This window comes from Cnephaeus nilssonii (genome assembly GCF_951640355.1).
Source record: "Cnephaeus nilssonii genome assembly, chromosome: 22".
Taxonomy (NCBI): domain Eukaryota; kingdom Metazoa; phylum Chordata; class Mammalia; order Chiroptera; family Vespertilionidae; genus Cnephaeus; species Cnephaeus nilssonii.
The window spans coordinates 12,830,199-12,901,900 of record NC_137093.1 but is presented as its reverse complement, the minus strand read 5'-3'; the positions used below and the strand labels follow the sequence as shown (position 1 = coordinate 12,901,900).

General features: G+C 47.5%; 2 protein-coding genes across 4 annotated transcripts in view; both read right to left on the bottom strand.

Annotated features, from left to right (window-relative positions):
- The window catches only part of MAPK1 (mitogen-activated protein kinase 1), a 73,817-nt gene extending 43,257 nt beyond the window's left edge, over window positions 1-30,560 (bottom strand). The window contains exon 1 of the mRNA XM_079762460.1: window positions 30,218-30,560. Within this exon, the coding sequence (XP_079618586.1) occupies window positions 30,218-30,336 (119 nt within the window). The 5' untranslated portion in view covers window positions 30,337-30,560. The remainder of the gene's footprint in view (window positions 1-30,217) is intronic.
- A 10,486-nt stretch (window positions 30,561-41,046) lies between these two features.
- PPM1F (protein phosphatase, Mg2+/Mn2+ dependent 1F) lies at window positions 41,047-69,135 on the bottom strand. 3 transcript variants are annotated; one of them, XM_079762457.1, is made up of 8 exons: window positions 68,982-69,049; window positions 62,511-62,759; window positions 57,636-57,781; window positions 52,522-52,724; window positions 51,906-52,094; window positions 49,942-50,085; window positions 47,288-47,381; window positions 41,047-46,040 (listed from the first exon to the last, which is right to left on the bottom strand). In XM_079762457.1, exons 2-8 carry the CDS (start codon window positions 62,705-62,707, stop codon window positions 45,661-45,663), a joined length of 1,353 nt encoding a protein of 450 aa, XP_079618583.1. In that variant the 5' UTR covers window positions 62,708-62,759; window positions 68,982-69,049; the 3' UTR covers window positions 41,047-45,660. The 3 variants fall into 3 exon arrangements, with proteins under 3 accessions (XP_079618583.1, XP_079618584.1, XP_079618582.1); XM_079762458.1 differs by having other exon boundaries at window positions 68,993-69,047; XM_079762456.1 differs by lacking the exon at window positions 68,982-69,049 and adding an exon at window positions 69,061-69,135 and having other exon boundaries at window positions 41,048-46,040.
- Window positions 69,136-71,702: the final 2,567 nt, after the last annotated feature.

Here is a 71,702-nt window from a genome sequence, read left to right as displayed (position 1 = left end):
ATTCCCAGGCCTGGTGCGTGGGAACAGATTCCAGAAATGTATTTGATCAGTAAATGTGAAAGTAGAAGCCCACAAAATTCTGGAGATTATTTAACATGTTTTGTGATCACTTAGGGAAAAAAGGGGAACCAGAATGAGTCAATTATGAACAAATCATCCTAAACTAACTTCATTTCCTGTTTTGATAGGGTTACCACAACAACATGAGAGTGATGCCAGAGTTGTGGTAGATTCAAACCTCACTTGTTAAGCACTTCCCATTTGTGAGACTTCATGTTAGGACTGGTGGCAAAAACAAATAATGATCCCAACTCTTAAGAAGCTTGCAATTTAATGAGGGAAGGAGACAGGAACAGACAACATACATACATACTGCCTTTATCATAGTAAAGCACATCTGAAACACAGGAAAAGCTGGGTAGATTAAGTCCAAATAAGGGTATTAAGGAGAGGATTAAAAGATGAAAGGCAAGCAGGCTTTCAAAAGAGGAGCAAGGCTATAAATATAAAGAAAGGCAAGGGCCAACTCATGGAGAGGAAAATGAGCAGAACATATATGGGAATGACTGGCCCTCACCCAGCCATGCCCCTCCTCATGAGGTAGTTTATGGGATCCGGGGAAGATGCCATTAAGGAGCTCAAGAATCCAGCTGTCTCTCAAATCTGCTTCCAAGGCTGTGTGTACCTCCTGCACAATGGCTCTGCTGAGAGCAGAATGCTCCTCCAGTGTGTGCACAAGGAGTAACCAAGGGGCAGCATTTGCAGGGAGTGCATTGCACCTGGAATATCATGTTGTGTGCCCATGCCCACAAGCTCAAGCTCACGATGGAGACTGCTGGGGCTGAGAATAGAAGAGGGCTAGGCTGGAGATCTGCTCGGTTTGAACTGTTGGCACCAAACTCTAAATAGGCCCTCAAATATCAATTTAAACCTGACATTCCAGGCCTTTAGGTTTATTGGTCATGGTAGGGAGGGAGAATATATTAAATGTTTCTTAGTTTAATTTATATGGCATGTAGGGCTCCATTGTAGTCCTGATCCAGGCTAGCTTATACTGCAAACTTTTAATACTCTCTACTCTTGATCACATCTCCACCTTTCAAGATCTTATTTACTACCTTGTAAAAAGCAACAACAGTTAACATAGTTGATGCCATACCTTCAAGTTTTGTTTCCCTCATGTCAAGACTTCTGTTTTTGGTATATATTATATATGAGGCAGATGAGTACTCAGCAGCAAAGTACATTAAAATATTTAAAAATCTTAGAATTCTTAGGAGCTTTAGGGTTTTGTTTTATAATAAATGATTGATAGCACTCTAAATCTATCATATCTATAAGAATTATTGGTGGGTTTTGTGATGACTAAGTTAGGATCAGAAATGTCCAGGTCTCTTAAGTAACTTTCTCATTGTGCAGATGTAAACTGAATAAACATTCAAACTGAGATCAAAACAATCCTAAATAGTAATTATTTATGTATTCACTGTATATTATTGATACATTGCTTTGCCTTGTTTCCTATACACTGAGTGGCCAGATTATTATGATCTCTGAACGCATAATAATTTGGCCACTCAGTGTGTGTGTGTGTGTGTGTGTGTGTGTGTGTATTTTAGAGGCCGGGTGCATGAATTCGTGCATGGGTGGGGTCCAGCCAGCCTGGCCAGGGGGAGGGGAGATTTGCGGTTGGCTGGCCTGCCTGCTGGTCGAATTCCTGGTCGAGGGGACAATTTGCATATTAGCCTTTTATTATATAGGACTAGAGGCCTGATGCACAAAATTTGTGCAAGGAACTCAGCCTTGAAGCCACGGAGGCTTACCTTGGCCCTGGAAGCCCCAGCTTTGTCCAGAAGGTCATCTGGAAGGACTTCCGTAAGGTCATTTGGCTGTTGGGTCTAATTAGCATATTACGCTTTTATTATTATAGATATACACTGAGTGGCCATATTATTAGGCGTTCAAAGATCATAATAATCTGGCCACTCAGTGTATAATTCAAGTCTGTGCATGAAAGCTGTGACTCTAGAGCTAATTAAAAAAGAAAAAGAAAAAAAAGACCTACTTTATTTAAACAAGCTATTTTCCATAAATATTATTGAGTCTCTGCTGTGAAATGACTATAATGACAGGGGGCTGGGGAGGACAGGGAGAAAATCTGAACATACCAGAAATTTTATATTTATATCAAAGCTTTAGAAAATGACTATGAAAGGCTGGGCACTTATTCTAATGATAACTTAGAGAATCTGACTTGTCAAGTCAGTGTGGAGTTCATGACTACTCCGCCTTATGATTTGGGAGAAAGTTTAAGGGCGTATTTCTCTAGGGTTCATTTCCTTCACATACTAGGACTTTATACATTAAAGTAAATATCTTATCATGCACAAGCACCACATATTGTACCCGGTGTTAAGCAACTAAAATGCTACCTATCAGCCGTGAATGAGTTATTTTTAAAGAAAGCTATTAAGCTGTTCTCTAAGCTATCCATTTTGGTGAACTTTAATTATCTGAACACAAAACTACAGTATTTCGTTTCACAGATAAAAATTAACTTGTCTTCAGAGGTAAGTAAGTTAGACTGATCTAAATTAATGTTCCAAAAATAAGTATGTAGATAATAATATATTTCTTACTTTAAGCTTGATTCTCTCATAATTTACTAACCAAGAAAGCCAGTGCAAAGTTTTCTTTAAGAGGGTGCAAATGATTAACGTGAGCAAATAAAAGCTAGTCAAAAGTCATTTTAACTATAAAATCATCATAATTTTACATTATTTTAAGAATCAATGCTCCAACATAGTATAGATATCACAGCTTAAAACTGATGTCATTAACATGTATGCAACCTGACTAGATAAGGTGCACAGCCCAGAGCTTGAACAAATTTGTCTACAAATGCATTTTTTAATCTCTTCAAGTAATAAAATAGGGCCAAATAGTCAGATACTAGTAAATTGCAAAATTGCAATTCTGGCCCTTATCCCTTACTAGCTGAGATATCTCTTAGCAACCATTTGCTTGGCTCACAAATTAGGAAAGCTAAAAAATAAAATAAAATAAAATAAAATAAAGAGGATAAGCTCAAGGACTGTGAAGAGTGTAGAATAGCAGATGCAAAGACTGAAAGATATTAGGCCTTCTCCCCCAAAGTGGTACAGTCATTTTTATTACTTTATTTATTATTACTATTAATTATATTTATCACACGAGACCCTAAAAAGAAAGAAATATCAGACCTCAAATCAGGAGGTCTGAGTTTTAGACCCAACTTGGCTCTACCCTATATGTTTGCTCTGATAGCACTGGTCAAGTTACAAAAAGGAGAAGGTTCCATTACTCTGTCAGACTTCTTCCAGACATTGGAAGTATAAAATAAAACAAACGATCAAAGCATAATATTTATACAAGAGAATGGGGAAAATACCTTCATACCCAGTTATGTGGTTGAATGTATATACATATGCATGCATAGATATAAACATAGGAAGATGAAGACTTGTAGTGACTCAGTTAAGATCCCACAAATTTTAGGTGGACTGAAGTACACAAATTATTTTTCTTTAAGCATAAAAAACTTAACATCTCTCTCCACACGAACAGGAAAAATTAGTATATGTTACTAGATCTAAGATTGCTTATCAGGATTTAGCATTGTGACTATCAACATCCTAAAAACCCACAACCAAGAAATTGTGTTTTATTTGAAGCATGCTAGGGTAGCACAAAGTCAGTTATCATTCTTTGCAACATAAAAACTCTCATCAAAGCAGTGCTACTTAGAAGTGACCTTTGTAATTTGTGCTCTGAACTTGTCATGAGAAAGAGAGAGACCCTGATGAAGGAGATGGGTTACTCACTTTTTTATCATTCCCCTACATTTCTTTGCTCTTCAGCTATTCCCTCCCACGCTCACTGGGCAAGAATTTTGGAATGGTCCAGGTCAGGCTGGCTAGCAGTGAGCTATGATAACAGCTAGAGATAAGCAACAAAGACTAAGAGCATCAAGTCTCCCCCAATGCCAAGCATTCAAGGGTAGCAGCATAAGCAGCTCCATGTGCCTCTGGACCTGAAGTAGATAAGAGTAAGAAATGAGAAGGGACTTCATTAATCATAATGACCATAGTTTATTGAGCACTTAGCAGTGATAAGAGCTTTAAAAAATCCTCATATAGTGTCTTCACCAGAACGCTTTGAAGCATAAAACTTCTATTTTATAGATGAACAAACTGAGGTAAAGGGGAGAAATCAATTAACCTGTCTGTGATTGCATAACTAGTAGCTAACAGAACTAGGATTCAAGACTAAATGTGCTGATCTCTAAAACCCTTGTTCTCAGCCACTACACCATACAAGGGCCCTGGCCATGCTCTCTTGGTGGTGATGAGCCAAGATTAGGCTCATAATTGAGCCAGATTCTGACAGGTCAACTGAAACAATGCTGAAGAAGGCAGACAGTGATGACAAAAATAAAAATAATCATAATGATCATGCTACAGAATATGTTTTGCTTCCCAAAGTAGCCTACACATTTCAAAGGCTCTGGCTATTTAGATCTTCTTTCTCAGGATGAGCCAAAAGCTGTCACCTCTGAAACAAGAGGCAAATATGTGCTGTAAGTGAGTTGTCCAAGAGTAGATGTGAAGGCAGAAGATGTAAAGGCAAACCAGACATAAGGGGCATGAGAAAGGGGCCTGAATGAGAACAAGTAAAAAGATCATGTTGAGCTTGGCCAGCATGGCTCAGCGGTTGAGCATGACCAAGAGGTCACGGTTCGATTCCCAGTCAGGGCACATGCCCGGGGTTGTGGGCTCGATCCCCAGTGTGGGAATTCTCTCTTATCATGGATGTTTCTATCTCTCCCTCCCTCTCCGAAATCAATATATATATATATATGATCATGTTGAACACTAGTGGAAATCAGTATCCAGAGATTTTTTTAGTGATGTCAATCATGACAATAAAGTCATTTCCTCCAGCATATATAATCAGGCTGTAAGCAAGATCAGACAAAATAAGGTTGGTTTCTTGTAGAATGGGAGGAAAGAGATTAAGAGAGAGTGAGATTCTGTTTAGTCAGCAGACAGAATCCATATCAAGGCCAGACAAGACCAGCAGACTAGGAAAACCATTAAGGTGAAGGTCTCAAGTCAGGGGGAAACAGGGGAGAGAGGACATGAGGGTAGGGAGTTACAGTCTGAAAACAGAATGATCTACTTCATATAAGGCTGGACCCTTGCACACCTTTGTAAGCTGTACCCAAAGAGGTCAAGGGGAAGAGGCTCAGATGACTGTCCACATTACTAAAACGTAAAGGAGTCAAGAAATTCAAGTCTCTTATGAACTGCCTCATTGTCAGAAATACTAAACACCTGCCTCCAACATGTGGAAAATGACTCTCTAAGATGAGGAAAATGGTTAAACTTGCCTGCACAATTAAGCAGGCAGTGAGATATTATATAACAGATGATAAACTAGGTGAAGTAGAAAAATGTGACATAATTATAATTCTAAATGCCAGAAAGAAAATCTCTAGGCAGCTCTGAAAAACTATTTTTTACTTCTTTCCATTAAAAAAGTTTCTGCAGTTAAAAAAAATTTTTTTTGCAAATCATTATGATAGAAGAGGACGTAAACAAGGTAAGAAAGACCCTGAACAAAATCTGATATTCATTCACACATATGTGAAGTTACAAAATATATGCAAGTAACTCTCATATATTGCTGGTGGGAATGCAAATTATACAATCCTTCTCGAGGGTAATCTGGCAATACCTAACAAAATTATATATCTATGCATCTATATTTTGATCCAGCAATCCCAACTCTAAGAATCTACTTCAATGAAAAACTCCAATAACATGAAAATACATATGCACAAGGCATTATCTATAATTGCAAGACACTGGAAACAATCTAAATGGCCATACATTAGAGGGAGGTTGAATAAGCTATGGTACACATCCATATGATGGAGTCCTTACTATGCAGGTGTAAAAATGAATGAGAAAAATCTCGAAGAACTGCTATGCAGTGGTTTCCAAGATATACTGTTACGTGAGGGGGAAAGAGAAAGGTATAAAAGATTTATAATATGTTATTTTTTAAAAAAATTCTATATTTATTGATTTCAGAGAAGGGAGAGGGATAAAGGGACTAAAACATCAATGATGACAGAGAATCATTGATTGGCTGCCTCCTGCACACCTGCTACCAGGGATCAAGGCCGTAATCCGGGCAATGTGCCCTTGACTGGAATCAAACCCAGGACCTTCAGTCTGCAGGCCAATGCTCTATCCACTAAGCCACACCAGCTATGGCTATGTTATCCTTCATATCCTATATAATAAAAGGCTTATATGCAAATAGACCAAATGGTGGAACAAACGGAATAACCAAACAACCGGTTGTTATGACGTGTGCTGACCACCAGGGGGCGTGCGCGGAACATGGCGGGTGTTGGCTGCAGCGGGATGTGAGTAGGTGGGCTGGGGGGGAGGGGGCACCCAACCAAGGTGGGACACCAGTCGCTGTCATCAGGGCAAGCCTCTGGTGGTTACTGAAAATTCTTTGCTCCTGCACGCCGGTCCCAGCTTGTACCCACTGCCAGTGCTGGAGCCGCCACTCGCACCCACTGCCGGAGTCCGGCACTGGTCCCAATCGCCCCTCAGGGCATCTCCACCCTCCCCTGCTCCTGAGGGGCGATCAGGACAGCAGCCGTCGGTCATACCCACTGACGGTGCCGGCCCTGCTCGCACCTGCTGCTGGTGCCGGCCCCAATTACTCTGCGCCGTCAGTGGGTGTGAGCAGGGCTGGCGCCTGCAGCGCATGGGAGTGGTGGCAGCGGAAGCGGGGCTGCCAGCAGAGAGGGGACTGGGGGCTGCAGCAGGAGGAGCCAGGCATGGGCGTGGAGGATGGGCCAAGACCCACCCCTGTGTCTACCGCAGCCTCGTGGCCCACAGTTCCTTTCAAGGTACACGAATTCGTGCACAAGGCCCCTAGTAAGAAAATATACATGTATATGCTTATATGTACAACAGAAATATAGAAAGGATAAGCTGGAAACTAAAGAGACTGGCTACCACAGGGAGTGGGTAGTAGAGGGTAGAATGGGAACAGCTGGTAGGGATGAATAGGGAGTGATATTTCTGAGTATAGCTTGTGTATAGCTCTTACCCTTAGAATCATAGTAATGTATCACCATACTCAAAAAATTAAATGAAGAATTAAAACCAACCTAATGTGGAAAGAATACAAAATGCAACACAAACAGTAACAAATGAACCTAACTACAAGAATAACAGAATCACAAACTGGAGGGCATTAGCAAGAAACCAGCCTAAGTAACTTTAGAAAACAGTATTTTAACTGGATACTATATAAAGCTAGTATCACAAAGAACTATAGGTAAATCCTGTAATGCAGTTAGTAAATTTGTTTCTCACAAGGATATTGGTTAACAATTCTGAAACTACTTTATGTATAGAATGGGATTGAACAAATATGTAAACAAATGGAAGATGAGAGCCAGGTTAGTGAAATAATTACAAACAATAAGGAAGACTAAAATAAACCACATGCTGTTGGATTAGAATCAGAGATTATCAGTATGAACTCATAGTTTTAAACATATATAGTACACAGATACAGAAATAAATATAGATGTGTGAATAAGCGTGGGTTGATATACATACATCTATTTTCCTAGAGTTATTTGGTGAGGAGACCTAGAAGCAACAATATTCCAGTAGCAATGACCAAACTTTGCACCTCAGAAGATACTAAAAAAGGGGTGGGATTTGTTGAAAGGACCTAAGAATCCATCTGAAGGAGCAAAGGTCAAAGCTGCAACACTTTGAACAAGATAAACAATGGCAACATTGGATTGTAACCTACAGAATAAAACAAATAGCCATGAGTTCATACTGATATAAATGAGTAAATAAATGGAGAAGAAACAGCTCTTTCTTTTTTTAATCCTCACCCGAGGATATGTTTTTATTGATTTTAGAGAGAAAAGGAAGAGGGGTTGGAGAGAAACAGAGAAACATCAATCGATTGCCTTCTGTACACACCCGGACCAGAAATCAAACTCGCAACCTTTTGGGGACGATGCTCCAACCTAGTTACCCAGCCAGGGTGGGACAGCTCTTTCTTACAGAAGCACTCCAATTAATAATTATGAGGGAAATAAAAAAATAATCACTCAGCAAATACCACAATAATTTTTTCAGACAAGATCCATAGATGGCTGCTTATATTAGTAAGTGAAAATCTAAGAAGAAACAGGATATTTCAGTCTTAAAGTACATTCCCAAAGATAGTTATTAATTCCCAGTATGAAGGAATAGGCAGACACCATCTTAACCAAGTGACTGAAGTTAACATCTCCAGGAATAAGACCTACTGACATCATGAACTCTGATATAAAACATTGAGAAAGGTACAATATCACTTTTTAAAATATATACTTTTGCCCTAGCCGGTTTGGCTCAGTGGATAGAGCGTAGGCCTTCGGACTGAAAGGTCCCAGGTTTGATTCCGGTAAAGGGCACTTGGTTGTGGGCACATCCCCAGTGGGAGGTGTGCAGGAGGCAGTTGATTGATGTTTCTCTCTCATCGATGTTTCTAACTCTCTATCCCTCTCCCTTCCTCTCTGTAAAAAAATCAATAAAATATATTTAAAATATATACTTTTTTACTGATTTCAGAGAGCAAGGAAAAGGGAGAGATAGAAACATCAATGATGAGAAAGAATCATTGCTCGGCTGCCTCCTGCATGCCCCCAACTGGGGATTCAAGCCTGCAACCCAGGCATGTGCCCTTGACCAGAATTGAACCTGGGACCCTTCAGTCCACAGGCCTATGCTCTATCCACTGAGCCAAACCAGCTAGGGCCAATATCACTTTAAAAAATATATATTTTTATTGATTTAAGGGAGAAAGGGAGAGGAATAGATAGAAACACTCAATGATGAGCCTTAGCCGGTTTGGCTCGGTGGATAGAGCATTGGCCTGCAGACTGAACGGTCCCAGGTAAGATTCTGATCAAGGACACGTACCTCAGCTGCAGGCTCCTCCCTGGCCCGGACCCTGATCGGGGCTTGTGCTGGAGGCAATCAATCGATGTGATTGTCTCACATGGATATTTCTCTCTGTCTTTCCCTCTCTCTTCCACACTCTCTAAAAATAAATGGAAAAATATCCCCAGGTGAGGATTAAAAAGAGACAAACATAAAAACCATCTATGATGAGAAAGAATCATTGATTGACTGCCTCCTGCATGCCCCCTACTGGGGATTGAACTGGCAACTAGGCATGTGCCCTCCTGATTCATATGTCAATGTTCAACCACTGAGCCACACTGGCCAGGCTACAATATCACTTTTATAGCTTTTGTGTAAAAAATGCATCATCTTATTCTACTCATGAGAAAGCATCAGACAAAAAGAGAGAGACAGTCTACAAAATCAATCCAGTGCTCTTCAAAAGTGTCACAGTTATGAAAGACAGGAAGACTGAAGAAATGTTACGTTTGGGGGAAACTAAGGAGATACAACAATTCAATGCAACATGGGATCCTAAAAGAAAAAATGACATTAGTGGGAAAATAGGGAAGTCCAAATAAGATCTGTATCTACTTAATAGTACTGTACCAGTTTAAATTTCCTAGTTTTGATAATTTTAGATATATAAAATGTTAACATTAGGAGAAGGTGGATATATGGGACTCTGAAGACTATTTTCGCAACTTTTTGTAAGTCTAAAATTATCTCAAAATTAAAACTTTAAAAATTATATGCTTGTTAAAAATGATATATGTGAGTGGTTGTGTGTAACAAAAATTTTAAAAAGAAAAGAATGAGAAGGATTAGAAAAGAGGAAAAATAGATTAGACTTAAAAGGAACAAAGGTAACTAGTGATAAAGAAAGTAACAATGAGACAAAATGTGAAGGAATAAATTAAGTAAATGGCAAAATATTCAATAGTATATGGCACAAAGTAAAGGTTCAATACATATTTATTCATACATTAAAATTTTAAAAGAAATAAAAAAGGAAAACAAGGCCATGATGTTAAGTCTTTTGTTGCCAGTGGCTCTCAATCTTGGCTACAACACACTGGAATGATATGTGGAACTTTTAAAAAATGCATGGTTTCACACCCAGAAATTGATTGAATTGGTCTAGGGTGCAGTCTGGGCACTGGGGTTTATTTTTTTTAAAGGACCTCAGGCATATAAAAATAAATAAGTAAGTAAGCAGAACCCCAGATGATTCTAATGTGTAACTATAATGAGAATTATTGTTCCATCCTTCTCAGCCCACTTTGTCCTGGGCCTGTATCTCATGGTTTTAGGTCTACTGTGGAAGAACTCTCCCTACAGATCAGAGCTAGGCAAGAGAACGCAAATTCTTCCCTTTCCTTTTGTAGGTTATCCCCTTCTCCTGCCTACAAGCATTGACTTCTATAGAATTATGCTGATGAGGGAAAAATAATTATATTCAAACAATACCAGAAATACCAGAAACAGGGTGACACCTAGGTATCCTCAATTTTGAGTTTTGGTCCTGGTGGAGAGGCTCAATTGGTTGGAGCGATGTCCTGTACACTAAAAAGATTATGGGTTCAATCCCCCGTTGGGGTGAGTACTGGAGGCAACCAATCCATGTTTTTCTCTCTCTCTCTCCCCTTCCTCTCTCTAAAATATATGCTCAGGTGAGGATTAAAAAAATAATAATAGTCCTGACCAGTTTGGCTCAGTGGATAGAGTCAGCCTGAGGACTGAAGGGTCCTAGGTTCGATTCCGGTCAAGGGCATGTACCTTGGTTGCGGGTACATCCCCAGTGGGGGTATGTGCAGGAGGCAGCTGATCGATGTTTCTCTCTCATCGATGTTTCTAACTCTCTATCCCTCTCCCTTCCTCTCTGTAAAACATCAATAAAATAAATTTTAAAAAAATAATAATGAGGGTTTTGCTTTCTAATTGTTAGGCTGAAGATTTCTCTAAATGTTTAAATAAAATTTTTTGAAAGAGAGATATCTTGCTCCCATCCTTGTCTTCATCCATCCTTATCCCATAAGCATTTTATTAGTTTCTTATTTATCCTTCTATTAATTCCTTATGTGAATACATATTGGTTTATTCATTGGAGTAAAGTGATTTCCAAATCTGAAAATCACTATCATTATCATTGTGGGAGCTTTTTAAAAGTGTGGGCACTCAGTCGAAGCTGGTTTGGCTCAATGAATAGAGGGTTGGCCTGAAGGGTCCTGGGTTCAATTTCAGTCAAGGGCACATGCCTGGGTTGCAGGCTCAATCCCCAGTGGGGGGCGTGCAGGGAGCAGCCAATCAATGATTTTCTCTCATCATTGATGTTTCTATCTCTCTCTCCCTCTCCCTTCCTTTCTGAAATAAAAATATATTAAAGTGGGCACCCAGTTTCTATTCCATACCTATTGACTGAATAAAACCTCTGGGGAACAAAGCCTGGAACTCTTTACAAAGTTCCCCAGGTGACTTTCTGTGACAGACACATCACCTTTACTCACAAAGATTTGCTCCATCATCTTGTCTGTGTTCCTTGAGAGTAATGCTTCTGACCATGGCTCATGAGTTCACCCAGCACAGGGAGCATCCGTACAAAGGCTGAGCTGGGCCAACTAGCTTCTCTTCTCAGAGAACACAGAACTGGGACACAGAGAACCTAAGACACCTGCGGGGCCAACCTGGTAAAGGAATGTTTGGAGGACTGAGAATGCTGGAATGGGCCACATATCCAGTTAATTCTGCACGGGAATATGAAACAGAGAATGACAGAGGCACTACCTTCATTCTTGATGACTTCCCAACTCCTCCATAATTCAGGTTATAGCCTGAGTTCCTGTGTTCAATAATCCAACAGTGTACACAAAGAGTACCCAAAGGACTTCAGAGACCTACAAGAATTCCGTAGAATACTGGTCAGCAGAATTATGATTTTTTGTAAAGTTACTCAAAATTTTCTTGGCTCCAGTTACTGTGGGAATTTTAGCTCTGAAATCAATTCCTTTTCTTTTCCTCCTCACTTCCATCCTTGAGCAATAAATACATCTGTTTCCAAATACAATCAAACACCTAGACTGAGAAGTACTGCCAGAAATGGTGGCTGCCCCAGATAACCCACAACACTGACTAGTGAATGGCACATTCAGAATAACTGATGATTCCCAGGGCAACTGCTGAAACTCATGCCTTTTACTCACTCCAGAAAACCTACTGAAGTGATAGAGTGTCATACACTGAAGAAATAACCTTAAAACGACTCAACCTTTATTTTGGGTCATGCTACAAAGTCCTAATCTTGGAAGTCCTGAAATCTGAATTCAAGTTTTTGCACTGTCACAACTCTGTGCTTATATAACCTTGGGCAATTCTCTTAACCTTGCTAAACCTCAATCTTCCCTGTAAAATGGAAAGATTATTTATCTCTCACATATAGGGTTATCTGGAAGAATAAGTATGTGCAAACTCATATCATATATACAATACAAATGCAAACAATATTACTGCTGATAGGTGTGAAGGATGAAACAGAGGGCTGGAGACCAGGGACCAGGACACAGGCTTTATTGGAGGAGATGACCCTGCCGGCTACCTTCTAGAGGGAAAAGAGAGCGTGCCAGGGTGAAAGCTCCTTTTGAGGGGAGGAAAGGAAGGGACGGGGCTTAGGGCACTCAGCACACACTGATTGGTGGTTTCATATAAAGCACATGATTAGGGACCTAGGGACTTAGGAATCGGGGGCTTAGGGTATTTGGCAGGTGCTGATTGGTGGTTCAATGTACAGTCCATATAAGGTGCCTGGTTAGGTGCTCAGGAATGTCTATGCTGCAGGTACAGGTTAAGTCATACTCCGTCCATCAGTTGGGGGAAGGGAGGATCTATCAATTGCGACGCAAAAGAAAATAATTTTACCAAGGTCTCAACTCCAACAATGTCATATTTTATTTTATCACTTAAAATTAATCATAAAAATAATTTAAAATAATTATTATATAAATTTTCTATTGGCCATTGTAAATGCTGCATTATTTTAATGTTCCTTATATTTTTATTACATATATAAGTTATGCTAATTTTTAAGAACACCATAACTATATAAAACTTTAAAAGAGTTAAAGTACTGCCACAGAGTCTAAGTGCCTTGGCTAGCCAAAGCAGCCCAATGAGAGGGCTAGGATCAACTCTTGGACTTTCTTCTGAAATCTGTGTTCTTTCCATTATACAAGAATGTGATCAGAAAGTCTTACACAAAAGAATTATGGGAAGCTTTAAGTGAGAAATTACACAGAATGCCTCTTCCTTCAAAACCAAACAAAATAAAGAAACATGTTATAAACAAAGAACAAAGATAAACTCAACTGAAGGAACACAGCAAGCAAATTTTAAAGGGCAACCCAGGAGCTGGGAGTGGTTAACTAGAGCCTACAAGGAAAAAAAAGCAGGCTTGGCAAAGAGAGTCAAGTCTATTAACAATAGAGATAAAGACAGAATGGAGCTCATTAACAACATTTACAGTGTTATATATAAAAAGAATGCTAAATAAGAACAGACCAGAATATATACTTCAGAACCATGACGTATTACAAAATAATTTAAAACAAAAAAGATGTCTGTGAACAGCAGAAACAGGATTAAAAAAAAAAATGAGCCAAACAAAAAGTAAATTGTAAGATGATAATTTATAATAAATTCAGACAGTTAAATAGAAGACAATGCAGGTGAAACCATCAGAGCTGTAAAACAGATTTAAAAAGAAAGAATTAATCTACAATAATGAGGCCCGAAGGAAGAGTTAAGATTAACTATTTAGAAATTCCTAAGAAAAGAATCAAATAATATTTTGTGAATTTGAAATAAAACAGAAGACAAAGGGTATCATTGGCAAGAAAGAAAAAACAAAGTATGCCTACTAATCAGTTAAACCTAAAAGACTCAAAAAAGGGAAGAATAACAAAGCTAAATAGTGGGGAGGATAAAAAAGATCTGAGAATACAGAAATAGAACTAGAAGATGACACCCACTTGGGCCCAACTAAGAAAATTACAAATAAGTAAAGAGATTATTCTCTAAATTGATGTTATGAGTCAATGCCAAATAAAAAACAATATCTCTGAGAAGTAAATCCTTGACAGTTTAAAATAGTAAAATGCATGTGGAAAGATAAAGAAAGAATGCAAAAGGATACAAGCACACTCAGACAAAGGGCTCCACATTGGAAGGGGTTAAGAAGACAAGGGTTGGTTACTAGGAGAGAAAATGGGAGTGACTGGTAATGGGTGCAGGGTTTCTTTTTAGGGTGAAGATGTCCTGGAATTAGATATCTTAAAAAAAAAAAGCAAGCATGGTCTCATTTTCTTAAAAAATCTTTCTTTTTACAGGTCACTGTATCTGAATAGCTAATAGAACCAATATAAGGCACAGGAAACATGAGCCTGGAGCAAGAAGACAAACTGTCTCTGCGTTTTTGGGGTAGGAAAGAGGGAGAAAAAGGCATCTTGATATTTTTTTATCTTAGCCAACCCACTTCCTCAGAGTATGGGATTTAACAAGGACTCAAAGTAGATGCCCTGCTGAGAAATTAAAAAGTAAATTTCTGGGGAAAACAAAAAAGTAAAAAGCTTATAATGCCAGGTATAGTTAAAAATAATAGCTAAATCAATGAACAACTAGATTCCAGAAAGACCTAAGTAAATATCTGTATGTTTAATATGAAAACTCATGTGAAATTAGACAAAGTGGAAAGTAATTTATAAATACTGATAAAACCTAAACTATTGATATGGAATAAGATAAATAAAATTAAGTATTTAAATGTAGCACTCTCTGCCCTAGCTGGTTTGGCTCAGTGGATAGAGTGTTTGCCCGAGGACTGAAGGGTCCCAGGTTCAATTACACTCAAGGGCACATGCCCGGGTTGTGGGCTCCACCCCCAGTAGGGGGCGTGGAGGAGGCAGCCAATCAATGATTCTCTCTCATCATTGATGTTTGTATCTCTCTCTCCCTCTCCCTTCTTTGAAATCAATAAATATATATTAAATGTAGTACTCTTCTTCCACAATAATTTCCACACAGGTTAAAAGGCTAAATTTAAAGGTTAAAAATCTTAGTGTATTTTACCAATTCTGATGCAATAAAATAACATAGCCAATAATTAATGAATCTGATCACATATTTTTAAAGCTTTCAGAAAGTACACATTAATACCCAGCTTCTAGTACATAAATGGTCCAATATTTAAATACAGTTCAAACATCAGATAAATAGGTAAAACTTAGAAAAAAGTTTAGCCTTACATATAAACCAAAAACAAGGCACCTATAAAGTTCTACCTTACTTCTATTCAATTATAAATAAAAGAATAAGGCCGTATTGTCACAGCAAAAGGGAACAGGTGGAACAAATAGGGGCTTTTAAAGATTAATAGTAAGAAAAAAAAAGATTAACAGTAGCAGCAGAAATTAAAATGCTGTTTCTGAAGAACAATCTGGCCACACACTACTTTGGTCCTAGTCATCTCATTTTTGAGAAATAGGTTCCAAGAAAATTACTCACAGGGGGTGGGGAGCCTGTTTGTACTAAAAATGTTTATAGCTATATCACTTTAGAAGTTAAAAACTGAAGCAATTCAAATGCCCAACAAGTGGGGGACTGCTATATAAACTACCTGTTTTTAATAAAAGTTATTATTATGTTGACATTCCATGTTGGAGTCACAGATACATGGAAAAGGGGGAAATAAGTCACAATAGTATATAGTATAAGTATTCAGTAGATTTAAGGAAAAAATAAAAGAGCTTGCTGAGAACAATCCAGCAGAGCAGATGAAGCTGAAGGGCAGAACAGTGGGTAAGAACTGGAGGAGACAACTATGTCAGCACCTGGGAGGGTACTGGGGGTTGGCCTTTTTGTTTGTTTTAGGAGAGAAGTTTTCAGGAGGTAGGAATTTGGATGAGGTCATCCAGAGAAATTGCACTGAACATGAGAGCCCAAGAACTAAGGACAAAGGGTCAAAGACTTGGAAAACCAGGTGTGTTTCAGCGAAGTGGATGAAACGTTTAAAAAAGAAAATGGTTTATAACATCAAATCTCCAGAACAATCAAAATCATTTTTTTGACGGGGGGTGGAGGGATAGGGAGGCTGTGAAGGTCCCCGTCAGAAAAAAGCCACCAAAATTGAGAAAGACACAAAAAATGATCAGAGCATCAGTTCTGAGTGAAGTGCTGGGTCTGCAATCTGGCTGCAGTGAGTACAGAAGGCAAGCTCAGGAGCAAAGGGAGCAGTACAAATCATTCCTGAGAGAATCTGGCTGTAGGGAGAGGAGTGAAAGGTTCTCTTTCCCCTCTTTCAGATTCTGGAGCAAAGCACAGAAAAGTTCAAGACTAAATTAAACAATGAAAAAACATTGGCTAGAATTACAAAAACTGGTATTTTCAATAAGAGTTTTACAGCAAAAGGCTTGTTTTGTTGATTTAAAAAAATTTTCATTATCAACCTACCTGGGTGGCTCAGTTGGTTGGAACGTTGAAACATCAATGATGAGAGAGCATCATTGATCGACTAACTCCTGCACACCCCGCACTGGGGATGGAGCCCATAACCCAGGCATGTGCCCTGACCAGGAATCGAACTGTGACCTCCTAGTTCATAGATGGATGCTCAACCACTGGGCCACACTGGGCAGGCTCACCTTAACATTTTTGAAGAGCACAGGCTAGTTCTTTTGTAGAATATCCCTAAATTCAGGTTTGTCTGGTGCTGTCTCATAATCAGATTCGAATTAGGCTTCAAATTCTTGGCTATCCTTATTCTAAAGAAAAACATGGAGAATGCTAAACTACACATATCAAAACTGAATCAGTTTTAAATGGACAGAGAATATGAATAGACACATCAACAAACAAGATATACAATTGGTTAATAAGCAGATAAAGAGATGCTCATCATCAAGTCATGAAGGAAATGCAAAGTGAAACTCATTAATTATATCAAATGGGATATAATTAAAAAGATTGACTAAACCAAGTGTTGGTAAGAATGTGAAGTACTGGAATGCCTTATACATTGATGATGGAAATGTAAAATTGTACAGCTACTTTTGAAAATAGTTTGCTGGTTTCTTAAACAGTTAAAACAGACCAATTTTCAAGTGTCAATGCATTAATGCAAAAGAAAATCTGAGGACCTGCTCCAGCATGAAGGAGACCAAAGAGAAAGGACAACTAAATGCAACATGTGATTATTGAACAGGGTCTAAAGAGTAGGAATTAGGAAGGTGTCAGTGTTAACTTCCTGATGGTGACGACTGCACTATTATGTAGGAGAGAGTCCTTGTCTGGTGAAATAACATTAAAGAGTTCTGTTGAGGTGGGTCATTTTTATCAGCAATTTACTCTCAAAAGATTCGTGGTAAAAATTTGCACTTGTCCTTGTAATACTTCCATATGTTTAAAAAATGTTAAATGTGTAGCATTAAAAATGTTATACAATTACAGGGAAAGGCCCTCCCCCTTCCACTCTCTACCCTTACCCCATTTTAGTTTTCTTCATAGCACTTATCGGCAAGCAAAATATTAAGTTCCTGTGGTAGTTTATCTTCACTGAAAATTAAGCTTCTCTAGAGCTGGTACTATATTCACCTCTCTATTCTCAGTGCCTAAAACAGTGGCCAGTTCATAGGGTATTTGTTCAATAAATTAATCTAGTTTTACTACAGTTTAAAATAAAATCACTTTACCATCTCCTCCCCTGCCAAACACACACAAATCATTTATGACACAGCAACTCCAACTCCTAAATACCTAAAAGAAATGAAAACATATGTCCACACAATAACTTACATATGAATGTTCCTAGCACCATTATTTATAACAGACAAAAACTGGAAACATTTCAAATGTCCATGACACGATATCACCATCCAAATGAATCACTATTTGATGACAAAAAGATACAAGCTACTGATCCTGGCAACAACATGGATGAACCTCAAAACACTCACTGTAAGTGAAGAAAACACCAGATACAAAAAACTATTATCTTGCATGATTCCATTTACATGAAAGTTCTAGAGCAGGCAAATCAGAGAGCAGATCAGGGTTGCCTGGGGGTGGGAGTGGTAAAAATTTGCACTTGTCCTTGTAATAAGGGGTGGGAACTGACTATAAATGACAAGAGAAAATTTTTTGGAATGATGGAAATGTCCTAAAACTGGAATTGTGATAATGGTTGCACAATGTTGTAAATTTACTGAAAAAATAATTAAACTGAATACTTAAAATGTTATAAATTTTGCCCTGGCCAGTTTGGCTCAGTGAATAGAGCATCAGCCTGTGGACTAAAGGGTCCTGGGTTCGATTCCAGTCAAAGGCACGTATCTCAGTTGCAGGCTCGATCCTCAGCCCCGGTCGGGTCACTTGTGGAAGGCAACTGATTGATTTATCTCTCACATTGATATTTCACTCTATCTTTCCTCCTCCCTTCCACTCTCTCTAAAACTCAATATAAAATATCCTCAGGGGAAGATTAACGGAACAAACAATAATTTCATGGTCTGCCCATATAGCTATTTTAAATAACAGGTGGAAAGCTACAGACAGCCTCCTTTTGCCTGCCACTTGGTTAATTTTTTTTTGAAAAATTACTATAGTATAAAGGGATGAATGAGGCTTCAACACCATAAGGAGAATGAGCATTTTAAAATAGCTTGTTGTCCTGGTCTGTGTGCTCAGTGGTTAGAGCATTGGTCTGAGCAACAAAGGATCGAGGGTTCAATTCCCAGTCAATGACATATACCTGGATTGTAGGTTTTATCCCCGGCCCAGTCAGAGCGTGTATGGGAGGCAACCAATCGATTTCTCTCTCTCATATCGATGAGAGATGTTTCTCTCTCTCTTTTCCCCTCCCTCCGCCCCTCCCTTTCACTCTCTAAAAATCAATGGGGAAAAAACCTTCTGGTGAGAATTAACAACACAAAAAGCTTGTTAACCCAAATTAAGGTTCAATCTGCAAAATGTGGTACCCTAATAATTGGTAGGAGCTGCTGTCTTCATATTCTCTCCATTTGGCCTTAAAGGGAATTCTCAGAATCTGCATTAGACTCATACCTCAGCTATGCCTCTAGCACCTGGGCAAAAGGCTCTGAGGGTACAAACCCATCAATGCTCGTTATTAAAACAGCACTGCATATTAGAGCAACAATGTTTGAATTTGTGTAGAGGATCCTGACTGGCTGAGAAAAAAACTACTGATTTCCTTGGTTAGGCTGTCCCACTAACTTTTTAATAAAACACAATTTTATTTCTTATAATAAAATATGAATCTTGAGTTGGGGCAATTATGACATGGCTTGAAATTCTCAATGTTTTAGGAGACATATGTATGAAAAAGGAAAACAAATATCATCTGCTTACTATAGAAACTGCTCAGAAATGCTTTATGTTCATTTAGTAAAAACGGAAGTAACCCACTTAAAAAGACTTTTGTACGCCCCTGGCCTGTGTGGCTCAGTTGGTAGGAGCTTCTTCCTGTACACCAAAAGGTCTTGGGATCCATTCCTGGTCAGGGCACAAACCTACTAGTAGATGGCGGGTTTGATTCCGGGCCCTAGTCACACATTGGTATTTCTCTCTTTCCCCCTCCTCCTCTCTCTAAAAATAAATGAAAATGTCCTCGAGTTAGGATTTAAAGAGAGAAAAAAAAAAGTTCTGTGCATAAGCCACCTTTTTCAGTTTTCCAAATGCAGAAACGGGGAGGGACATTTAAAATTAAATGACATATCAATAGACTTTGAAAAAAGTATTTAAGACCCATGTTTGTGATAAGTGTTATAGAGAGAAATAAAAGGAAAACTCATTAGAAGGTACTTAAAGCCAGGGCCCTGATCAAGCCTTTCTAATCTTCTCTTTAAGCCTCTCCCACTGGCCAAGCATCTGACAGTAAGCTCTCTGAGATGGTTTATTCACTGATGTATCTGCACAACCATAATGTGTCTAGTACATACACAATATGTTGAATTAATTTATAACTAGAAAGCCCAGGTGGAGTTAGCTGCTCTGTCCAGAATGATCTCATGAGTGTTTTTACCATGTTACACAGTAATTTATTTCCTTATCAGTCTGTCCCCAACACTACACTGCAAATTCTTGAGGGAGGGCAGGAACATGGCCCAGGGCCTGGCACAGAAGATGCTCTAACTGTTAAATCAAAGGACGAGAGTGAGATCACAAGATCACATAACTGGAACTCAACACACAACCTGTGTGACCCCAAGTCTAATATTTTTATTTCTGCACTTTCCCCTTTACACACCAAGACAGTATTCTGAGAAACTGAGGTGAGAAAGGATCGGGTCTTGCCAAACCCATTTAATTGGAGGGAATAACAACAATTAGAGCATTAACCAGAGATTGTGTGCCAGCACTTCACCTACATATCTCACTTAATCCTCACAACCCTGAGGTGTGTATCACTGTCCCCTTACTACATTAACAAGGCTCAAGTCCCATATACATAGTCAAAGCTCACGCTCATACCCACTCCAGAAAGAAGATAAAACTCTGGGGTGTGGACTGTGGCCAGGTTTCAGAATGATGGACTCAGTCAATCTGATTAAGAAGTCACCCAGTGGGTGATGAGGTCTTAGGTGTTTATTGTTAGGTTGCATAACTCACATGTATGTCACATGTTTTATATATAATACTAGAGGCCGGGTGCATGAATTTGTGCACGGGTGGGGTCTGGCCGCCTGCCCCAATTGGGCCAACGGGGGGGGCCCCCCCCTTCGGGTGGTTGGCTGGCCGGCCCCGCCCCCTGGTTGAACTCCTGGTCGAGGGGACAATTTGCATATTAGCCTTTTATTATATAGGACTAGAGGCCCGGTGCACGAAATTCGTGCACGGAGGGGGGGGGTGTCCCTCAGCCCAGCCTGTACCCTCTCCAATCTGGGACCCCTCGAGGGATGTCCGACTGGTTATCCCTCTCACAATCCAGGACTGCTGGCTCCCAACTGCTTGCCTGCCTGCCTTCCTGATTGCCCCTAACCGCTTCTGCCTGCCAGCCTGATCACCCCCTAACCACTCTGCTGCCAGCCTGATTGATGCCTAATTGCTCCCCTGCCAGCCTGTTTGCCCCCAACTTCCCTCCTCTGCTGGCCCGGTCACCCCTAACTGCCCTCCCCTGCAGGGTTGATCGCCTCCAACTTCCCTCCCTTGCAGGCCGGGTGCCTCCCAACTGCCCTCCCCTGCTGGCCATCTTGTGGTGGCCATCTTGTGTCCACATGGGGGCAGGATCTTTGACCACATGGGGGCAGACATATTGTGTTGGAGTGGTGGTCAATCTGCATATTACTCTTTTATTTGATAGGATAAAAGAGGAGTGGGGGAGTGGGGGCCAGCTGGTTTGCCCTGAAGGGTGTCCCAGATAAGCGTGGGGGTTCCCTTGGGGCATGGGGCAGCCTGAGCAAGGGGCCTGTGGTGGTTTGCAGGCCAGCCATGCCCCCTGGTGACCCAAGCGGAGGCACTGGTATCTGGAATTTATTTACCTTCTACAATTGAAACTTTGTAGCCTGGAGCGGAGTCAAGCCTCCTGCATGCTCCACCGGCAGCCATTTCTGTTTGGGCTAATTCACCTTCTATAATTGAAACTTTGTAGCCTTAAGCAGAGGCCTGAGTCCTGCCAGGGTGTGCGGAAAGCTTTGCTTTCTCCGTTACCGTGGGCAACCCTGGCCTGGTCTCTCCAGCTCCGTGGCTGCCGCCATTCTGTTCGAATTTGTTTACCTTCTATAATTGAAACTTTGTAGCTTGAGTGGAGGCTTAGGCCTGTCAAGGGCAGGCGGAAAGCTTGTTTCCCTCTGTTGCCTGGGAAACCTTGCTCTCTGTGGCTGTAGCCGTCTTGGTTTGGTTTATTTGCATACTCGCTCTGATTGGCTGGTGGGCGTGGCTTGGGCTGGTGGGCGTGGCTTGGGTGTAGCAGAGTTATGGTCAATTTGCATATTTGTCTATTATTAGGTAGGATATGTATATATTATATATAAAAGATGCCGCCCAGTTTAAGCGGAGGCACTGGTATCTGGAATTTATTTACCTTCTACAATTGAAACTTTGTAGCCTGGAGCGGAGTCAAGCCTCCTGCATGCTCCACCGGCAGCCATTTCTGTTTGGGCTAATTCACCTTCTATAATTGAAACTTTGTAGCCTTAAGCAGAGGCCTGAGTCCTGCCAGGGTGTGCGGAAAGCTTTGCTTTCTCCGTTACCGTGGGCAACCCTGGCCTGGTCTCTCCAGCTCCGTGGCTGCCGCCATTCTGTTCGAATTTGTTTACCTTCTATAATTGAAACTTTGTAGCTTGAGTGGAGGCTTAGGCCTGTCAAGGGCAGGCGGAAAGCTTGTTTCCCTCTGTTGCCTGGGAAACCTTGCTCTCTGTGGCTGTAGCCGTCTTGGTTTGGTTTATTTGCATACTCGCTCTGATTGGCTGGTGGGTGTGGCTTGGGCTGGTGGGCGTGGCTTGGGTGTAGCAGAGTTATGGTCAATTTGCATATTTGTCTATTATTAGGTAGGATATGTATATATTATATATAAAAGATGCCGCCCAGTTTAGCTGCCACCCCCACACAGCCAGAGACGAGGAGACAGAAGAGCAGTCCAAAGGCCCTTCTCCTGTCTCAATTACTCCCTCTCCTCTCTTTCCCTTCCTTACAGGCTCCAACAGCAGGGACCAATTCCAGCCTAGAGAAGAGCAGGGAAACAGCACCAGAACTTTAACCTGCCAAGCCAGTAATCAATGGGAAACATCTTTTGACTACCCCTAACCCCACCGCTCATACCTTAGAGATGTCCAGCCTTATCAAATGACTCCACCTTGAGCCTCAGCTGACTGGACCAGAGGTGGACACTATTTCAAGCTGGATCAGATTCTCTCCCCCCAGAAATCAGAGAATTAAAAACACATACCTTGGGGAAGCGTGGTCATCTCTCTTATGCTAAGTGCATCGGGAAGTAGTAAAAAAAGAAAAGGAAAACAAAAACAGCTGTGCAGAGTGCAAGATTTTGTAAATGTAAATGAGAAGGGAGGTAGATGCCTTCATCTATTTTCTAGTTCCTAGTTGCAACCGTACCTGAAGCTTTAACTGTACTTCCTTTCCCTTTGGTAGCATGAGAAAGACGCTGGATCTTTCCTTTTTTTTTAAATATATTTTATTATTATTTTTTTTTTACAGAGAGAAATAGAGTTAGAAACATCGGTGAGAGAGAAACATCCATCAGCTGCCTCCTGTACACACCCTACTAGGGATGTGCCCGCAACCAATGTACATGCCCTTGACTGTAATTGAACCCGGGACCCTTCAGACCGAAGGCCAGCGCTCTATCCACTGAGCCAAACCGGTTAGGGCAGACCCTGGATCTTAATCATAAACTCAGTATCTACAAGGTAGTGCCTGAAACACTCCAGCACTCTACCTTTCACTTAGCTAGCTCCTAGTCATTCTCCAGGTCCCAGCTTAACACCACTTCCTCCAGGAAATCCTCCCAGATTTCTCATCAAACTTAGTCCACCTTTTATACCCTCCAGTAGCACTTTGCACCTCATCATACTCAGTTATTACTTTCCTGTTGGACTGTAAATACCAGTGTAAAAAACACTTTTGTTCACCACTTTGATTCTACCACCTAAACCAGATAATGCTTAATAATATTAGTAAATTAATAAAAATCAAGAAACTAGTAGAAATGAGTAGGAGGAGTGAGAAGAAATCAACACTACCTTCCTGATAAAAACTAAGTTGCTTTGACCCTACCGCCCTCATTCCTTCCAGGTATCCAGTTTCTCCCTCTTCACCCTCCTCAACAGGCTCAAGTCAACTATGACAACCATCATTTTATACTTTGGTGCCAATAAAGGAACACAGGCTATAAACATGAAACATGTTTCCAGGTAGCTTGGAATAACAGAGGAAAACCTACAGTAGTTAAAAAAACACACAAATCAGTGGGAGTGGCCAGGGAGAGGTCAATGGGGAATAAAGGAGACATATGTAATACTTTAAACAATAAAGATTTAAATTTAAAAAAAAATCACAGGTTTGGAGATCTAGACAAATCTCAGTTCTGCTATATATTTATTGGCTGTGAAGCGTGGACAAGTTTTCTAAGACCTGGTTTTCTTATCTGTAAAGTGAAAAAAAAAATTATCTGAAAGATGAGGATGAAGATGAATTTCACACCATATTACCTAAATCAAGGCAGGCTTGCAGCAAATGTTGGTCAGTTGGTCATGGCATATCTCATGCAAACCCCGACCTCCACACACCACTTCCCAGCTCCTATACAGGCCATTGGTTTAGAATCCAGAGCCTGCCCTAAGACTGAGAATCTGAGGGGACCTTGGAAGACACCTATCCTATTGGTTTTCTAATGTGTAGGAGCCCCAAGAAGTAACCGAGAAAAGAGAAGCAAAAAGGGTAAACAGCACCTCAGGTTTAGGCACATAGGTGGGTGAAGTAGACTTGATGTAAGGTAGAGTAGCTCTGGATATTTATTGGCAAATCAGTTGTTTTTTTAACTTAGTAGGTGCATTATTTAAGTAAGGTGAGGAATAAGTTTTATGTATGGTTCCCGGAAAAACCCAACTTGGATACTTTTCATAAAAACGTTTTTATAAATACTTGAGAATTGAGAACATTTACAAATTAAATTAATGGGAATGGTGTATCAGTTATAGCTAACCACTAGGAGCACATTATTAGGGATGTTATAAATATCAAATTTAATTTTGTTGTGAGTTTTATTTGCACTCAAAACTGCTAGAAACACTGGATTTTTTGTTGCTCATGTAAGTTGGTCTCCTCACATCTTTGAGCTCCAAAAAGCATACAAAAGACTACTTTATTTATATTTAAATTTAACAGTTAACAAGCAAAACTAAGAATCTGAATCCAGATCTGTTTCCAAGTCTTGAGCTTTTGTAGATAATACTACTACTGCTGGCCCTGCCTTTCAAACAGGTGGTATAAATACCCAGTTCCAGGGAGGGAGGAAGGGAGTGGTATAGCAGGGAGTAATAAAGGCAAGTTTGCAGAGCAGATGAGCCTTAAAGAAAGGAAGGAAGGCAGGATTTGAATAGGGCCCAGTGCCTCTTGAAGGTGAGTTGGAGGGGTATACTAAATAGTATCTTGACAGGACGATTCTCTAGCGGAAGGACTGTACCATGCATTGCAATTTGTTTAGTATGCCTACCTCCACCACCAAAGGCCAATAACAACCCCCTAATCAATGTAACAACAACAAAAGTCCACAATGCCCACATGTTTCAAAATACCCCTGGACGGGGGGTGGGGGTGGGGGGTGTAAAGACACACCCAGAATACTCTTCCATAAGCAGAAAGAAAAGAGTAGCACAATGGGCAGAGAGACAAAGGGGAACATAATTCACAATATTTGATGAGAAAAAGAGCCATGCTTTAATGACTCTCACCTATAAAATCAAGTCCAAACTCCTCCGTACACAATGTCCTTCAGGATTTGGCCCTGCCCATCCCAGCTGTCTCAACTCCAGCTTTCTGCTTAAGGCACCCTATACTCCTGCCCTCCCAACTTGTGGTTTTCTTGACCTGATGTGCTGTTTTCAAATTTCTGTGCCTTTGCACATACGTTTTTCTCTACCTAGCAAAGCTCTTAGTCATACATTAACATCCAGCTCAGAAGTATGTGAAGCCATACAAAGACAGCCCCATGCCACGCAGGCCTTCTTTTCTCACAGCACTTCACACATTCCTGTATAGCACTGGTATATTCTCTACATTATTGCCCCACTATTTGGACTAAGAGCTACTAAAGGACAGGAATCATGTGAATCCTGGCACATAAAAAGGTGCTCAATAAGTATTTTCTGAGTGAATGGCCTTGCATTAAAGGTTTTTAGAAAGACTAAAAAGTGATACCAGCAAAAGCAGACAACAGCTATTTTCTATTACTGAAAGCATGTATTTTTCAACTCTGATCTTTGGTTGAGTGTCACTTAGGAACCAGACAGACTGGGATGCTCTATTTCTTCCTAATTGTGTGTCCTTGGACAAGTTAACTACTAATCTTTGTTTCATTTCCTCACTTACAAAGAAACCATCTTTGCAGTGTGGATATGAGGATTAACTAATATATGTTAAAAAAAAGTGGTGACTACATGGTAGGTGTACTAGTTTGTCATAATCACAAAAAGCTTAATAGATCAGGATATTGTACTATTGGGAATGTGATCACAATGAAATTTTGGTTGGAACCGTCTGTGTTTTTTTTTTGGGCGGGGGGGAGTTGAAAGTCAACAAATCCTATACGTATTCTGATCCAATACTAATCCCTTAATGACCACTATCTCCCTTGGCTCCTCTGATAATGTGCACTCAGGGTTCTCTGGTCTCTCTGACCACACTTTCTCTGTCCTCTTCTGTAACTTGCCCTCTATTGATACCTAAAGTCAGGCATTCCTTTGGCTAAGTTTTTACATTTTTCCTCATCTTGTCCACTCCCAAGGCTTCAATAAGTATCTCTATGGAGATAACCCTATAATCTTTCAGTCATATTCAGAAAATGTTTCAAATTTAACTTACTCAAAGTAGATTTATCTTAATTAGATCAAACATACAGCTTCAATTTCTCCTCTCATACCCTTTCTTTTTTCATGACTCTTATGCATCTCACCAGTCCTCAGCTTCCTCTTCCTTTGCCTATCTCTTAAAGTAACTGTTTGCCAGAATTACCTCTTTAATCTTTCTATTCTACTTCAGTGGCTCTTAATCTTTCTGGGATAATGGACCCCTTTGAAAATCTATTGAATGCTATGGATTGCTTACTAAACAGATGAACATACCCAACATCTGTTTGCAATTTCACCTACCCAAGGACCTCAAATAAGAATCTGTGCCCATCCACGCAATACTAAAACTTACACAAGTTTTCATCTCCAGGTTCTACCTTCCCTGTTATAAATTTCAAGATGCCTCTGGACATAGCCTAAATGGCCAACAGGCACCACAACCTTAATCTGAACCAGAGCTCACTATTTCTCCCTAACAAACCTACTCTACCTCTGATATTCCTTCTTGAATAGTGGCACCACCATCCTCCAAGGGTCCCACGCTAGAAGCAGTGAAATTACAACTATGCCCATACTCAGTTCATCACCAAGCCTTGTCTCAGAAATCACTCTCAAATCCAAATCGCACCTCTCTCAGCCTCTTACCCTTTAAGATCTCATCATTTGCTTCTTCCCAAACTTGCCACGATTAAGTCTTTGTACTACCACTCTTCTGACAAGAGCCCGTTACTAATTCTATCTTTATAAGGTCTTATTAAAGTCTCTCACTTCCATCTGCTACCTTCCACTGCCACTAGAGTTACAATAGCCTAACGGATTCCCCCACCTCAGTCTTTTTCTTATTTCCACCTGTGTTGACCTACCTTCCCCTAAAATTTTAAATTGACCATGTGACTGCTTCTTTACAAAAACACTGATGCTTCTCCATTGCACAAATATACAAACTCAGTTTTGCCTTTACAGTCCTCTACAGTTTGCCATCTAATCCAGGATCAGATTCCACTGTTTACACTGTCACTTGTGCCTACCATCTATCAAAATCACACCCACTCTTCAAGGCCCAATTCAAGCTCCACTCTCCATCTTTATATCCTCCACATAATGATTAGGAAAGAGCTCTGCACAGAAAAGGCAAATTCCTAATGAACTGATTCAGGAAATGAAAAAAACAACAAAACAAAACGCTAAAAGCTTGAAAATCCTTAAAACCTTCTGGAAGCATGATGTTTTTAAAAATATTACTATTCAAATATTAACATTTCAATTAAGAAGCCCTCCATACACCCAGCATTGCTAATCAACATTTATTAAATGATAAAATATGCAACATAATTAAAGTCTTGCTAGGGTCTATCATCAACCTGAAGATAAAAAGCTACAATATGGATCCAGAGTTTTAATTCCAATTACATTTGTATTTTACTTAAGAAAGAAAAATTAAAGTAAGAGGATCTGGCATTTCACCTGATACTTAGGTCAAATAAGTGTACAGCAGTGATAGAAATAGTTACCAGATCTAAATTATTTTCAGACTAGTAAAAATCCTGTCGAACAGGAAAAAGAAAAAAACTTTCAATTAAAATATCCTAAACCTGGCCCTGGCGCATGCAGGTCAGTGGTTAGTGTGTCAGCACCGGTGGGTCACAGGTTCAATTCCCAGTCAAGGGCACACACGTTGGTTGCAGGTTTGATCCCTGGCCCAGTAGGGCGTGTTTGGGAGGCAATCGATGGCTGTCTCTCTCACATCGATGTTTCTCAATGTTTCTCTCTCCCCCTCCCTTCCACTCTCTCTAAAAATCAATGGAAAAAATATCCTCAGGTAAGGATAAACAACAACAAAAACTGTACTAAACCTAAAGATTATTTCAGTATCTATTTTAGATGCTAATTTCTTTTAAAAAGGGACGAAGGACTTGATGGGCAATTCTGAGCCTCTCATAATGAAGCACTTACTGGCATACTTACCAGCAGGTGCAACAGCCATCAGATATATGACAGAGAAGTGGTGCTGCAGGCAGTACTTTCTCTTCATTACTTTTTAGTGCCTTATGTCTTTTAGGCCTGACCTAATTTAATTTCTCTTTTGGCTCCTAAGCCTCTGAGTTCATGTTAATTTCCACAGTTGTATACTGTGAACCAATTTGCTCCCAAAGAGAATGAGAAGACTCAATATTGAATTAAAGTGGGGTTTTTAAAAATAGAATTTAAACTTGTCTTTTTGACTAGCTAACATACTTGATAAAATTATGCCCTCTATGACATTTCTAAAATTATGATCACTAAAATTTGAATGTTCCTGAAATACATTTGCTTACAACAGTAAAATACGCTAAAATTGTGAAACTATTAGTAACACTACTTAAGGATGACAGCAGGGTGTCATGGAAAGAACTGCAGCATTTGAAACAGGATCTTAGTCTACAATCTCCTGTCTGACTCCTTAGTTGTGACCTCAGGAATTGGCTTCACATTGAAATACTTTCTCACCTGAAAGAGATGGTATCACCACCTTTCCCTCCCTCAAGGTGGATGTTCCAATAAAATGAGGTAATAAGGTACCTAGCACCGTACTTGCCACGAAGTATTCAATAAATATTAGTTTGTTCCTTCGTTCAACACAAGACACAGTCACAAGATTTAGATGTAAAGGAGCCTACGCTTCCACAAGTCTTCATCAGCATAATACACGACAGGGAGGTAGTGCTAATAAAAACAATACTGTCACCAAACCTTCCTGAGGAATCTGGATTAAGAAGAGGGAGCCTGCCTGCGAATGCAAGCACTCCATTAAGGCTGCATCTATATGGGCCATTAAAACATTAACAGTGAAAGTCCACAGTAATTGTGCTATGACGTCTGGATGCCTTTTTGCTGGGAAGAGAGTTCACTCGGGGGGGGGGGGAGGGAAGAAAAAAAGAAGAAAGAGTCAAATTAGGCCCCACTCCAAACGACTTTTTAATAAATTAAGAGAGCGACGCTGACTTATCCTCCCTGAAACGTCAACAGTACGATATTAAAATCCATTTAAAAACGTCAAGGTTGAAATATCCCGCAACTAACACGGGGGCCACTAATGCTTTTTGGAAAGCCTGCGCAGGAGAGCACCATTAGCACCACTGAAGACATTTAAGGAAAGCCGTTCGCGGAAAACACAGGCGAGGTCAGGAAGAGAGAAGATCATTTCTGCACGCAAACCGAGGCGAACCGCTTTCAGGACCAGGGCCCCCGCCGCCGCCACCATCAAAGCATCTGGGGGCATTCCTGGCTTTATAATCGGACGTCAAAAAGGCCACCAGACTAGCAAATAGGGGGGTGGGGTTCCGTTCCCTTCCTGGGGGTCCTGGCCTCCGCCCTCCGCGCCCCTCTACCAGGCAAGGGCCCGCCCGCGAAGCGCCGCAATCAACACCCCAACCGCGATGGGCCCAGGGCACGCCCCGGTGCGCGGACCGCGGAGAAGCCCGGGGTCGGGGGCGCGGTGGCGCGGGAGGCCCGAGGCGCGGACGAGGCCGCGGCAGCGTCCGCTGCGGCCCCGAGAGGTGGGGTGGGCGGGCGCAGCCAGGCCTGCGGGCGGACGTGGACACTCACCACACCATGCCGTAGGCGCCCTCGCCAATGTACGAGAGGTTGGTGTAGCGCGGCCCCACGTCGAACACCTGCCCGCGGACCATCTCCGGGCCCGCGCCCGCCGCCGCCGCCGCCGCCATGTTGGTTGCCGGGCCGCCGCCGCCGCCGCCGCCTCCGCCGCGCTGGGCTTGACGCTCTGTGGCCGTCTCTCGGCCCACGCCGCACCTCCCGTAGGGACCGCGCCGCCGCCGGTGCAGCCGCCGCCGTTAAGCGGGAAGGAGCAAGGAGGGCGTCGCTCTGGAAAGCTTGAGAGCCCAAAGCTACTAGGACCGACTGCCTGTCTGACTGACTGACTGACGGGCGGGCGGAGGGCGGGGCGTACGCTGAGGAGGGCGCTGGGGCGGGGCCAAGCAGCGTGCGCGTGGATTGGTTCTCCGAGGCCTGGGGGCGGGGTTATGCGGTCCGGCGGAAGTAGCGAACTCTGGGCGGAACACGGCGGCGGCACCGCCCTACGCGGTCACGTGCGTTAGCCAGGAGGTGGCTCTTGAGACGTAGGAGTTCTCCGAGGCGTCAGGAAAGAACCCGTAGGACGGATCCTGATGGACGGTTAGGGACAGGGAAAGCCCTGAAGTGTGGTCCTGACTCAGCCATGGAGTGACCCGGGACTGCGTCTGAGGGACAACGACGCGCCGCGCACGGGCTTCGGGCCTGGGCCAGGCCTGTGGAGTCCGTGGTCCCCACACCAACCTAGAAACATTGAGACCAGGGCAGAAACCGAAAGGCTTGACCGAGACCGAGAAAGGTATTTGCATACAGAGAAAGTGTGAAACACAAAAGGTGGGAGGATCCGCTAATCAGACCAGAGGTTCCTTCAACAAGTGTTTGTTGAGCACCTATCAAGTTCCTGGACATTTTCCGTGACAGAAACAGGAGGAGATGGACAAATCAAAATATACTAGAGGCCTGGTGCATGAAATTGGTGCAGGGATGGGGGGAGGTCCCTCAGCTGGGCCTGCACCCTCCCCAATCTGGGACATCCCTCTTGCACCTCTCGAAACCCAGGACCATTGGCTCCTAATCGCTCGCCTGCCCAAGCGCTCCCTAACTGCCTTTGCCTCGGCCCAGCGCCACTGTGGTTTTGTCCCGAAGGACATCCCGTCTAATTAGCATATTACCCTTTTATTGGTATAGATAATGCTCAAGTTGTGGTAAGTACTGTGAACTATAAAGGATTAGAGAGCACAGTATAATAAGTCTTCACTTAACAATGTGGAAAGATTCTGAGACCTCAAGTGAAAGAAGGTATAAGGAAATCAATTTTACCACAGGCTAAGTTGATATAAACAAGAATTATGTTCCTACAGCATCTCATCAATCCCTATAACCAACCCACCATATTTGAAGACCTGCTGAAGTAGGTTCAGACATTAGAGAACTACATTAAGATTCAGAGACTGACGCCTGTGGACCAAAGCACCCCGGGTCTGATTCTGGTCAAGGGCATGTACCTTGGCTTCCCCCTGCCCAGGCCCTGGTCAGGGGGCATGCAGGAGGCAACCAATCGATGTGTTTCTCTCACATCGATGTTTCTGTCTTTTCCTCTCTCTTCCACTCTCCCTACAAATCAATGGAAAAATATCCTCGGGAGAGGATTGACAAAAAATAAAAGAAGAATTCAGAGACTGAGACCTAGATTGATATAGAGGGATAGAAACTTAGAGGACATACTGATATGTAACACGAAAATGGAAAGGCTAAACAAAAGCGTCAAGATCTAGAGAATATGAGACATACACACTGAGGCTAAAAATAGTCATAAACGACAAAGGTTGAAAAAGAAAAACTGGAATCCTGAAGCAGGTGAATGCCAAAAATAGCTAAGACAAGACAGAAAAGATTCAGCCACTGCTTCTGAACCATTTCACAGGCCATCTTTATAGGGGAGTAAGAGTGGAAAACCCTGCATCCTGATTGTCCAGCGCTGTGATCTTGAAAGCAGTCAACTCTGGACTTGCAGACAACTGAAAAGATCAACTAGTTAATCTGTTCAAGAGCCCTGTGGGAAAAACATATGTGGCACATGAGAAAAGAAGTGCTACAGCCAAAAATTACTCCTTTGAAATATATTTAGTCCATGAAGCAGAATCCAGTTTTAGAAAACACCTAATTCTTATTCTTGGCTATAAGAGGACATTGCACCTTTTAAAAACAGGCCAAGATAAATGGAGAGTACTGTGAAATTACCACTACAATAGTCAAAGTAAAATTCATTGGTCAAAGCACTAAAAAACATTTCACAATGTGGAAGAGCAAATCAGCAATATGGAAGATAATTAAGTGATGGAATTCTTTAAGAGAGAAGAAAATGGATAGAACATCATGGAGATTTAAACTATAGGCATCTCCCAAAAGGAGACAACAAATCAATTAGAGGCGATAATTAAAATTACAATAAAAGAACACTATAATAATAGGTCTAAAAATATCTGAGGTGGAGGTGGAAAATGGAATGAGTTCATTGGGATCCAGAAACATTAATAAGCACAAACCAACTTCAAGACATAAGCTGGAAAAATTCTTAAAGTTCAGGGATAAAGAACTAACAGTATCCAATCAGAAAAAAATTATTTACAAAAAAAGCTAAAAACTTTTTTCCAGATTCCTCCTCTATAATAATTAAATGCCCAAAGGAATATGGAACAAGATAGACAGAACTCAGGGGTCAAGCTGTAATCCACAGATGGCTTCATTCCCTCCAATGCCTTAATTTCTCCCTCATCTGAGGACATGCTTAGAGAGATGGAGAGAGAGAAACATCAATGTGAGAGAGAAACATCAATCCATTGCCTTCTGTATGTGCCCAGCTTGACATTTCCAGACTGCACGTATACTGCAGTCGCACTGCCAGAGGGTTTGAATCTTGACTGCTCCATTTACTACCTGTATGACCTTGTTCCTCAGTTTCCTCCTCTTCAAATTATAAATTTGTTGTACAGAAAAAATAAGAGAACTTACGTAAAGAGCCTGGCACATAGTAAGTACCCAATACATGTTATCTGTTGTTATTATCTACCCCACCCAAACCCGTTCTTCATCTTGTATCTGTGGATAGCATCACCTTCATTCAGATACTCAAAATGGAAGTTTGGATATGATCCTTAACATCTTATTTTACCTCCTTACCAACCCCTTCCCTACCCAACCAATCACAAACTCTTGTAAATTCTATTTCTTTACTTTCTGAAATCATTGCTTCTGAAAACATGGTCTCCAGACCACCACCAGCAGCATTATGTGGGAGTTTGTTAGGAATACAGGCAGTCCTCAGGTTATATCTGACTTGACGTATGTTTCATGGTTACGTCGCCTTCTCCCATTTATTTATTTAAAAAAAAGTTCTGTCATTTCGATGTATGTACATATGTGCTTTATGTTTTTTATTATTTATTTGCCACAAGTAAAGGTCAGAAATTATCTTTCTTTTAAATTTTTTTTACTGTTTCACTTTATTACTGCTGTGTATGTGTTCCATGTGAGTGACGTAGGTGCTTATGTAGGTGGGTTCCGACTTACAGCGAAAATCGAGTTATGTCGCGCCATAGGAACAGATCTCCGACGTAACCTGAGGACTGTCTTTACAGCATCTCAGGCCCCACCTCAGACCTACAGAATCAAGATCTGCATTTTAACAAGATCTAAATGGTTCTTATTAAACTTTGGAAAGCACTATTTTAAGTGTATTCACTTTATTTCCACTGCTATTCTGTTGCTTAAAGTCTGCTGCATCAACTCTTTTCCATGGACTGTCATAGTAGCCTTACCTGTTCTATCTTCATTTTGCCCATCTCCAGTGGCTTCTCTTTATTTATACCCAATCTTTCCATAATAAAATTTACCATGTCATTCCCCTTCTTAAAGCAAGTCAGTGGCTCCCAGTGCTCTCGGAGTGAGGCCATGACTGACCATCCCTCCACTCCAATTCCTTTTACTCTGCCCTTCCATGGTCCAGCCAGACTAAACTACTCTCAGTTTCCTCTTGTCTTTCAGTCTTAGCACATACCAATCCCTCTCCACTCTCCCAGCATTTGAGGACATTTTAGAGCTACCACATTATCGTGGCATGATGCACCTGACAGCTGATTTTCTCCACAGAACTTCTCTTGCCTGGTTCCATATACTTAGAGATTGGCTTCACTTATACTTAGAGATTGGTTTCACTTGTGGTTTTCTGACAGAGAAAGTACACTTACCAGAAGACATCCTTCTTCAGGTCCTGTGGCAATTATTGTTCATTCAAAGATGGGTTTTAGTTGTACATCAGTCTCTACTGAGTCAGGTTAGCATGAGCCAGTCCAGAGGGGAAAATTATCTAGCCACAGTGACAACACATTTCTGGAAACACAAAGGTGAGAACTAGGCTCTGGACCACTGAAGCCAAACTAAGCACCATCAAAGCATAAGACCCTACTTGGATGACTAGCTGGCCACCTGAACGTCTTCCTTATTGTCTTTTTAGGGTGGTGACAATTCACAGATCTGTAGAAACTTAGAAAACAATGGACATCTGTTACTTCTACCTGCACAGCATCGACTCTTCCTCTCTCTGGTAGCACAACCCAATTTTCCATTGGTGAACGGTTTCTTCTACACGCTCAAGAGTGAGCATGTGATCAGGGCTCCCCAATCAGAGTCACAGACATGAGTTCAAAGGATGGGCATGTGACCTGATCCAGGACAATGACCCTCAGCCCAGACTTTGAAAGAAACAGCTGGGGAAGGGAGTGTTCTCTTTCTGCTGGGGAGCTAAGGCAGTGAGGATGAGTCTGGGGCCAAACATACCATGTTGTGAGAAATGCTCTCGTAGAATGACGGTGATACGGGGAAAGCAGAGTCCATTTTCTGATGACATAGTTTGATACTATATTCAGCTGAGCCTGGACTTTACAGGCTCAGCTGCATATATTCTCTTTTTTTACTGAAGTCACCTTGACTTAGGTTTCTGACTAGTACTTTATCCAATTAACTCCCTTTTCTACAAAAACTGTTCAGAATTGTACAACAAATCACCAAGACATGAATCAGAACCTCATGAATGATGAAATGAGAGAAAAGAACTGGCTATGAGCCTTGAAACGAGCTAAAGATAGAGAGAGAATTGAATAAAAACACCACTCGGTATACACTGTTTGAGGCTGATAGGTTGAAATAATTGTTGCTATGGTAACAAATAAAACACAAAAGAAAAAATTGAGAGGGGTTTTTTAAATAGCAGGGTTTTTAACCTCAGATTAATGCCATGAAAACCAGAGAGGGAGAAAGGTGGTAGAAAAAGCAAGGCACACTAGGTCTTGTTTCACATAAAATAAAGATAAAATTTAAGTATAAATTTATGTGTTTTTTTCAGTGTAAAAAGCTTTTTTGTGGCATAAAAAGTTTTATGTCTACTTTATGACAAAATATAAAGGGGAAAATGTAATTCATATAGCAAATCAAGATATGTGCTGGTCACTTTCCTCACATTATAAATGGAAAAGAAATGGTGCCCTGGCCAGTTGCTCAGTGGTTAGAGTTTCAGACCTCGGACTGAAGGGTTGCAGGTGTGATTCTGGTCAGGGGCAAGTACCTCGGTTGCAGGCTCAATCCCTGGCCCCAATTGGGGCACGAGCATGCAAGAGGCAACCAATCAATGTGTCTCTCTCACATTGATGTTTCTCTCTTTCTGTCTCTCCCCCTCCCTTCCACTCTCTCTGAAAATCAATGGGAAAAAATATTGGGTGAGGATTAACAAAGAAAAAAGGAAAGGAAAAGAGGAAATGACAAAGAATCATAAAAACAGTATCAAAATACCAGAAAATTAGATGGTGGCAAGTTAGACTAGGTGTAACAAACAAGTGTAAATGAGAAAACATAAATAACTAAGATTCCTATATAAAAAAATGAAAATCTCAGATCAGACCGAAGGGCAAACTCTGAAGATGTACTGTTGTTAAAAAAAAAAAAAAAGGTGTGCCCAAAACACATATAATAAAAAGGCATTGTGAAATCAAATGCATCAAATGACATAGCAACATAAAACAGCAAACAAAAATCTTTAGAAATACAATAAAACTAATTAAAACACAGTTATAGTAAAATATAGTACCACTATCAGACTATGATATATAAAGTAAGCAAAAATATGAGTTAAGCAACAGGATGAATAAGACATAAAAATAGCCCTAACCGGTTTGGCTCAGTGGATAGAGTGTTGGCCTCTGGACTGAAAGGTCCCAGGTTCGATTTTGGTCAAGGGCATGTACCTTGGTTTCAGGCACATCCCCAGTAGGAGGTGTGCAGGAAGCGGCTGATCTATGTTTCTCTCTCATTGATATTTCTAACTCTCTATTCCTCTCTCTTCCTCTCTGTAAAAAATCAATAAAATACATATTTTTAAAAAGACATAGCCCTAATCCAGTGGTTGGCAAACTGCGGCTCGCGAGCCACATGCGGCTATTTGGCCCCTTGAGTGTGACTCTTTCACAAAATACCACGTGCGGGCGCGCACATACAGTGCGATTGAAACTTCGTGGCCCATGTGCAGAAGTTTGGCCCATGGCTCCCAAAAGAAATTTCAATCTTTGTACTATTGATATTTGGCTCTGTTGACTAATGAGTTTGCTGACCACTGCCCTAACCGGTTTGGCTCAGTGGATAGAGCGTCGGTCTGCAGACTGAAGGGTCTCAGGTTCGATTCCAGTCAAGGGTATGTACCTTGGTTGCGGGCACATCCCCAGTTGGGGGTGTGCAGGAGGCAGCTGATCGATGTTTCTCTCTCATGGATGTTTCTAACTCTATCCCTTTCCCTTCCTCTCTGTAAAAAATCAATCAAAAAATTTTTTTAAAAAGGTGAAAACTTAAGTAAAAAAAAAAAAAGACATAAAAATACATGCTGAGTTTTACACCTATATAAAATACAAAAGTATTCTATATTGAACCACAAAAAGTTTTAACAAATTGAAATAAGCAAATATTATTTCAAGTCAAATCCTCTAATAACAGCACAATTTAACAAATAATCATACAAACTTAAATTTTAAAATCCCTAGCCACTGGGAAATTAACAAACATTCTAACTAATGTTTTAGTCAGGGAGGAAATATGAATGCAGAAACACCCTAGAAAATCAAGAAAGCTTAGAAGGCAATTTCTTTAGTATTAGGTTGAAGGCTGGGCTGGTTGCTGGCACCAGCTGTTTTTCATCTCCTTTTCTAGATTCCTTTTATCTGTCCATTCCTTGAATTTCAGTGTCTTCCACTTGCCAGTTAGAAGTTTTCAAACAGGGCCAGGACTAGGATAAGGCAAGTAAGGGAGGCGCCTAGGGTGCAACATTTAAGGAAACATTCACCCTCAGGGTTATGTAAGCACAGCATTAAATCCAAGAGCAAGCGCCTCCTTAAATATTGCATCCTAGGCTCCTCAGTTGCCTCACCCTAACTCGTCCTTGCCAAACCAAGTCTCATGCATTAGCTCCAAACCCAAGTGCACAACCTTTCATTACAAATCTCCACTGAACTCCTCACCTGCCCACTGTTGACCTTACCCAGGAGCCCCTCCATCTTCCCTGCTCCCCGAGCCAAAAAGTAAACATATTCCTAAACCTCATTCTTTACTAACCCCAATATCTAATTCGTGCCCAAATCCTGCTCACTGAACTGCATATTATTTATTTATTTATTTATTTTAAATATATATTTATTGATTTCAGATAGGAAGGGAGAGGGAGAGAGTGATAAAAACATCAATGATGAGAATCGTTGATCAGCTGCCTCCTGCACACCCCCTACTGGGGATAGAGCCCAAAACCCGAGCATGTGTCCTTGACCGGAATCAAACCTGGGGCCCTTCAGTCCACAGACCGAAGCTCTATTCACTGAGCCAAACTAGCTAGGGCTGCATAAATATTTTTTAGATTTACAGAAAAATTGCAAAGATAGTACAGAGTCCGAAATACCCCACATTAGGTTTCCCCTATTATTAAGATCTCATATTAGTATGGTACATTTGTATTATTAATGAACCAGTACTGATACATTATAATTAACTGAAGTTCATATTTTAGTCAAATTTCCTTACTATTTTTTTAGATTCATATTTATTGAAGAGAGAGAGCGAGATCAATCCATTGCTCCACTTACTTATGCATCCATTGGCTGCTTCTTGTATGTGCCCCGACCAGGGATGGCATATCAGATAAGCCATCTGAGCTACCTGGCCAGGACCAGATTCCCTTAGTTTTCACCTTGGGTCCTTTTTCTGTTCCAGGATTCCACATTACATTTAGTCATCCGTAGGATCCTCTTGGTTTTGCCAGTTTCTCAGACGTCCTGTTTTTTATGACCTTGACAGTTTTGGGGGATACTGGTCAAGTATTTTGTAGACTGTCCCTCATTTGGGATTTGTCTAATGATTTTCTCATAATACATCTAGGTATGTGGATCTGGGGGAGGAAGACCATATAGTTAAAGTACTTTTTTTTAAATCACAATATATCAAGGCTACTATTTTTTAAAAATATATTTTTATTGATTTCAGAGAGGAAGGGAGAGATAGATAGAAACATCAATGATGAGAATCATTGATCAGCTGCCTCCTGCACGCCCCCTACTAGAAGTTTAGCCTGCAACCCGGGCATGTGCCCTGACTGGGAATTGAACCATGACCTCCTGGTTCATAGGTCGATGCTCAACTACTGAGCCATGCCGGCTGGGCAAGGGGCCTGTATTTTGATTTGCACTTGGCCTTGTAAATTCCATGGCCAGTCTGTCCCAGCAGTTTCACTCCTTGGTATGCCCAAGAAATTCTTGTATATGGGTGCTGGGAGACCTGTTGAAAATGTTCACAGCAGCTCTGTTCCTGCAAAAAGCTAGAAACCCACACAGCACAGGTGAATCCAGAACTCTGAGTGATGAAAAACATGATATAGAACACATACAGCAAAAAAAATTTTAAGTCTTTTCATGTTTTTCATTTTCATTATTTTTCTATCTTTTCATAAAAAGACAAGCAAATTGAGCATTATTTACAATAGCCAAGATACCGAAGCAACCCAGTGCCTATCAATAGACAAATGGATAAAAAAGTGGTGGTCCATATATACAATGGAATATTACTTGGCCGTAAAAAAGAATGAAATCTTACCATTTGTAACAGCATGATGGACCTAAAGGGTATTATGCTAAGTGAAATAAGTCAGTCAGAGAAAGAAAAAAATACCATATTATTTCACTTATATGTGGAATGTAAACAACAAAACAAAATTGCAATAGACTCAGAGAGAGCAAACTGGTGGTTGTCAGAGGGGAGGAGGGTTTGGAGAACTGGTTGAAAGAGGTGAAGGGATTAAGAAGTACAAATTGGTAGTTACAGAATAGTCATGGGGATTAGGTAAAGCACAGGGACTGTAGTCAATAATATTGCAATAACTATGTATGGCATCAGTTGGGATACTGGAAATACCAAGGTATATGACTGTCTAACCACTATGCATACACCTGAAACCAATACAAAATAAAATTTTAAAAAAGACAAGCAAAATAAAATGTGTAAGGAGATACACGTATGTGGTAAATCTATAAAGAAGTCATCTCTAAAGGTGATGCAGATGGCGAACACTATTGGCAAGACGACGTTTTGAGTTGGTTGGTGGGTCTGTAATTATTATGCTTCCTATCTGATCTCTGACATTGATGCTCAATGTATTTATGTCAAATACCTCCTATTTTAAAAACGGAAGACCCAGCCCAGATGTGCTATACTGTGGGGATCAGAAATGGAGAGATGGATGGCATGGGGCAGGAGCGGGCAGCCTGCGCCTGTCACCTGGGCTGGGCCTGACAGCCAGGAGAGGCCGCTGGGGAAGGGGAACGTCCTCTGAGAACCAGCTTCGTGAAGTGAGGCTTCAATTCTCAAACATGATGCTACAGACACTGAATGTACCAAATTGCAGCCAATGAAATACATCCATACAGTTCTGACTCTAAAATACATAGCTGTTACCAATATATTTAATCTGTCTCCTCTCCACCGACTATACACTAATGTTTTAGTCGCTCTGGGCAAAAGGTGCCTTTCATTTCAAGAAGTTTTATTTTTAAACTATATTGCTAAACACTTACCTTGCTTATTTTGTTATTTTGTTCCATACCCAAAACCAAATCTTGATGTTCTCTCTTTTCCAAGTTTTGTCATGTTGTCGTGTTGCTTTTATAATTGAAGGAAGGAGGTGGGGGGGGGGGGGCAGGGAAGAGGAGAAGAGGAAGGAGGTACAAGAGGAGAAGGTGCTCTCCTCTGCCATAGCCAGAATGCTGACAGTGGTCTAAGGAGGGGCCTGCCTGTGGTGGGCAGTGGCACCCCTGTGGGCCCCTGTGCTGTGCCTGGCAGACCCTATCCAGACTTGACCTCTGGTGCAGATTTGTTTCCTTGCTGGCAGAGAACCCGGCTGATGTTCTGGCCCCCCCAGGGGTCACTCAGTCCCTGCTTGCAGTGTGCCCAGTCTTTCAGGCTTCCCCCTGCCCCCAGCCAGTGGCCTCAGAGAGAATGCTCTCCTGGGCTCCAAGCTCCGTGGCGGTGGTGGAGGGGGGAGTGCGGAACCACCATCTGGCTCTAGTGATGAGGTTCAGACACATGAGGCGACTCATTAGGGAACAATCAAGACAGCATATACTTAAGACCAAGGATCTGCTTGGCAGATTCTGCGGGAGCTTTGAAGGAGGCGGAGGGGGCGAGGGAGGCAGAAGGCAGATGGGTGAGTAGGTGGGGCTGGGGGAGGGGCAGGGCCTGGTTGGAAGCCCCAGCAACGCCCCCCACCCCCCCACCCCAAATGATAGGATGGAGAGATCATGCTGCCTCCCTTGCAGTGTGGTCTGGAGGGTGGGAGACTGATGCCCAGGCTGCCTGGAGCAGGAGGGGGTGCTAAAAGCCCTCAGGGGTGATTTGGGAAGGACTATGGGAAATGAGGCTCACCAGACCTGAAAGTGGGCAAGAGGGAGGGTCCCACAGGCAAGGAGCGGGCAAAGGCTCGGTGTCTGGGCTGACAGGGAGGGAGCGACACAGCAACCCACGGCTAGCTGGCCCCCACCAGCCTGAAAGCACAAGCTCCCCCACCCCATGTTTTGGGGAGAGGTTCAGGCAGCATTCGGGGCCCTGGCTCGGCAGCTTCTGTATGGAGTATTTTGGATGCTGTCCATGTTCCCTAGGGGTCTGAATTCAGCCAGGAGCTCAAGGAAGAACAGCCCATGGGGCCATGGACCTGCTCTCTCCCGGGTGAGTGTTGTGCAGGCAGGGTCTCCATCCTCAGTGGCTCGTGTACACCAAGGACTCCTGCGGGCTCCCCAGAGGCCTGCCTCTCTCCTGCCACCCCTGCACATGCCCACAGTGAAGGTGACTTCCTGCTGCTGGCGAGGCTGGGCTGGGAGCCCAGGGATGTGAACCAGGCTGGGCAGGATCGCTGGAGAGGTAGGGCTCCCTCCAGAGTTCAACTGCTCCCCTTCCGAGGGGATTTGTAGATGGTCCCCATTCACCCCAGGAGCTTCCAAACAGCCCGGACTCCCAGGGGAACCAGGAATTCAGAGGTGAGAGAAGGCAGAATTCAGGACGCGACGCAGGTTTCAGACTCGTGGTTTATTGACACTTGAGCACAACAGCCCTGGGAGGAGGCTGCCTTTCTGGCCTCCCACCTGGGACTTGTCCCTGCAGTCAGGTCAGGGCAGACAGACATCCTGTCTTGGAACCTCCCCCCGCCCCCTCCCCCGCCACAGAACCTCACTGAAATGTGCACAGATAAATCCTTGGCAAGGCTGGCACAGCACGTGAATGGCAAAGCTCAGCGAATTTGGCAAAGTTGTGGAGCCTTGGGAAAGGCCCCCAGGCAGCTGCCCCTTTGGGCTACAGGCAGAATCAAACCAAATGGCTCATTTTGCACAAACCCACCTAGTTTCCGTGTAGCTGGCACGGGAGCCAGGCCTAGGAGCTGTCAGAACTGTGCCCCTGGCCCCGGGAATACTGCTGAGGTAGCTGGGGAAGGGGCAAGGCCAGGGACTACGTGTGGGCCAGGGCGGACAGGAGACAGGGCTGTGGCCAAAGGCAGGGGGCGGCCAAAAGCTGGCCCAGTACCTCAGTGAGCACCCTGCTGCTCTCTCCCCAAAACACACCCATTTCCAGGCCCTGGATGCTGAGCACCGGCTGGGCCAGGGAGGCTGTGCCGTCGCCTCAGGATTTCAGCGGGCTGGGAGTTGGACCAGCCGCCCTGGGGAGCCCAACTGTACTGCCTCTCCCCCAGCCCTCCCACTCAGCTGCCTGCCTCGCCCACCCCTGCTGGCTCCGGATCAGCTCTACCTGTAAAAGCAAGGCTGGAATTCTCCAGCTTTTGTATTCCTTATAAGGCGCTGGCATCAGTAGCTCAATTCTTTTCCAACCCACTTAATTTTAAGAATAGACACCAGTAAAACTTATTCACCCCCTCCCTGCTGGCGGTGGGGGAAGGGCCCTCGGCACTGGCAGCATCTCCCCAGGATGTGCTGGGTTCACCCACGTACCCCCTGCACCTCCAGAATTCCTGGAGCTGCTGCAGACTCAGTGCAACCCTGTGCCCTACAAAGGGGAAACTGAGTCCCAGGGAAATGCAACGACTTACTCAGCTTGCATAATAAATAAGCTAGTGGCAAAGCTGGGGCTTGAGAAGGGGACCACGGTTTTCAGACCAGTGTCTCAGCCAGGAGCCCTCTTGGGACTGTGTCCTGAGGAGGAAGTGGACCAGGATGCTCGGTGGTTGAAGATGCCCAGTGGCTCCCAGTGCAGCCCAGCCAAGATGGAAAAGACCTGCTCTGAGCCTAGGCGCTTGCAGAGGCCAGCCCCCGAGCAGCAGGATAACGAGGACTCCCTGGGCTAACAGCCACACCAGACAGCAATGCCTGGCTCAGGGCCTCTGCTGGGGGTGAGGGGGTGGACTCCAGCAGCCTGGCTCGGGTTGGAGAGGTGCCAGGACAAGCCTGGAGAAATGTCCTGGTGGAGCCTCAGATCGCGGCACAAATCAGGCCACCAAGTGGTGGAATCCAGACTCCACGCACTGAAGCTCCTCTCTTGGCAGCAATCTGCGGAGTAAGATGAGCAAAGAAGAGAAAAACAAGCCCATTGCTCCCTCCCTCCATGAAGGTCATGCCCTCAGGAGGCCAGGCTGGTAGGGAAGGGTGGGGCCACAGCCAGCCTGCTGCCAGCCTTGTGCTGGGAGGGGCCGACGAGGAGGCTTCTGGCCCCCAGAAGGCAGCGGGCCTTCAAGTTAACTGGGGTAACACATGGTCATGTTGGCTGCCAAGCATTCTCTGAATTGCAGTGACCACGTTTAAGATGCTTTTTATCATGAGGCCCTGAGCAAGGCACTGACTACGTGGCCTCAGCGTCTTCATCCTGCTGCGGGGATGGGATAAACTCGGAGCCTGCAGGGGAGGCCCCCTGGCTCCTTCCCTACCTGTGGGATGGACCAACGGCCTCTCCCTAAAACATCTCTCATCATCCCCGCCACTTCCCTGGGACTCCCCTCAATGCCACTGGGGTCAGGGGGCTCCCCAGGCAGGTCTTCCTGGGGCTCTGCAGCTGTGGGTGGACTCAGAATGCCTCTACAGGACTCCTGGCCTTGGGGACCCGGCACCAAGCTTCCTCCCACGGCCCAGCCCCCTGGCAACCTTCTGTTGAAGCCTCAGTTAAGCAACTCACTGCCCTTCCCAGACTTGCCATCCTCTGCCTGCAGCAGCCCTGCCCACCCCTGCATGCCCACTGGACACCCGTCTCCCCCTGGAGAATTCCAGCCCTCCTGAGCTCCCGACAGCTTCCATCAGACACCGGACAGGCACTCAACTGACCTCTGCCTGGAGCCCTCACCCAGTCCTGCCACCTTCAATCCACACAGCAGTTGCAGCGCTCACTTGATGTGAGCAAACAAAGTCACTGAGCTTCACCTTCCCAGGGCAGCCGGGACCGGACGAGCTCTCCCATAGGCAGTCAGGGCAGCAGAGGCTGCCAGCTATTGGCAGGAAGAGGGGCATCAGTCGGGCGGGTGGGACAGACTCCCAGCCACATCCCTGCTGCCTCCAAACAGACCCACAGGCTACATCAGACTTGCCAGAGCCTCCGAGAATGTGTTTCCGAATGAAACCAATCCAACTACCAACACACAAGACATTCTGGAACATTCCAAACAGCAGCAAGGGCGTGCCTGCTCACGGAGCTCGGGCCCTCAGCTTAGGGTCCAGCCAGATACCAAGTGGCAGAACCAAGGAAGGTGGGGATCAGGCTCCCGGGGCCCTGAGTCCGGCCCGGGCCCGCGGAACAGCCCATGCTCTTGGGAACCACCTTGCTGACTGTCAGTGGCCCATCTCAGAGAGGCAGAAAGAACTCTTCCGGGAGAATTCTAGCCTAAACCACCCTCTGTAACAAAATAAATCCTTCTTGTGGAAACTTAAACATGCCTATTGGAACTCATCATAGGCCCGGCAGATCTAGCCTTCCCTAAAACTGTTTAAGGCACTTGAATGGCTTATTAACACTACCTGGAATGGTTTTTATTTCAATCTTGATTTAAGAAAAAAATTCAGTAATACTGCAAAAGAAGTTTCCCCTAAAAAACCAACAACAACCAATACGTAAGTTTCTAAGGATTAAAATAAATGCTAAGCTCTGCTTAAGTTATTTGACACAACAGGTCACTTTGGCACTGACAGAACAGAGAGAAAACCGGAAATACTGCTTCTGAATTAGACTTTTCCCTGGAAAACAACAACAACACAAAAGACAAGTGCAGCATCTCTGAGCTTCCCCTTCCCCTTCGGGGGACGAGAGGGACCAGTGAGACCAGGGCCACACGTGTCCCGGCTGCCTTGACGCAGGCGGGCGACCACTGCAGACGCAATCCTAGACCCTCTCCCGTTTGGGAAGCGAGCTCGGCCAGCTGAGCGCAGCCAGGTGCGTCTGCCGACATGAACCCTCCCAGCTGTGGCCTATGAGGAACGGAGGGAAAAACCCTGCGCTGGGCGCCCAGGACGTGTTTGCAAATACCCACGGCTCTGGGTCCCCCAGGGTGTGCCACTGCCCCCCCCCCCCCCACACACGCCGGTGTCTTTGGTCCGGCTGCAGCCAGTGACTGTGGCCTCTGGTTCCACCCCCACCTCGTGGGGATCAAGAGCCAGTCCAGTTCCCAGGTCATCTTCTCTTTGGCAAGGCTTCCTCTGTCCCATTGCCTGTCACGAGCAACGTGTGATGCCCACGCCCCACGCAGTTCCACAGCCATCAGGAGGGACCGATGTGAGCAGCACAGCCTCAGGGATCCCAGGGAAAAGCACTGCTTGGGTGGTGCCGCCTCCCACCCCTGCCTATTGGGTCCTTAGGCACCTGAGGGGAAGGGTCACAGGGTGGGGACCACCGGGGCGCTGGACCTCCTAGCTTCTCCATGGAGTGTTGTTCTCTGGCTCCGAGAGGGCAGAGGGCAAGTCCTGGCTTCTCCTGTCAGCCTGGGATTCCCCGGCCCCCTGGGCCCACCCCTCCAGCAGGTCTCGGGGGTCCCTGAGGAAGACCACCATGACCGTGATGTTGTCACGGGAGCCCCGCTCCCTGGCTGCGGCCACCAGCTCCTCGGCGACATGCAGCCCGCTGCCCTGCTGCTTGGCCAGGCAGCTTTGCACAAGGCCGGCCACCTCCTGGTGGGAGACTACGTCAAAGAAGCCATCACAAGCCAGCAGCAGGTAGTCCTCAGAGCCGGTCAGCTCCCGGGAGGCCACGTCTGCCTCTCCAGACACATAGGGCTTCTGGAAGACATCCCCTGGGCATGGGAGAGAAGTGCCTGCAGTCAGAGGACTGGCTGTCCGTCTTGCCAGGCCTGGCCGCTATGGCCCGCCCTCCTCCAATACCCCCTCACAGGCAAGGACACGGTGAAAAGATAACCTCCCACGGAGGGGATGTGACAGATTATTCTGGTGTTCCTGAGGGAAGAATCAGAACCCAGCAGGGCCAGAGTTCAGCTCCAACACACAGCTTTCTCACTCCGGGGAGCAGGGCCCAGAGGGAGTGGCCCAGGACACCGCCTGGGCTATGGCCCCGGCCCTCCTGAGCTCCCGACAGCTCCCATCAGACACCGGACAGGCACTCAACTGAGCTCGCTCTTCCTCCCCCACACCTGCTCTTCCAGTCTCCTCAGCGTGGAAAACAGCACCAGAATCTGAGGGTTCCCTCTGATTCTCACACCCCACATCTAATCTGTTAGCAGGTCCTACTGGCTTTACCTTCAAAATGCAGCTCCAATTCCCCCCGTCCCCTCCTGGTATGGACAGCTCACACCACCCCAGCCCCCTCAGAGCTTCCTGCCGGCCCTCCTTCTGCTCTTGGCCTGACAGTCACTTGCCCAAGGAGCGTGAACTAGACCCCGTCGTCCCTCATGCCCAGCTTCCCAGAGCTTCCCTCTCCTTGGAAGGGAGCCTGGCCCCTGAGCTTCCACAGAGGCCTGCCCCGCCTCCCTGCCCCGGTGTGTCCAGAGACACAAGGGCAGAGGCCACAAGGAGAAGGGCAACACGTGTGGCAAGAGGGGGACGTTTCCGGAGGCTGGAGGGACAGATGTCCCATCACTGGGGTCAGCAGGAAGGAGGTGGCTCCTAAGTATCTGAAGAAGAGACATGGCTGTCGAGCCCCCGAGTGAGGCCTGGCAGCGACAGGCTGCTGAGAAAATAGAATGAGGTGGGTGGGGAAGCTTATACTTCAGATTTTAAGACAGAAAAAGGAATCATCAGCATGAATGGGGGGAGGGGGGAGATAAATCTCACTATGGAACATTTAACACTTATCTCCCAGCTAACCAAGGGGAACAGGCCTAGATTTTTCTGAGGAAGTGTTTTAACAAAGAGATAAGGACATGTAACTTGAACCGCAGTTCTCTGTGCAAGGCGTCTGACAGTCACTTTCCAATCAGCCTTATTAAGGGCAGGCACCTTTCCAGCACATGGCACTGCCGTCCCCAACAGCTGGGCCCAGAGGCCTAGCCCTGGGCAGCCTTTCTCTCGCCCCTCGCCTCCTTACCGATGGCTCTGGAGACGGCCAGGGTCCCGTTGACTCTCCAGCAGTCCATGTAAGACACGAAGCCACCCAGCGCTTCGATGCGCTCCTTCTCGTCCTGCGGAAGACAGCCAGAGTGGGGGCCTCGGCGCTCCCACAGGCAGGGCATCCGGCACTGCCAGCCGGGAGGAGCTGAGCTGGTTTCTAAGACAGCGCTGGGAGCCACAGCTCTTGAAAGATGCCCAAATGAGGCATCAGTAACACAGTGAGGGATTATAAATAACCTCACCGTCCTCCAGGTGCAGGAATGGCTAAATAGGTTGTGGTGCAAATGCAGACGGGCCACTCACAGCCACCGACCAACAGCCCGGCCCCGAGCAGCCTTTCAGGGCCGGGGAGATGCTCACGAGGCAACAGAAAGAGCGCGAGCCCCGGGGTCAGACGGCAGGCCCCTCAGCTGTCTCCCTTTTCAGGCAGGACACCGTCCCTTCTCCGTAAGCTGCTGGGAGGACACCAAGCGTGTGTGACATGCGGCCACTTGGCAAGGCTGGATGAAACCTGAACCAGGCCCTGGAAAGCCCCGTGGCCCTGGGTCCTCACCCTTCTCCTCCACCCACAGGCCCTGTCCGGCTCCCCAAAGGACTGCAGTGCTCCAGGCCAGAGAGGACAGGACAGAGGCCCAGTCCAGCCGTGAGTCCTAAAACGTCTTTGGTTCGATAAATTCCCCTGGACGGAGGTTTCCAGACCTGAGCCTATTGCCTGAAGGTGGTGACAACAGTGTCTGCTGTTTGATGATGAGCCTGAGGCTTGGAAGGGGTGGAGCCAGGCCCAAGCATGGACATCTGTCCTTGCTCTTTGCATGGTCCACTCTGCTGAGCTCAGGCAGTGTTTGGGAAATGCTGCCTGCAAAAAGTGCCCAGCGGGCTCAGAGGAGGTGCTAAACACTGAGCTTACGTGGGTGCAGAACTGGGACCTCAAGCACAGGTTTGTATCTAGACCTAACTTGGGCCACATGTCACCTGGCTGCTTGTCTTGGGGTAGGAGGGTCCACCCGAGAGCAGGCACTGGAGGTCCCAGAGTGACAGAGAATACCTACCCTTTCCTTGCTGTGTGCTTTGGGCAAGTTACTTAACCTCTCTGGCTTCAGTTCCCTCTATACAATGGGGAGAGCATATGTAGGATGCTGAGCACAGGCTGTGAGGCTAAGGAACGCTGTCGTTCCTGGCTGTTACGCAGTGCTTTCTAAAAGCCACAAAAGAAAAGACAGTTTCATACAATTACATAAAACCAACACTTCCATATGGAAAAGCCCATAAAGAAAGACAAAAGAATTTGCAAATCGCTGCACAGATAGGGAGCCAACCTCCCTAAAGTATATAAGATGCCTACAGATCGATAAGAAAAATAGCAACAGTTCAGGACAAAAATAGGCAAAAGACAGGAACGGCGTGTTCTCAGGAAAGGTGACGGAAATGATCTTCAGCCTGGAAAAGACGCTTAAGCTGGTTTCTTAACAGAAATGCACACTAAACGAAGGCCTCTCACCTCTCAGACCGCCTGAGGGGGCAGTCTGCAAATCTGTGCACTCTGACCCAGCTACTGCACTTCTGGGGACGTGCCCTTTAGATGAACCTGACCCTGAACACGGAAATGCTGTACTCAGCTGCCTGTTTCTAGCACCAAAAGACTGAAAAAAACCCATGTCCATCGAGGAGGGATGGAAATGAATGGGACTCCACCAGCCTGGGAGAGGGTGGGAGCACCTCATGTGTATGTACTGACGTGGAACACCCACCAGGCGCACGAGTAGGTGAAAAAGTCAGTGCAGAGCAGCATGTGGGGCCTAGAGGCACCCCCCCCCCCCCCCCCAGTTGTGCAAACGCTCGCTCTCCCGCCTCAGGAGACAGAACGGACACTTCGGTGAGATATGGTCTGAGTAAGGAAGAGTCATCCTTGCTTCCAGGTGAAAACCCTGAAGCTCAGGGGGGTGAGTGACCTCAGGGTCGCAGCGTAGCTTCTGCCTAAGGAAGCCCAAGCCTGGTTCCTTCCAGCCCAGCATCACCTCCTCCTGCCCTCATTCCCAGAGCCCAGGTGAGCCGCTCCCAGTCTGCATGCATGACAAGACGCTGCACATTGACCCCACTTCCTGGCTGCCTGCTGGGCACACAGCTCAGCTCTCCCCTGCAGCTCTGGGTTCCGTGTTGCTGTGACACTGGCTGTTCATGTCCCAAGCTTTAGGGGACCACTGGCCACTGGAGTCAGACAGGGGAGCTCTCCCTGTGGAGGAGTGCCAAGGGTTTCCTGGGAAGATGGCCCAAGGTCCCTTCTTTAAAAAATATTTTTTATTGATTTTTTTACAGAGAGGAAGGGAGAGGGATAGAGAGTTAGAAACATCGATGAGAGAGAAATATCGATCAGCTGCTTCCTGCACACCTCCTACTGGGGATGTACCCACAACCAAGGTACATGCCCTTGACCGGAATCGAACCTGGGATATTTCAGTCCGCAGGCCGACGCTCTATCCACTGAGCCAAACCGGTTAGGGCCCAAGGTCCCTTTTACTTCCTAACCTGTCCCAGCAATGCCTGGCCAGGGCTCCCTGACCATCTGCTTCCCTGACAGGCCCAGCACAATGGGGCCAGGGATGTCCCAGGGCGTGGGTGGAGGGAGCCCCTCACCTGTCGCTCGGGTTTATGTGGCTCCATCATCTTCACCACCTGTCCCTGCTGCACCAGGATGACCTGCGAGTCCCCCAGCCAGGCGATGTGCAGGGTCTTTCCCGTGATGAGCGCACACACGCCTGTGGTTCCACTTTGCAGTCGCTGTGGGAGGAGAAGGCCGAGCGGGTGAGGGTGGCACCTGCCCCGCAGGCACACGCAGTCCAGAGGGAAGAACTGTTGGAGGAGCGCTCAGAGAGAAGAAAGGGCTGCCGATGCACGACGGCACCGTGATGATTTCCATTCTGTGCTTAGAGCGTCTGATGATGGTGCAGCCCCCACCCCAAATCTCCTCACCAGCCGTGTCAACTGGGGAAGGTCCACCGGGCCTGTTTCCCGAGGTCTAAAATGGACATATCTTTGTATCGACCCACAGGCTGCGGGAGAGCTAACTGACGAGAACACAGGTAAGGTTCAGCGTTGGGTTGAGGGGAGGACGGGTTCTTTCTTCTTTCAGAAACAGACGCCTCATCCCTGTGTGGCTCTCACTCCCGAGGAAAGAGCACTCCCAGCGGGACACCAGCTCCTGCTGAGACCCTGCCCAGGAGAGCAAGGGGAAGTGTGGCTGCATATTAACCATGAGTTCTGTTTTCTGTGTTTTTATTTTTCTTAAATATATTTTCATTGATTTCAGAAAGGAAGGGAGAGGGAGAGATAGAAACATCAATGATGAGAATCATTGATTGGCTGCCTCCTACACACCCCACACTGGGGATCAAGCCCACAACCCAGGCATGTGCCCTGACCGGGAATCGAACCTTGACCTCCTGGTTCATGGGTCAATGCTCAACCACTGAGCCACGTTGGCTGGATTGTTTTCTGTATTTTATGATGATTTATACGTTATGATGATTTTGTTTTCTGTATTTTCTGATCATTTGTATTGGCCTTGCTAATCCTGGAGAGAATGCCCCACTCCCCACCCCTGGGCCAGCTAATTCCTAAAGATACCAAACGTCTCCCCCAAGAGACCCTTTCATGCACAAGCCAGCGGGTCAGGAGCCCATGTCTTTAGCCACTTGCTCTGCCTCTCATGCTGGGCCCATGTTTCGCTGGCTCCGACAGCCGGGGACTGCCCGTGCAGCCCAGAGCCTGTAGGGGTGATTCCTACTCTCCGGTCCTAAGCCTGCTGTGACTCGCTGGCCCTGCCTCACCCATGCTTCCTGCAGAGGCCACAGCCAGGCTTTCCTCTCCCGCTGCTTCCTGACCCACGTGGTGCTTCCCCCGTGGCACTGTGTGGCATGGTGCATCCTCGTGGGAACTGTAAGTAACGAACTCCTCTAGGTAATAAGCTCTTCTTTCAGGACAAATGTCTCTGTCATTTTACCATGCTTGATTAAAACAAAATCCTGGGCCCTCGCCGGTTTGGTTCAGTGATTAGAGCATTGGCCCACGGACTGAAGGGTCGCAGGTTAGATTCCGATCAAGGGCACAGTCAAGGGCAAGTACCTCAGCTGAAGGTTCAATCCCTGGTCCCGGTTGCTTGGGGCGTGTGTGGGAGGCAACCAATCAAAGTGTCTCTCTCACGTTGATGTTTCTCTCTCTCTGCCTCTCCCCCTTCCTTTCACTCTCTCTAAAAATTCTTTGGAAAAAATATCCTCAGGTAAGGATTATAAAAATAGATAAATAACAAATAAATAAAAGAAAACAGGATCCTGCGCCTGCACACCCGCTGCAGTGGGGCAGGTCCACACGGCAGCAGGGCCAGGCTGCACCTGCGGCAAGTGGCAAGCTTTATGTGGCTTCTGTTCAAATGAAAACAAGCCCCGTTGGCTATAAGAACAAAATGACGCGACTGCCAGCAGCATTTAGTGAGAACCTTCCAGCACCGCTAAATTCCTATCCCTCCGCAGGGCTGGGCCTCTCCGATGCTAATGGCTGGCTACTAGCCCCCCACTGCACAGGACTGGCCCACCTGTCCTCACCTCTCGCTTGGCTTTCCAGAGGAACATCTCATCGGTGCGCCGGAAAGCTTCTCTGAGGGCTCCCTCGGGGTGGGTGGGCAGCTCCGGCTGGCGAGCAGCATTGGCGTGTACGTGCACAGCGGCGTACCTCGCGGCATCCACTCCTCCGTGACCGTCAAACACTGCAAAGTAGGCGCGATCCACAGGGTCCTGATGGGAACGCAGCGGGAGTTACCGCCCTGGTGACCTCATGCCCGGCCGAGGCTGTGACCCAGCCAAAGGCTCTCATCAGGCGCTGGCTAGAAGGGTCAGGCGCTGACTGGAGGGGTCAGGTGCTAACTGGAGGGGTCAGGCGCTGACTGGAAGGGTCAGGCGCTGACTGGAGGGGTCAGGCGCTGGCTAGAAGGGTCAGGCGCTGAATGGAAGAGCTTTGAGAGATGTCCAGCACCTCGGCCTGCAGACGGAAGCTGTAGGCATCATTCCTGCCTCGGCCCTGGTGGGAAGGTCGGCTCGGCACCCGGAATGGTTTCCCACCCTCTGCCCTGTGCAAGCCCTCCTAGGCTGTCCTGGTTCGGGACACTGGCCTCATGAGCCGCCCTGGGCCTGGGAGGTGGAGCCCTGGCGGTGGAGCACTCACGGACAGGCCGAAGAGCTGGTTGAAGGCAGGAAGGCACACATGCCGGTCCTCCATCCTGCGGCGAGTGTTCCGTATGGCATGAATGGAGACCAGCCACTGCCGCTGCGGAGCCCGGGCAGTCAGGGGCACCTGCTTCTGCCACTGGCTGCATACTTCCCAGAGCCGGTTGAAGAAGCTCAGCGCCAGGCCCTTGGCATCCAGCACTGATGGGTAAGATGGAGGGTGGTTAGGAAGCACCAACGCAGGACAGCCAGTGCTCTGCTCGCTCTCCCTGCCCCCCTTCCTGTGGTCTCTGCAGCTCTCCAGACAGCCCAGTCACAGGCCTGCACAGGCCCGTCCAGCCCATCACCCCGGGGCACACGGCCTGATAAACAATGTGTGATAACCTGTGTCATCAGCAGCGAGAAGTGTCTGGGTGGCCCCGGGGTGGAACACGTCCACTCATGGAGCACCCCCACCCAAAGAAATAGCCAGAAATGCAGGTGATTTAAGGACAGAGTACAGAATCACTTAAAATTTTGCACTAATTAGAAACAATATACATTCATGACGGAGTAAATTATGGTCTGTTCTCTTGGTGAATTAAGCTGCTATTAAAAATGATTTTTGCAAATTAACATGTAATTGCCATTGACCCAGCAACTGCACCCCTGGGCATTTATCCCAGAGAAATTAAGACGATGTTCACACACAACTTGTGCCTGACTGCTCACTGCTCACACAGCTTTACATGTGCTAGGTGAAAACCGACTCGGCGCAGGTGTCCTTCCGTGCGTGAACAGCTGAACAAACCTGGGTACCTCATGCCATGGAAGACCACTCGGCAGGAGGAGGGAGGGGCGACTGACACACTCAGAAACCTGGGTGAATCTCCAGGGAATTCTGCTGAATGAGAAGAGCCAATCCTCAAAAGTTACATACCGTGTGATTCCATTTATATGCATTCTTGAAATGACAAAATTATAGGAATAGATGATTAGTGGTTGCCAGGGGTTTTGTGTGTGTGTGTGTGTGGGGGGGGGGTGTTAGGGTGGCATACATGGGAACTTGAGGGAGTCTTGTGGGATGAAACTGTCCAGGATCTTGACTATGTCAGGATCCTGGCCATGATATTTCAGGAGTTTTGTAAAGACGTTACCATTGGGAGGAACTGGGTAAAGGATGCCTGGGATCCCGATGTGTTATTTCCTTTTTTTTTTAAATATATTTTATTGATTTTTTTTTTACAGAGAGGAAGGGAGAGGGATAGAGAGTTAGAAACATCGACGAGAGAGAAACATCGATCAGCTGCCTCCTGCACACCCCCTACTGGGGATGTGCCCGCAACCAAGGTACATGCCCTTGACCAGAATTGAACCTGGGACCTTTCAGTCCGCAGGCCGACGCTCTACCCACTGAGCCGAACCGGTCAGGGCCCGATGTGTTATTTCTTATAACTACATGTGAGGCTATGGTTCTCTCAAAGTTTAATTTAAAAAAACTAAAGGGGAAAACAAAAATGGACTTTTACAGAGTTTGTAAGCACGTAAATTGCTCACGTCATGATACTCAGAAAAAAACACTGATATTAAGAAAAACGTTGTGAAAAAAAGAGGATAGAAAATTCCATATCATGAGTATGTGGAAAAGTCTTCTACCACCTGAGCCCATAAATAAAAGGCAGGGAAGGCACACAGCCACAATGCCAGCAGAGGCTCACACCGGGGTGGTGGTGGGGGGGGTGGTGGTGGGGGGGGTGGTGGTGGTGGTTTATTTGTGATGTTTTTTCTTAAGTACACCTTTCTAGTGCTTTCCCAATTTATCATTACAGGTGTTAGTCCCAGGTGATGGCTTTAAAATACATCTATAAATGCCTCGATACTACTCCCTTCAAGAGTGGGGGGAGCTCAATTCCCTCCCCTTGAGTGTGTAACTGAGTGACCTGCTTCCGATGAAGATGATAAAACCAAAGTGAGCATGAGTGGCCTCAGATCCCAGGTCCTAAGAGGCACAGCAGCTTCCACCCTGTGTGCCCTGTCTTTCTCACTGTCACTCTCTCTTCCTGTCTCCCTTGTGAATCACTGGCTCGGAGGGAAGCCAGCTGCCATGTCACAAGGATGCTCAAGCAGCCCTGTGGCGAGTCCACATGGCGAGGAACTGAGACTTCCTGCCAACAGCCGTGCGACTGAACCATCTTGGAAGCAGAGCCTCTGCCTGCACTGGCCTTCGTCCGACCTCATGAGAGACCCTGGGCAAGAACTACCCGCACAGTTGTTCTCAAATTCCAGACCCACAGAAACTATCCTGTATAATAAAGAGGTAATATGCAAATTGACCCTCACGTCATCACACAAGATGGCCGCCCCCATGTGGTCAAAGATGGCCACCACAAGATGGCCAGCAGGGGAGGGTAGTTGTGGGCGACCAGGCCTGCAAGGGAGGGCAGTTAGGGGCAACCAGGCTTGCAGGGGAGGGCAGTTGGGGGCAATCGGGCCGGCAGGGGAGCAGTTAGGCGTCGATCAGGCTGACAGGGGAGTGGTTAGGGGGTGATCAGGCTGGCAGGCAGGCGAGCAACTGGGAGCCAGCAATCCCAGACTGTGAGAGGGATCAGGCCTAAACTGGCAGTTGGACATCCCCCGAGGGGTCCCAGATAGGAGAGGGTGCAGGCTGGGCTGAGGGACACCCCCCCACACACACACACACACAGTGCACGAATTTCGTGCACCGGGCCTCTAGTGGGATAATAAATGTCTATTGTTTGAAGTCACTAATTTTGGAGCAATGTTATGCAGCAACAGATAACAGCACGGACAATATAGATTTTAAAACAAAAATCCAAATCCTACCTAAGCCTGGCTCTAAAGAAACAACAAACAAGGAGCAGGTCCAAAGGAAACCTCAGAGACCCAGTTCATTCTGCTACACAAATCCCTCCTGAGACTCCTGCTGGCCCAGGGGCTGGTGGCAGGCACACCTAAGAGGGTGGCCCCAGGGCAAGTCACTGGAAACAGGGCAGACTCAGGAGTGTCACAGGCCACACTCGAAGGATTTGGGGAGCTGGAGAAGATAAGCTCGTGCCTAAAGGCAGTGGCTACAGAAGGAAAGAAGAAGGGCTGAGGCCAGGGGAAGATATGTCCCAGGAAATCCACACATTGGGGGTGCCTAGAATTGGCCACTGCCACCACACCCAGCACTTGGTGGCCATTTAGCATTTGTCAAGAACTGGGCTGTATCAGGTCTGAAACACCCAGGGAGACACAGCACCGTTTACTCTCTTGCCTTAGGTCACGCTAGTGTTTTCGTCAACGTGTTTAAACTTGAATCTTGGCTCCAGCAAAGGGCAATTACCAATAAGAATGATAAGCTGTGGGGAGGCTCACCTGGCCGACACACGCTTACGCTGCTCACAGGACTGCCTGCTTTCCTGGCACCCACAGGCACTGCTCCACCTGACCCTGTCGCACAGACGTCTCAGTCACATCTCTGCCCTTGGGTGATGACTCTCCTAACACCCACAGATAGACTTGAAGTCCCACTCCCATGCCAGGGACGGCGGATTCAGGCAGGGACACCAGGCCTGCATGGGAGCAGGAGCCCCCAAGTGGAGGTCTCTGCCATTGTCAGCCACTGTACTGCTCCTTCCCCGCCAACAGGTGGCGCTGACTTCCTGCCGGAACTCGGGCAAGGCGGGGCCTGCAGGCTCTGCAGAGGACAATGGCTGCCTGTCTCCTGCCTCTGGTGGGGACCAGAGGAGGTGGTGCTGGGATGGCTGGGGGCAGGGAACCTGGGAAAAGAGCCGGGGACCAGGACAGAAGGGCCCGGCACCTATTGCAGGGACAGGCTGTCTGTTTTCCTGGCCTGTTCCTGGCTTTGCCCTCCTTGCTCCCACTCATGCTGAGACGGTCGGATGATACAGGCATACCTTCTTTTATTATGCTTCGCTTTATTGTGTGCTTGACAAATGTTGCATTTTTTTTATAAACCGAAGGCAAGATCGCCCCCAAACCCCAGAAAAAGATTATGACTTGCTTTATAGCGGTGGCCGGGAAATGAATCCTCCGTGTCTCGGAGGTATGCCTGTAATTAAGTGACGTGAGGGAGGTGCTAGTGAAAGCACTGCATAAACGAACCAAATCAACACACTGTACGCCTTAAGCTTACACAGTGTGATATGTCAATTACATCTCAACTAAAAACTGATAAAACAACGCAGTCAGATAGGAAATGGCAAAGGAAGAAGAGTCTGTGGAGGCTCCCACTGCGCTGACGGCCAGGCCGGGCCCAGAACCCACTCTGTCTTCTGCATCCCGACTGGCCTCCAGCTCTGCCTGCGGCCGGAGCTGCCCCTTTCACCACTAAGCGTGGAGCCACCGAGAGCTGGCCCCCAGCCTGGCCCACCGCACAGCCCGCCACAGGCCATGGCCGAGCAACCCTTGCCTGCTGTAGTTCTGGTCTGACCCGAACGGGTACTTTGGTGAAATGTGGTAGAAAGGAATGACTAGGAAAATGAAAGGAAGACATGCAAAGTAAGAGCCCCGCCTCTTCAGGAGAAGGCTCACTCTCTGTTTCTGGGTCCCTCTTACTGCAGGGCTTGGGCCGCCCCGCTGACCACTGTCCAGGAGTAGGCTGCCTCCCAAGCTCTCACGGGAACCCACTGCATCTCCACCTGACGGGGCCGAGTCGGCCCAGGCCAGGGGCCAAGCTCTGGCATTTCCTCTCCGCTGGACATCAAGGCTGCCTCTGGGACCCACTCCCACGTCACCGCAGGGTGACTGACGTTGGTGAGGCAGAACAGAAGCGGGACCGAGAAGCGGGACCTTGGTGTCCTCCCCTGTAACATGGCCACACACACATCGTTCACCCCGGCTGTTCGGAAGCCCAGCGATGGCTGCTGAGCTCCCGTGCTGCCCTCAGGCTGGGAGTGCGCTCTGCATCCTGGTGCCCCTGCCCCGTCCTGAGCACACGCACACAGCCATGTGCTGCCACGCCGCCTTCCCACCAGCAAACGGCAAAGGACTGGAGGCCAGGTGAGCCCTGCCTTCTCCCTCTCTGGTGCTCGCCGGCAGCCTGTCCCTGTCTGGCTGGCAAGCCAGTTGCCTGCTAAGCCTGGGGTCCCAATACAGAGGAGAACTCACGGGTCACAGGGGCCTTTTCCTCCTCCACTTCCTCGCTGTCCTCCTCCTCCGGCCTGGGCAGCTTCGTGAATTCGGAAAGGTCTGTCTGCAGCAGCTGGGAAACGGCTTCATGGGCCAGAGATGCAGCCAGAGGTGGCGGAGCGTTCCTGGGACGGGAAAGAAGTGAGCTGGGCTGGCGCCTCAGCAGAAGCCAACGTCAGAGGGACCCCTCAGGCCCCTTCCCCCAGGGACGCCCCTCAGGAGGTAGCAATGACTACTTGCACCCCACCCTGGGGCCACACGAGCAGGTCAATCTCTTGTCCTTGGGGAGCCGACGTCCACATGACGCCATTTCCTGGGGCCTGTGCTGCTCCAGACGTGGGCTGGGGCCGGTGGGGCGGGGGTGTCACAGACTTGTGGGCGGTGTCCACTGGCCTCCACGGCCAGGCCAGACAAACTGTCCAACGTTCAGCCTGATGACAGGTGCCTGGTCACCAATACCAGCTGGGGACCTCTGGGAGTTGGGGAGCTTATGGATTGAACTGTGGCCTTCAAAATACATATATTGAGTTCTAATCCCCAGTGCCTCAGAATGTGATCTTGTTTGGAAATAAGCTGGTTGCAGATATAATTAGTTAAGATGAGGTCACCCTGGAGTAGGATGGGCCCCTAATCCAATAACATTGGTGTCCTTATCGAAAGGGGAAATTCGGACACACACACACACACACACAGAATGCTGTGAGGATGAAGGCAGGGACTGGAGTGATGAACCTACAAGCCAAGGGCGGCCAACAACCACCAGAAGGAACCAGCCTTGCTGGCACCTTGATCTTGGACTTCCAGCCTCCAGAACTGAGACAATACATTACTGTTGGTTAAGGCGTCAAGCCTGTGGTCCTTCATCACGGCCACCCCAGAAAACTAACAAAAAAAGGAGCGTGGGACCCTTGGGCTGTGCTTAGAAGGCTGGGCTGTGCATGGCCCAAGGGGTCCCTGGTCCATCAGAGCAGCTGGTACAAGGGGAGACTGGGGGTAGGGAGGCAGGTGTCAGAAAATGGGGAGCCATGACCTTGGTGGGCTTTGAAGAGGGACGTGACATGATGGGATAGGCTTCTCTCTGGCCTCCCCCTTCAGGGTGGACTGAAGGGTAAATGCTGCAAGGAGGCCAAGGCCCTAGCGGAACAGCACCTGGCGGTGGACAGGAGGGGACAGAGCAGGCACTGAACAGGGGACTGGACAGGTTCCTTGTCCACAGTGAGTCTCAGGTTTGGCTGAGGTCTGAACTGGAGATGGGGCCTCTAAATGAATGGGGGTGAGGGCTCGAGCGTGAAGGAGCTCGCCTGGGCAGACAGCAGCTGGAGGGCCGGGATAGCTGGAGAGGTGGCTGCCCAGGGCCGTGGAGGAACAATTCTGGGAAGCAAGACTTGTTGAGTGTTTCGAAGATCCCAGCCAGGCCACCCAGGACAGAACTGTGGAGTTGGCGTGGGCAGGAGTGGGAAAGCAAATGGAGGGAGGAGATGGGACTTTGAGCTCAGGAAGAGGGACGAGTAAGTGGCAGCTCCTAGGAAGTCGTGGGGATGAAGAGACTGAGGCCAGTCGGGAAGGACTAAATTCTGCTACGAGACACTTTCCCATGCCTGCTTGCCTGCCTGCCCAGCCTCCAGCCTTGGGGCCAGCTCCCACACCATGTTCCTGGCTCCCCCAGGCACAGGGGTCGCTACCCCTGGTACCCCACAGCCTTAAGAATATATCTTGCCCTAGCCGGTTGCTCAGTGTTTAGAGCATCGGCCCAAGGACTGAAGGGTCATGGGTTCGATTCCAGTCAAGGGCACGTACCTTGGTTGCAGATTCGATCCCCTGGCCCCATTTGAGGCACATGCGGGAGGCAGCCAATCGATGTTTCTCTCTCATATCAGTGTCTCTCTTCCTCTCTCTCTCTCCCACCCTTCCACTCTCTCTAAAAATCAATGGGAAAAAACAACAAAAAACCCTGGGGTGAGGATTAACGAAACAAAGTAAAGAATATATCCCGACCCCAGAATCGGCCTCCTCACCAGTGGGAGCCCCTTGCAGGCTGGAGGACGTGTGTTCACCCCCCTGTGCCTTTCCCTGAGGACTGGGGACCCAGGTCCAGGTGGGCGGCCTGTGGTTCTCTGCTGGGCTGACAACACTGGGCTTCACCCGGAGGGCAAGGACCTCCCACAGCCTGGCGGACGGGTCCTGTCCCTTTGGGCCTAGGCACCTGTGGTGTCTACAGATGACCTTAGGAATCTGCTGGGATGAATGAGAGGGTGGCTCAGGGGGTGAAGCCTCTGGCACTGCCTTTGAAAAACAACCAGTCAAGACATGAGAAATGACTTCCCCTGCTATTTGGGGATTTCCTGCCCACCACTGGGTTTTCCTTTTTCACAGCAGGGAGAAGGGGCGGCTGTTCCCCGGGTAGGTCGAGCTGTGTCTTCCTGCAGGCCCTCTGAAGTCCCACTGCGGAGGCCACCGAGCTTCCTTCCGGCCGTGGGGACCCAGACAATGCCTGGCTTCGGGCCACAGGCTTGCTTCCTGGATGCCCCTCCCGCCTCATCCAGGGGTTCCCGCCCACCACACTCTCAAGGCACTCAGGCCCCGCGTCAGTCGGGGCTGCTCAAGTGGCCACAAGATGCAGTGAAGGGACAGGTGTGTGTGCAAGGCCCAGGGACCTGACAATCGCTTTAGTCCCGCCCACCTCGGGATTTTCAAGGAGTTTCTAGTTTATTTTTATTTTTTTTAAATATATTTTGGTATTTTTTTTTAACAGAGAGAGGAAGGGAGAGGGACAGAGAGTCAGAAACATCGATGAGAGAGAAACATCGACCAGCTGCCTCCTGCATACCCCCCACTGGGTATGTGCTCGCAACCAAGGTACATGCCCTTGACTGGAATCGAACCTGGGACCTTTCAGTCCGCAGGCTGACGCTTTATCCACTGAGCCAAACCGGTCAGGGCTAGAGTTTCTAGTTTAGCAGCAGAGATGAAAAGGCACATAAATAATACAGTGTAAGGTACACACTGCTTGGGGACCTGAGATGTAACATGGAACTGCTAACAACAGGGGAAAGAAAGGATAGAAATTGTCACACCCTTGAACTCAGGGATCTGACTTCCAGTCAGTGTCGTAAAAGAGACCATTTACAATCTGAACAAACTCCACGGACCAATATGCTCGGGGCCCCTTTCACCCAAGAGCCCGCACGCTCGAGCTCCAGGAACGGGAGCCCCGGTGGGATGCTCCTGACAGTCACACGCAGTGTAGACAACATGTAAACATCTGCATCTACATAGGAAAGAACAACTAGAAAAAGACAAATATAACTATAAACCCTGATCCCAGAATATAAATCCACTAAGATGGCTGAAAAATATAAGACTTTAAAATATTACACTTTGCCCTGGCTGGTTTGGCTCAGTGGATAGAGCATCAAAGGGTCCCGGGTTCGATTCCGGTCAAGGGCACATGCCCAGGCTGTGGGTTCCATCCCCAAGAGGGGGGCGTGCAGGAGGCAGACAATCAATGATTCTCTTCATCACTCTCTCTCCCTTTCCCTTCCTCTCTGAAATCAATAAAAATATATTTTTTAAAAAGTTTGATACATTTAAAGAAAAAATAATAAATAAATAAAATATTACACTTTAAGGTGTTCTGAGGTGGATTCTCAGAGGCCGGCACCACCCCTGAAGCCAAACAACTGGCAACCCCCTCTACACACGCCATCCCGAGGGACACCGTCGCTGGGCATTTTCTCCTAAGCTCTGTGGGACCGTGGGGGATGCTGGGATGGATGTGGCCTGGAAGCCGGCCCACAACAGGGGCCTTTGTGCTCAGCGACCCAGGCTCCCACACAGCAGAGCGGGTGGGTCTGCTGGGGGACCGGGAGGGCGCGTGGGAATGGAGCTGACCTGTCACACAGGAAGCACACGGAGGCCAGCGCCGGGTTCTGATTTTAGGAGTGATGCAGTCACTAGGGACTCTAGGTGTGGTCCCTCAAGGAAGGATGAGGGTCACAGGCCATGAGCCTCCCCAATCCCCCCCGAGATCTGCTAACCTGGCTGTGCTCCCTTTCTGTGGCTCAGCTTCCTCGTCTGTGAAACGGGGGAAGCACCACCACACTGCTCGGTGGGGCAGCGTGGCCTGCATGCTGGGCACATGGCCAGGCCCTGCCTCAACATGGAGGCCCTGGCCAGTCTCCTAGCCTGTCTGCCCTCTGTCTCCCCATCTGTAAAACGGGACAGAAATGGGCCTGCTGCTTAGCACCTGTCACGAATTGAATCGTGCCCTCCAAAATGATATGCTGAAGTCCCAACCTGCAGTGGTTCACAATGTGACGTTATTTGGAATTAGGGTCTTTGCAGGTCAGACTGGAGCAGGGTGGGCCCCACATCCAGTAGGACTGGCATCCTTACAAGAAGGGGATGCACAGAAAGACAGGGAGGGACGCCACGTGAAGACAGACACACGGGAAGATGCCATGTGACAAACGAGAGCCAGACTGGAGTGGTGTGTCTCCAGGCCAAGGCGCACGAAGGACTGGATGACACCAGGAGCCGAGAGAAGGGTCTGGAGCAGATCCTGCCAGACAGCCTTTGTCTGAGAACATTCCCTGCTGACACACTGATCTCTCACTTCAGCCTCCAGAGCTGAGACAATACATCTGTGTTGCTCTGAGCCACGGAGCCTGTGGTGCTCTGACATGGCTGCCCTTGGAAACAACACAGCGTTGTCCCGGGGATTCACACAGGGAACATGATTTGCACAGGGAAGGACGTGGGGGGTAAATGCCAGGTTCAAGGCTGGCCTGTGGCACGTGCCATGCCCCTTCCTCCTGTCCTGTGCTGTCCCCTCCCGGTGGGTGCACGGCCTACCTGCTGCTCAGGAAGCCCACTGCCAACTCGGCCAGCTCGCCCTCCACCTCCTCCTGGCTCAGCACCGTCCCTGGGATCTTCCATGGCAAAGGGCTCTCCGCGCTCAGTGGGGCTGGGAAGTCGCGGAGAAACTTGTCCAGGAAGCTGGGGGTCTCCTCTGCCATCTGGCTGCTCTGCTCTGGGGCTCCAGAGGCCATGCCCAGATCATCCCGGGGGGGCCTGCTGCCAGGGTTCCAGGCAGGCTTCACTCTAGGGAGAGACAGGAGGGTGAGCAAAAACAGGAAGCATTTGGTGCCCTGCTGTGGGGTCTTCGGGCCCTGCAGTGCTGACTGCCAGGTCTCCGGCACCTCCAAGCATCATACAGCAGGTGTCACACCAAGCCCGGAGCTCAGGGCAAAGGGGCAGGGCCACCCAGTTTCACGCACAGCTCAGGGGGCCCAAGTAAGTGGGAGGCACAACCCTGGCTGGTCTGATCTGAGAGGGATGGGGAAGCGGCTTCAGGAGAGGGAACCAGGAGCAGCAACTGCATGGGTGTCCTAAGGAAGCTGTGTTACTGGCAGAGATGGGCAGCATGGCCAGTGGTGGGCAGGAGAGGGAACTAGGGCCAGGCCACCGAGGCAGGTGAATGTGGCAGGTGAGGGGGTTCAACTTGACCCAGGACCTGGGCATCCAGGAGGTGAGGAAGTGATGGCAGCAGGTCTGTGAGCCTAAAGGTGGTACCCAGAGGGGTGGGTGAAGGGTCACCTGTTGGGGAAGGAAGAAAAGGGCCTGGACAGGATGGTGGCAGAGCCCACATGCAGGAGAGAGCTGGCCCTGGGCTATTGCAGAAGGCACCAGGCTGTGGGGTGCCCAAGGGCGTGGCAGGAGGGAAGCAGAGGGCTAACCCAGGACAATCAGGGGAGTTTGGGATGTGGTCACCCTAATAAGTTCTCTCCATCGGGAGGAGTCCAGGCCTCCTGAGGCCCGGCTGGAAGGCAGGCACAGGCCACCGACCCGACTGTCCCGGGCATAGCGCCAGCCTCCAGGGCTCTTCCTCCCAGCAACCTTAGGAAGGCAGAGGGCTTACTAGCTGCCATCCCCTGTGCATTACCTGACACACTCCTGGGAGCCAGGACGAGCCCCCCATTTCACAGATGGGAACCCTGAAGCTTGGGGAGGGGCAGTCCTTTGCCCGAGAATAGATGATGGGGTCATGGGGGGATTCTGGAGCCCAAGCTCATCATGCCTCCCTTCCCTCACCCCACTTCTCACATCTGGAAGGTATCACTCACCCCCATCTTTCACCCCAATGAGGGACTCCAGCTCCTCTCCCCCAGCTGAGAGCCACCCTCTCCACCTCAAACCCAGCCCCTCCCTCCCCAGCCTGTCTGGCTCAGTTTGTATGCCAGCAAAGGTCCTGTCTGTCAGACAACCCATGGCCCCAAGGGTCCACTGGACTCCCGCCTCCTACGCACAGCCCTCCAGAACCAAACAATCCCATAGGTCTTCCCTTCACTGCCCCTCAGGGTTAGCCTCTGCCTGGGTAGTCACCTCCCATCGCCACCTGCTCCTGACAGGCTCCTCACTCTTGCCCCTGGCTCTCTTCCTCTCCATAGCATCCAGGCTGGGAGACTTTCTTTGGGAATGAATTCCACAAATTTATCCCCCAGAAAAATAGTATTTCTTTTTTTTTTTTAATGTATTAATTTTGAGAGAGAGAAAGAGAGACATTGATGTGAGAGAGAAACATCGATTGGTTGCCTCCTGCACACTCCTCCAACCAAGGATTGAACCCACACCTGGTATGTGCCCTGACCGGGAATTGAACCTGCTACCTTTCAGCGCACGGGGCGACACTCACACCAGCCTGGGCAAAAGTTAATTTTTAAAAGCAGACACACAGAAATAATGTAGAGCCCTAACCGGTTTGGCTCAGTGATTAGAGCGTCGGCCTGTGGAATGAAAGGTCCCAGGTTCGATTCCGTCAAAGGCATGTACCTTGGTTGCGGGCACATCCCCAGTAGGGGGTGTGCAGGAGGCAGCTGATCGATGTTTCTCTCTCATCAATGTTTCTAACTCTCTATCGCTCTCCCTTCATCTCTGTAAAAAAAATCAATAAAATATATTTAAAGAAAGAATGTAGAAATGGGGCCACAATTGGAGTGATAGGACATGGGGACAGACTTAGGTTCATTGTTATCCTTCCATTTACTCGTAAGGAGAAGCGAATACAATGCAACCCCAGATTACAAAGGCAAAGGGTTAAAAGCTCAAGAATGTAAAATAAAGAAGGGAGACCACTGCATTGCAACCACCAGGGTAAGACTGAGAAACGGGGAGATCGGGAAAGTCTGGGATCAGGAAAGTGGGGTGGTGAGGGTCAGCTTGGGAGGAGGACGGCCAGCCAGGCCCCACCAGGGCCACAGATACAAGAATCAAGCCAAAGACAACAACCAGATGACAGCAAGCATTTCCCAGCAGGCTTGGACACCCTGGGGCAGAAAGTTCCAGCCTCCTGTTGCTTAGAGAAGAGAAATGTAATGCCACGCTGCCCCAAGCAGCACTGAGTGTCCCAGGTCGGGTTGGGAAAGGCTGAGCACAGAAACCAATACTCCACAGGCGCTGAAACCTCAGGGTCCAAGCAAAAAGGCAGCGTCCTCACTGACCTCCCCAGAAGGCACGGGAGGGCCCACAGAATAAAGGACAGAGTTCAAGGCCCTTCGCCTTCCACCTCACTTGCTGGTGGTGGCGCTGCTGGACATTCTGTAACGCGGGAGCCTCCTAGCCTTGGGATGCTGTTTTCTACGCCAGGAGCCCCCTCCCCTCCCAAGAGAGCCAGTTTCCCTTGGGGTTCAGGGGCCCTTCTTCTCTGCATTGCAGACCTGGTCTCTGCCACGGCCCTGCTCACCACGCAGGGGGCTGCGGTCGTGTGCCCTGTGCCCAGTGCCCCACTTCCAGGGTCCAGTGTGGGCCTGGACAGCAGCCTGAGTGGGACCCGTGTGCCTTGGGGGGTCCAGAGGGCGAGGCAGCACAGGTATGACAGGGTTGGCCTGCAGCCTGGGGTGCGGGATGGCTTACACTCAAGGCCTGCACCAGCTCCGCTCCTTCGCCACGCAGGTGGGTGGCCCCGAGCCGCCCTGCCTGCTGTTTCTGCATCACCGAGAGGAGGTGAGATGCAAGGAGAGGAACCAGGACATGGTTTCCGTTCTCTGGGGCCCCGCTGGTTTATGACATACGAGTAATTTCCTTCCCTGCCCTTCCTTTTTTCAACAGACTCCCGACTCGTGCTGGAGTCACATGGATATGAGCAAAACAATCCCAGCCCTTGGGAGCCTGGGGCCTAGAGATAAAGGATGAAGAGGGGAGGGCAGAGGGAGGGGCTGGGTGTCAAGGAATTCCTAACCCAAAGGGGGACCCAGAGGTGGCCCTGGGAATGCCAGGAGGACAATGCTGTGGCCCTGAGCTCTCACGGGACCACCTGAGGAGACAGTCTCCGGAACCATGCAGGCCCAGGCCCAGGCCCAGGCCCAGGCAGAGCAGGATGAGGCGGCGCTGAGGCTGGTGCAGGGATGTTCCAACGGGATGCTCAGGAGGGACTTGGGCATGGGTGTGTGCAAGTCACCAAAGACCTGGGGTGAGTCTGGGAGGGTACTGAGCCTCCGGCCCCCAAAGCCACCTGCCTCAAACAGTCTGGCTAGACCGGGCTCCTGGAATGACGCCCCGCTGCACGGGCAGCCAGAGTGACCGAATGTCAGTGCTGCCAGCTAACATCTGCCAGGGGCCCACAGGTGCCATCACTGCTTTGAGCTCTCTTCCTGGATCACCTCTTTTCACCTCCCAACACCCTGCTGTCCCTGCTTTATTTATACAGGTGGGGGCTGCAGCGTAAGGGCCAACCAACTTGCCCAATGTCCCTCGATGGGGTTCATGACTACTGGCCCCTGAGTGCAACGGGAACCCCACCCATCCTGCATCGGCCAGCAGCCCCGATTCAGCCTCTCTCCTGGCCCCGTTTTTTCATTTCTGTGCCCCTTGCGCTGGCACCGCCTCACCTCCGTGCTCCTGGGCCTTGCTGGAGGGTGGCATTCCATTTTGCCTCGGGACCTCTCTAACCCAAGCCCCACAACACCGTTGAGGCCCAGCCCTCTGTCTTCTGTGGCTCTAGAACACGTTTGCTGGCACCTGGCTTGTAAAAAGTCCGTTTTCCCCCCGTTTAAAATACCAACTTTCCTCTAGTTTACTAGTTTTAACTCATAAGCTCAACTAACGCTTATTTGTACAATTGCATTTTTTCTAGGTCTGGACAAAATACTTGTTGAGTCCTGTTTGACTTCAGAAACCTCGTGGGGAAAAAAAAGAGCAATCCTCAGAAAGGGGAACCGAATCACTGTTACAAAACTACTGTATTCACCGTTTAAAATTTTTCTACAAAAGGAGAATCTTCTGCCCTGACCGGTTTGGCTCAGTGGATAGAGCGTCGGCCTAGGGACTGAAGGGTCCCAGGTTCGATTCCAGTCAAGGGCATGTACCTTGGTTGCGGGCACATCCCCAATAGGGGGTGTGCAGGAGGCAGCTGATCGATGTTTCTCTCTCATCGATGTTTCTAACTCTCTATCCCTCTCCCTTCTTCTCTGTAAAAAATCAATAAAATACATTTAAAAAAAACAAAAAACAAAACAAAAGGAGAATCTTCTTTCTTTACTTCTGAAAAACTACTGGAGTTTGTAAATGCATCCAGATCTTTTCATATAGATTATACACACACACACACATGTATATATACATAAATATATACAATTTATATATATACATGTATAAATTTTATGGTAAAACATACACAACATACAATTGACCATTCTACCCATTTTTTTTTCTTTTTAAATATATTTCATTGATTCTTTACAGAGAGGAAGAGAGAGGGATAGAGAACCAGAAACATCGATGAGAGAGAAACACCGATCAGCTGCCTCCTGCACACTCCCTACTGGGGATGTGCCCGCAACCAAGGCACATGCCCCTGACCGGAATCGAACCTGGGACCCTTGAGTCCGCAGGCCGGCGCTCTATCCACTGAGCCAAACCGGTTTCGGCCATTCTACCCATTTTTAAGGGCACAGTTTTGTGGCATTGTTGAGCAACCACCACTTCCACAGGCTTGACCTTCTCACTAGATTGTAAGCTCCCTGAGGTCAGGAAGCCCACCCCTGTCCCCTCAGGTGTTAACACTGCCTCTGTGCACGGCAGCCCGCAGGCGTGATGGCAGAGGGAGGGGCTGGCTTCCTTCCACCACCAGTGGGTGGTGTGGGCTGAGAGGTGCAGCCTGAGGTGGGGAACCTCGAAGAGAAAGCGCAAACACTCTGGGGACACAGTGGGCAGCAGAGAAAGGCTTTGAAGGCGGGGCTGGCAGCAGGCGAGATCTCAAAGGAATTCTCCGAAGGAACCTGTGTGGAGGTTGATTGCTTTCAAAGTGGCATCTTTGTTTGTTTACCTCTGACAACTAAGCAGAAAGCACATGCTGTTCGGCCATGTGGCCGGTGGAGAAATAGGCTCAGGGGCAGCGAACAGCCCACCTAAGGTCACTGGGATCAAACAGGATCTCCAGGTGCCCTTATTAATTATTATAGTTCCACCTCGGTTGCAGGAAGAGGAGAGTGAAATCTGACAACAGGCCGGACATAAGCATAAAGGCCAGAAGTGAGCTGGCGATGACCTCAGAGTCTCTCTGGCCAAGTGGGAGCACAGCTCCACCCAAAGACCGGGCCCCAGGGAATGCCATGAGGACGTGTGTCACTCAGGACCTGTGCCTGGCTGGGGGGATGCTGGGGGAGGAGTCCATCACCATCCACTGGGCCCCACCCTGCCAGGCCCTGCAGGAAAATCCCTACAACCAGGTGCCGTTTCTCCCTACTGCACAGAGAGGCCAAGGGGCTCGCCTGAGGTCGCACAGCTGCAGCGGCGGGTCCCCGGTTCTACCTCACACGTGTCCCGCTAAAGCTGCTGCAGCCCAGGCACCGGCTTTCGGCAAAGCCGCTGAAATACACCTGGGGGAGGGCCGAGGGCGGCAGCAGGCCACGGGTGCGGGCTCTTGGGCAGAGACGCAGTCCTGCAAAGGTGCAGGGGCTGGTGAGGTGGGGGTCTGGGCAGTGGGCGCGGCCCAAACACTCCAGAGGGAGCGGCGAGGCGGGGAGGGGCCGCACGCCGGACACACGGGGCGGTTCACCCCTCAGCACCCCGTTCTTCTTTGGCCCTCAGTCCCCACCTGGCCCTGGCTCGGCCACACCCCCGCCAGGCCGTTCTGCACCCTTGGCTGCTCAGCCCCCCCAATTCCCCGCCTCAGGTTCCTCAGCAGCGCCTCCCGCTCTTCAGCCCCCCAACTCGGCCCCCTGACCCTTTTGGGTCTCTATCTCGGCCTCCCCGCCTCCGCAGCACCCCGTTCCGCCCCTTCTGGTCCTCAGCGCCCCCATTTCACCCCTGCGCAACTGGAGCCCCCACCTGAGCCTCACCCCAGCGCCGTCAGCACCGCAGTCCCGCGCCCCGGGTTCCCTCTCCCCCAGGTCCCCGCGGGCCTCACCTGCCACTCAGCCGCTCGGCGCTCCGCGAGCCGCTCCGGCCGGCCCCGCCCACTTCCCGTCCCCCGGCGCCGCGGGCGTCGCGCAGGCGCGGTCAGGCCTGGGCGGGCGCGGGGGTGGGGGGGGCAGGCCTCTGCTGCCCCCTGGCGGCCTCCAGGCTCGTGACCGCGGCCCTTTCATTTCAGGGGAAGAGCGGCCCCTCCTGGGTCCCGGCTGCTCACTGGGACTTGCTTCACTTCCCTGGCCTTTGAATGGGGACAAGCGGTCCCTATTTCACAGCGCCCACAAGTTAAGCAAGTTGTGCAGTCAACAGCCGTTCAGTGGCAGCGCACGGATACGCACCCAGACTGTCCAGGGCCCGCCGTCCATCAGGAAAGGAGGCCCAGGCCACCATGCTTTTAGAGACTTATACACTGAGTGGCCAGATTATTAGGCGTTCAGAGATCATAATAATCTGGCCACTCAGTGTATAAGTCTCTGCTGCTACGACAATTACCACAAACTTGCACAAATTTATTGACAGTCTGGAGGCCGGAAGTCCACAAGGTCTGAACGGGCTAAGTTCAAGGTGTCAGCAGGTACGTTCCTTTCTGGGAGCGTTGGTGGGAATCTGTTTCCTCACTTTTCCAGCTTCTAAAGACTGCCCCACTCCTCTGCCTGTGGTCTTTCCATCTTCAAAGTAAAGACCCTTGTGAGGACATTGGGCCACCCAGATAATCCGGATCATCTCCCTCTTTTAAAGTCAGATGATGGCAATCTTACTGGTAATTCCATCTGCAATCGTGATTCCTTTTTGCCACATAGGGGCCAGAAAGATCTAGACATCTTTAGCGGCCACTTTTTTTGCTACGGCAGAAGCCCACAAAATTGATTTAACACCAAAAGAAATAGATGAACTTTTAGGTGAAAGACAAATCTTTTAGTATATAATACTGATATATTCATCCTCATATCAATGCAGTTGTAAAGTATAATTTTTAAAATCTATCTTATGGAGGAAGGGTCCTCAAAAGTTCTGTGGTGTCCCTGCCCACCTGACCTGTGTCCACACACCGGCCTGTGTCCTTCCTTCCCAGGAATTAAGGTCTCTGGGATGCTTCACTAACAGGAACGTTTTAGTGAAGCCAGGAACCTGGAGAACTACAGTTGGCCAGTTTGAAAGGAAACCGCCTGGGATGGGGGTGGGTCTAGAAGGCGGGGGTGGGGGGTGTCTGGGCAGATAAAACAGGGTAAAGGGGGGGTGCTGCCTTATCCCATCCTCCTACTCACACACCCCTAGATCCTGTTGTCAGTAAGGCCTGAGGCTACTTCTTATAACCTGTGACCTTGGATATGTTTTTTTAGGTTCCCTCAAGCCTCAGTCTCTCCCCCAGAAAAATGGGGGACAAGAGCAACCAACCTATCTCATAGAGTTGTTGTGAGAACCCGCATCAGTATTTCCCAAAGTATGTCTGGACCACCTGCAACAGAATGACCGCGGGGGGGGGAGATTGAGAACCACAGTGTCGGTGAGGTGGCACGCGGGACAGGATCTCCCACACTGTGCAGTGGGGTGCCCGTGAAAGCAGATGTATCTGCAGCCTCCTCAGCTGGGGCCCACATGTATTAGAGCAGATTCCCTTCAAGGCTGGCGGCTTGGAGAGGAGGCAAAGCAAGGCACTGCCACTTGGCTAGGAGCATGCCCCTTCCTGGCACTGGGCCCAGGGCATGCCTGTGAGATGACTTGTGCCCTGTGGCTTCTGTCAACCTCTCCCTGTCTGCATTCCATCACACCGCAGCCCTGGCTGCCCACTTCCATGCTGTGAAAGGAATCTCTCAGTGAGGCCCACCCCACCCAGCCAGAGCCTCTTTGTTCTCACAAAGCTGTGCCCCCGGCATGGGGGAGCAGCACTGGGGGCTCCCAAAGAGCTCAGCCTCGGTTTTCCTCCTGTCTCCGCCCCCCTGACCGAACTCTCTCCTGGTCTCCAAATGTCTCCTGTTCTGGAACCCCCACCTTGAGCCTTCTGCGTCCCCCCACCCCGCCCCCCATCCGCAGGTGGTTATAACACCTCCCTCCTGCGGCTCTTCCACTCCCTGTGCCCTCACACATTGCCAGGCTCACTGTAGAGATGGGGTCATATTGGTCCTGGGCTTTCAAACCATCACTGAGCTGTGACCTTGGGAAGGAGGTGCAAACCCTCATCCCTATACTCCAGGCCACTTGCAGTGGGGTGTCCACTGTCTACGTGGCCTACACCCCCAGGTGAAATGTACTACCCAACGGATCCCCTTTACCAACCAGATGAACCAGAATGCCCTGATGTAACTGCATATGTTTGTGCTACCAAAAGCCACATTTACCAGAACGAGTGTTTCTTTTGTATTGCTCGGTGGGATCTTGGTCCTCATGTTAAATTTGATAAATGTTGTAAATTTGATTAATGGGTAGCAGAGTATTACATTTGCTTATTCCTTTTTTTTAAAAGAGTCATCTTTAAAAAAAAAAAAAATATATATATATATATATATATATATATATATATATATATATATATATATATTTATTGATTTCAGAGAGGAAGGGAGAGGGAGAGATAGAAACATCAATGATGAATCATTGATCGGATCAAGCACGCAACCCAGGCATGTGCCCTTGACTGGAATC

Coding starts and splice junctions, on each gene's coding strand:
- PPM1F (XM_079762456.1), bottom strand. CDS start 62,707: ATGGCCTCTGGAGCCCCAGAGCAGAGCAGCCAGATGGCAGAGGAGACC. Junction 57,782..62,510: donor GTGGGCTTCCTGAGCAGCAG/GTAGGCCGTGCA, acceptor TTCCCGTCCCAG/GAACGCTCCGCCACCTCTGG. Junction 52,725..57,635: donor GGAAAAGGCCCCTGTGACCC/GTGAGTTCTCCT, acceptor CTTACCCATCAG/TGCTGGATGCCAAGGGCCTG.